The sequence below is a fragment of the Amborella trichopoda genome, chromosome 3 (assembly GCF_054954075.1).
Source record: "Amborella trichopoda isolate Santa Cruz 75 chromosome 3, AtrichopodaSantaCruz75HAP2 v2.0, whole genome shotgun sequence".
NCBI classification, from domain to species: Eukaryota; Viridiplantae; Streptophyta; class Magnoliopsida; order Amborellales; family Amborellaceae; genus Amborella; species Amborella trichopoda.
The window spans coordinates 17,671,090-17,743,178 of NC_142338.1; the positions used below are offsets into that span (position 1 = coordinate 17,671,090).

Genomic DNA, 72,089 nt, shown 5'->3' on the forward strand with positions numbered 1-72,089 from the left:
AGTCTGTGGATTACAGGTCCTCCTCTAGAGACGAGTCAATGTCACCATGACCTGATGCGACCACAACTTTATGATACATAGGGATATCTCTCACACATGCATACGCTTCACCCAAAGGTGGATAGTTGGTTTTTCCGAACGATCTATCGATATGCATGCCATGTGATGGAACATGGATGAGGATTTGGCCTCCGTCTCTGTATGCCTACAATCACACACAACGGTCACACAGTCCCTCGGCTCACTCATCCATGCATAAGCTCCGACCTCATCAAGGGCTAACCTAAAACCCTTATCGGTTTATTCTTTATGCCCAGGTACCTTGGGTTTTCTAACCGATTGGCCTAGATCGTCAAGCACATTCTAGCATGAGCAAACATCATTTGCTTAGTATGGTCATCAAGGGACCACACTCCCACTGAGTTTATGTTCCACTATAATAAATGTTTTTCATTACACACTCATAAGGCTTTTAAAGGCCACATAAACTCAAAATTATGCATAGTACCAAAAGCTATATGGGCTGCTGGACCTCCATGTACCAATTGTCGGACCCCAATAAACTAAAAAAAGTGTCGGACCGCCTTCATAATATGCCGGACCGCATATAGATATGTCGGACCGCATATATAGATCTGTCGGATCACATATATAAAAGTGGTGGACCACCGTATAGATATGTCGGACCGCCATAGGGATCTGTTGGACCGTATTTTGTCCAAGAAAAAAGTGTCGAACCACAATGTACATTTGTCGGACCGCATGTTTATCTAGAATTAATCGTGTCGGACCGCCATGTATATATGTCAAACTGCACTTTTTCCTAGAGGAGAGAGACGTGGGTAAAAGTCAAGGAAAGGTAGTTTAGTATTTTTTTATTTTTTCATTTTGGTTGGGGGTATTTGCCAACAAAGTATATTTTGAGGTAAAAAGTGAAAAAAAAAAGTTTGGTTGGGGGTAAGTTGCATAGGAGGACTATTCTTGGGGGTTATTTATAATTTTCCCTTTTCTCTTTGGGGAGGGATAAGGTGTTTAGATCCATACTGTTTTCCTTTAGCATTTTCTTAAACCTTCTGTGAGCTTTTAAAGGATGATCCTTTTTTACTTATGGATGAATTTTATCATAGAGGTAAAACTTTAAAAGCAATAAATTTTACTTTTATTTCTTTAATTCTTAAAAAATTGTTATAGAGGTGTGAAGAACATAAGGGCTATTAGCCTACGAGGAAGTGTGTATAAAATTATTGCAAAGATTTGGCAAAAAGATTGAATGAAGTATTGCATTTGGTTGTGAAAGGTCATCAATTTGCTTTCCTTAAAGACAAACATATTATGGATAGCATCTTAGTGGCACAAGAATGCATACATACAAGGTTAAAAGAACAAAACTAGGTCTTTCATGCAGATTAGATTTTGAAAAGGTATATGACAAAGTGGATTGGCATGTTTTACATAAAATCTTAGGGAAAATGGGTTTAAATCACAATAGAGAGTATAGATTCGGGGATGTCTGATACCAACTCACTTCTCCATCCCTTTCAATGAAAAATATTGTGGCTACTTTAAAACATCAAGAGGCATCTAATAGGGAGACCCTTTGTCTTGTATACTATCGTGGCTAAAATTTTTAGTACAATGCTGAATTATGTGGTGAGTAGAGGCCATAGTTATGGAATTAATGTTGGTAGATTAAATGTCTCTCATTTATATTATGCATGTGATACTATTATCTTTTGTAACCCAGAGGAGGGAATTTGTGGGTGTTATTAAAATGTATGAAAATTGCCATAGGTCTCAAAGTGAATTTGGAAGAGACCAATCTAATTGGGATTGCTTGCTTTGAGCACTTGGTTGTATCTTTGGCAATAATTCTTGGATGTGGGGTTTGAATGTTTCCTTGCAAATATTTGGTTATGTTTTATTTGAAGGAAATCAATCGGCAACTTTGTGGGATCCCATTATTGAATGATTCAATAAGAAATTGGATCTATGAAACTCTAAAGTATTGTTTTTTGGAGTAGATCTACTCTTATTAAGTCTATTCTGTCAAACATACCCATTTATTTTATATCCATTTTTAGAATGCCAAAATAGGTGGTTAAGACTTAGAAAAACACTATGAGATCTTTTTTGTGGGGCAATGTGGGAACCGAAAAAAATCTAAAACTTTTGAATTGGGAAAAAGTATGCATTTCCAAGAAAGATGGGGGTCTAGAAGTTAAAAAACTCAAATTGATGAACACTAGCCTATTGACTAAGTGGTGGCGGCGTTTTCAAAATCAGCATGATGGTTTATGGGGAGAGGCGTTAAAAGAGAAATATGAAGTACATGCGTTGACATGTCTCATTAAAAGTCCAAGATCTAAGGATGCTTTTTCAATTATTTGGAAAATAATTGATGCTTGCTGATCATTTTACCTTAGCCATTGTTGCAAAGTAGTTGGGAAAGGAGATCAAACTTTGTTCTGGTTTGATAAGTGGTTGGAAGACCTTGGTCTTTGAGATTCTTTCTTTGAGGTCTTATCCAAAGGTCACAATCCTTTGGCCTCAGTAAAAGAACTCAAAGGGGCTGATTTTACTAACTCTTCTTGGAATATTGTTTGCAGCTACATGAGGTCACCTGCTCTTTCATTCATGAGTTTTAATTAATTATAATTTTGCTGCGTAATTTCTTTTATGCTCTCATTAAAGATGATCAATTGGTGTGGGAACTCACAACTTCAGGGGATTCTTCAGTTAAGTCTGTCTATCGATTGTTGTATGAGGAGGCTCGCGAAGCAGCTGATCATAGTTTAGTAAGAATCTAGAATCTGCAAGTGTCATTGAAGGTTAAGTTATTTAAAAAAAAGCTGCTTATTGTGGAGAACTTTCATAAAAGAGGTTTCATAATTGTTAATGTTTGTAGGATATGCTTAAAGGATAACGAAAGTGTGGATTACATTATTTTACTTTACTCTAAAGCTTATGGGATCTTTTCACTCTATGGTTATGGGATTTGTGTAGAAAGTTGTGGAATCTAAATATTCTGATCCCATACAGCTCAAAGTTGTGGCTGAACCCTATTTGCCGACATTTGGCATTGTGCTATGGATATCATTATGGGTGACTACTATTTGGAATATTTAGAAATAAATAAATAGAATAACTTTTGAAGGGATACATTGTGAGATTGAAGTTTTGAAGTCCAACACCTTAGCAGTAGTAGCTAAATGGTTTTCAACTAACAAGGATTGCAAGTTTAATCCAAAATCGCATATTTTTTAGAATCCACATGAAGTTGCTAAGCTTGACCATGACAGACAGGTTCGAAATGGTATTTGGATGCCTTCTCATGAAAATTGCTTAAAACTCAACTTTCATAGAAGCTCGATAGGAAACCTAGGCACCGCAAGTTTTGGCAAACTATTAGAGATCATAGACGTGACTACAAATTTACTTACTTGGGGTCATGTTGACATACAACAGTGAACGAAGCTGAGTCATGAGCTATTTTGGAAGGTTTAAAAATAATAAAGAATCCCGGGGGCCAAAAGATGATTGAAGGTGTTTCAAGCATTGTCATTACTTGGGCAACATGATAAATGAAGCCTCCTTGAAGATTATGCAGCGTTTTTTATTAATTTTTTTCATTTTAAGTAGTGGTTCTTTTGAGTTATCTCATTGTCTTAGGGAAGCTAATATGGAAGTTGATGCTTTAGCAAAATGTGGTGTGCACGAACAATCGTCCGTGGTTACATCATTTTCTTATAGAACATCCTTGTAATCGCTCATGGGTGAATGAAATTCATAGTAACTGATTAAAAAAAAAAAAAAGGGCAAGAGGTAGCTGTTCCTAGAGAGAGGTAGTTCTACGAAATGAGAAAGTGCGCAAGCCTATTGTTGATAAAAAGTAATAAAGGAGTAAGACTGTTTTTATGCTTTATCGGTGGATTAAACATTCTAATCACTAATATAATTCGTTATCCGACTTGAACATTGCACACAGAGCCTCCTCATGTAAATCATGTTTCTTTTTTGGAAATATAAGGTTGACATCTTCATCATCAACAATATCATCAGTCTCTTCTCAATAGGGGTGAGAAAAGGTCGGATCCGACAAATCGGACCTGAATATTTGAATTTGGATCTGAATAGTATACATTAGATCTGAATCCAAATAGTATATATCAGATTCGAATGCAGATTCAGATCTGGATTATATATACTATTTTTTAAAAAAATATATAAAAAATATAAAATTACTATTAAAATAATGGGGTGGATCTGGATCAGATCCACTTGCACCTTAATTCGATCCAAATTTCAATTCGGATTTGACTTTTGGATCCAGATCTAAATTTCAAATCCAAATTTTGGGTCCATACTTGGAACCGAATAGGGTTTGAAATCTGGATTTTGGATCCTGATCATGTCATTTCTCACCCTTATTTCTCAACTATTTGGAGTTTGCTCTGTGAATTATGGTTTGCCATTCGGCTATATCAATGGTTAGACCCTCAGTGAGCCCATAAGTCATCATATCTTTTATTTGCCGACGGAGAATACCCCGGCATAAGCAAATAATGTAGATTCATAATTCATGGAAAGTTTTGGCAAAGTTTAACATTCATTACAATCCACCTCCTTTACTCGGGCTTCTGACGAGCTAAACTCTCTTTACCTAGGCTTGGGATGGGTTAAGGAAAAGTTTAAGGTCCTCACCATTCCTAGACCAATGTTGACCTCTTAAAATTATAAAATTAAGGCGCACCTCAAAACTCCATCAAAAAAATGCTATCGTGATATTGGAAAACCATCTAATTGATCATCTCAACATCAAGATGCGTGAATATTTTTATATTTCAAATCCTAAAAATTGTTCATCTTACAACATGTTATCTGGACTGTCTATTTTCAAGATTTTCATACATTTATAGATCTGCTTGATTTGAACTATTTTTATAATTTAAAATTTTATAATTCGAGATAAAAAGAGATTCTCGTAAGCTTAAACTTTTTTTGACACCAAAACTACAATAATGATAAAATTTGAAGGTCCACTTTACATTCAAGATTTTCATACATTTATAGATCTGTTTGATTTGAACTATTTTTAGAATTTAAAATTTTATAATCAAAGATGAAAATAGATTCTCAACATCTTAATTTTTTTTTAAACCAAAACTACAATAATGACAAATTTTGGAGATCCTCTTTACTTTAATTGTTGAAGGATGAAGGCTTGTGCCAACCGCACCCTTTTTGTTTTATAGTTGAACTTCAACCTCAACACGGTAAATAGCGAAATGAAGTGGCATGCAAACGCGCCCCTTGGATACTCAAATTGCGAGCAACGCATTGGACGCTCATGTCCAGACAAAAACAAATCCATCCCTGTCAACAATGGCCCGTAATCTCCGGTGATGCGAAAAAACATGATCTAATCTCGCAGCAGTGTGGGAGCCTCAGACCTCAAAACCCAATCCGTTTACTTAGAAAAGTACTCACGCCAGTCATATGGCTTCTCTCCACTCATGCAAACACTTCCTCAAAACCCTAAGCTTCCATCGACCAAAGATCAAAAGACTATTCAGAAAAGCTTTACATCTACATTAATGGAGGAAACAGTGAATAAAATAGAACAGAAGGCTTTGCTCAGGATTAGCTCTATAACCAGTCATCTCGTTCCTGTTTCTTCTTCGCCTCTTCATATCACTGCTACCTCCATGAAAGATAGCTATCACAGGATTCATGGTGATGTTCCTTTGAATAAGGCGGAGTGGAGAAGCTGTTGTGACAGATCAGGGCGCGAGTTTACTGACATTATCTATGAGAAGGCGGTTGGAGAAGGCATTGCTAAGGTAATTTGAAGATTGTGGAGCTATATTTGTTTGGTCTCTCGAGCGATGACTGGCTTTGTTGTGGATGATACTAATGGTGAAGATTAGGCATTTGCAGGGATAAGGGGCTGTTTCGAATGTGTTATTACTGGTGTTGTTGCGTGTTTAGTGCTTTTGTCCGCAATAATTATTTTGATCCATTCTCGGCTTGTCCTTTGAGTTGAGCGGTTATATTTGGTAATGATAGAGTTGAAATGTAGGATTTTCGTCTGCATTTCGGTGTCTTCCTCACATTTGATGGGGAATATTGAAATTCACAACAAAAGAAGAAAAAAAGCTGAATTTGGTTATTATATCAGATTAGACTTTGTTTCCTTTCTTGGATTTGTTTGTTTTCTTACCTATGTTTAATTTTTGTATTTGTTTTTTTTTTTGTTAAGTGAAGGAGTTTTTTTGGACAATAGTCCTTTGTAATAAGTGTTCTTTTCTGCACGAGTTGCTGCTGGGATGTCCACATCTCAATTTTTGTTTGGTTTTTGAATTTCGATCACATTTTGTTATTGTCAACTGAATGAAATTAGTTAGGGTGCATATAATAAAACCTCCAAACCTATCAAAAGAAAAAACAAAAAAAAACCTCCCTGGCATTAATAATTTTCTAATATCTTTACCAAGTAACCCTCGTATGAGTTGATAATCAATGTTCAATGTCTTGGATTTATATTCTCTGTTCATGTTGTGATGAAACTATATTTTGGATTTTCAATTGGAATTTTCTCAGTAAAAGGAAAAAAGGATTTGAAGTAATGGAAGATTCTGCATCCATGTGTTGTGAATTTATAATTGGAACACATCAATTTTGTAATATATGTAAAACATAAAATCCATGATCTTATTGAAAGTGGCGAAAGTTGTATGGAATTATACCCAATGGTGTGTAACTTGCTTACATGGTTTCTATAGTTTGACTGTAGCTTAGGTAGGTGTAATTGTGTTCTTAAACAAAGGTGACAAGAAGAGATTCACTTACTTCTGTCACAACCTCATCAGGATAGGATGAGCACAAGGAGTTATGTGGCCCTTAAAGGCATTTGTTGGTGGTTTCTTAATTTTTCATTTTGCTACGTGCTTGGACTTTGAATTAGTCAAAATTAATTGTAATGAAAAATGTTTCCATTTATGTTATCCTTTGTAGGCCTGCTTAGGGGTGGCAACGGGTCGTGTTGGGTCTGGGAGCCAGACCTGGACCGGACCCGGACTCGAAAATGTAATGTGGAACACAGAGCCAGACCCGATTGGACCTGACTCAAAAATTAAAATATCTATATATTTAAATATATTTCATAAATTGGGACCCAAAAATATAAAATGGGACTCGGACCTGGAGACCCGGACTTGGGTCCAAGGTTTGGAAGCGGACCTGACCCTCTAGGTTCAATTTTTGGACCCATATCAGGCTTCGGGTCGGGTTTGGGTCCTGGTCGAGTCCGGGTCCGGATCCATTGCCACCCCTAGGCTTGCTTGCATTCATGAATATTCATTCTTTATTCACATAGTTACAAATAGCTTGCGCTAGACCTAGTGCTTCTATATGGAGTGGGCCCTAGGGATTGACCAGTATATATCTTGTTTAGCGTGTTTTCCCCAGATTGCTGGGGGATACTATGATTGACATCTTTCCATAAACGACCCCACATGCAATCTGGTGCCTTGAGGACACAGTGTTAGGTTTTGTGACCATTTAAACAGCCATTAGCTTTTTGGTTGTTTTATGTAGCTGGGCTATTATGGATGTGCATTCTCCATTCCCGTGGTTTTATGTAGCCGGGCTATTATGGATGTGCCTTGTTATGCTTGCATTTATGGATGTGCATTCTCTATTCCCATGGTTATAAATAGCTGGTGATGGATTGAGTCCTGGTATATGGAGTGGGCCATAGGTCTCGGTCAGTATATATCATGTTTAGCACATTTTCCTCATACTGCAATGAAAAATATAAACTATAGGTTTCGATAGTCGACTCCACATGCGATCTGGTGCCTTGTGATGGCAAGGTGAATCCCTCACCATAAGTTCGGGACTTGATTATGTGCTGTGTGCTACTCAAACATACAAGCGGATGTGGGCTGGGACTAGAGTGGAGGACTGCTCTTCCAAACGGCTTCTTGCTAGTGTACTGTGTAGACAGTCCCAGCCACCAATGATATACGCTATTTTTACAGCCTTAGTACTCTTGATCTGGGTGTCAAGAAGGAAGGGTATATTATTCATTGATTCCATCTGCAAAACATGCAGATTGCATCGTGTGCGGGAGCTGGGTAATAGTGAGTTTGGATTGTTTGGATTTTCCATATTAAGACTAGAGCAGTCATGGTGCTGCCTGCTTGGGTGGATAATGTGCATGATCTAAAATCATGCATATGTCATATCTCTATAGTATAAAACAGCTTGCACATCCATCTAAATCCTCGAGTCTTCAAAATGGTTTGCAGGAAAAGTCAAGTGAGTTATAATCCATAAAATAACGTTTAGTAATATTGTTGTAGTGCCAATGTACTCTAGCTATATTAAGAATGTTTTTCTCCTATTTATGTTATTGTTTTGGGATATTATATTATGGATTTATTTGTACAATTTTATGATACTAGGAGTATTTTTAGTAATCTGATTGTTTGAGGTTTTGTGGGTTTGTTATGGGGAGTGTATTTTTTTAAAATTGGTTTTAAATTAGGAAATCCTGCAAATCATGTTTTGGGGGTGAATCCGATTGCAACAAACCCTTTGCACGTATATGGACATGCATTGAGGGACAACCATTTGTGGATTGTGAACAACTAGGGCAAGGTACAATAGAGCGACCATTGTGGCAGGCTGCTGGGGGCATCATTGATTGAGTCTCACATGATCTTGTTACCTATGGTGGATCTTGATTGAGTGGGATTCGAGAGATTAAACGGAGACACTTATTTCGGGGTAGATCTGGCTTTCTCAAAAGCCGAGGGGCACTTGTGTCTATGTCTTTTATAACTTGATATTAACTAGACAGCGACTTATAACTATGACAACACATGCATACAAGGAACCACATAGAAGAGGGCAACTTGTTGCTGGTGGGATATGTCACTCTCAGACATTGGCTGGAGGCCATTCAAAGTTTGATGTTAGAATATATATGCATATTCTTTTAATGTTTCAAATTTATCTACATATTTGATTGTTAATTAGCAACTGGAAGTTTTGTTTTTCTGTTTACAATGTCAATTGTTTCTTTATAGATCACTATAAATCGACCAGAGAGAAGGAATGCTTTTAGACCTCATACAGTGAAAGAGCTTATGCATGCCTTCGATAATGCTAGGGATGACATCTCTGTGGGGGTTGTCATCTTGACTGGTAAAGTATGCATTGTATCTCTTGTCTTGGCATTTGATCATTTCAGTATATTTAACCCTTAGTGTTTACCAGAGATTCATGTATGTACACATCAATGCATGCACATTCAACATTAACACGAATTTCACATGGTTAGAGACCCAAAAAACATGCCCCTACCATCCTTGAATGATGAGAACTAACATTATTGAATGATGAGAATTAACATTATTGTACCATCCTTGAATGATGAGAATTAACATTATTGTGCAACTAAAGAATGCTTAAAGTCAAGTATGCTATATGATGCCTGCTCAACTTGTAATTAGCTTTTAGTGAGTGACAAATATGGATTGTAGTGAAAGTTGGCTATGGAGAATTGCCCAGTGTATAAATTCAAAAAGTTCTCTTTTGCTTTTATTTAAACCAGCAAATTCTACTTACAAGTAGCAAATACAATGTGAAAATATAAAATAAAACCTACTACAATCTAGGATCACACTCTTACTGCCAATGTTAAAAAAAGCGTAGGCGGCCTGGGGGACCTGGCCGTCTAGCCGCCTACCCAGGAACATGGGATCCCCTCACGCCAAAGACAAACACCCACCCCCCCCTCCCTCCCACAAACAAAAAGGACTAAGGAGTTCTTAGGGCATGGGTTTAGGCCTTAGGGAGATTTTAGGGCAATTTTAGAGCCCCAAACCCCTCATGGTAAAGAGAAAACATAATATTACAGTCACAAAACAGATTTACAGATACAAAGACTCAAAGAGATCTTAAGACATCAAATTGCTTGAAATCCCAAATGTCATTGTAGAAAACTAGAGGTCTAGAAATAATGCTCAAACTCAACAAGACAAAAACAAATAACAAATACATGTGACATGTCACCACCCCAATTCTTTAATGTCAACCAAACAACTCTATGGCATCACCATTTGGGGTATTCAAGTGGATCCAAAGGAGCATCTGATGATGATGACATGCCATCATCATCAGAGTCATCGTCCTCCTCAACATATTGAGTGTCATCCCTAGTCTCCTCTGAATGTGCTTCTTCCTCTTCATCCTCCTCTCTTGATCTCATTATCCTCTCCCTCTTCTTCGCCATTGCCTTCCATTGCTGGGCCTTCTCCTTCCCCTTCCTTTGGCTTTGAGATTGAGCCCTAGTGGTAGGCACAGGGGGCATTACTGTCCCAGTAACCTCACGAAGCTGGCCCTAGATTAAGCCCTCTCCAGGGAATACCTCATCATCAGCATCAACTAGGCACTTGCATGTGTCATCAATATCAACAGTTTCAATAGCCTCCCTTTCATTGTGCTCCAGCTGTCAATGGCGCTCTTGCAACTTCTGATTATAGTGAACAAAGACTAGGCGTTCAGTCGCTTTTGCTCTAGTTTGTTCCTCTTCTTTGTATGCACCTAATAGAGAAAAGCTCACTTACTTACTATGTGACTATGTAAGTAACTACTAACTAACTGCGTACATATTAAGTTAACTGTTAACTATTAAGTAAACAAGTAATATTAGTATATTACCATTTCAATAGTGCTGAAGTTGCACTTACATCCAGATGAGCTGCTAGTTAGATTTAGTATTTTCATGGCCATCTGCCGCAAATGAGGGGTGCTTCCCCTTGGCACGGCCCATCCACCATGCACCTATTTCATGTAAATGTAGTAATTTAGTAAATTAGGTATCTGTGTAATTGAAAATAATACTCAAATCATAAAATCAAATTGAGGAAGTTTTAAACTTACCAGGAGGGATCTTGGACCTTTGCCTGACTGCCACCTCCTTACTAAGAGACCTATTAGCGAGCCTATACAGATCTACCTCCATCATTACCTTGTCCTGCACTTCAGGATCAGGGTTGAGCTTTACAATGCACTGGTTTAATGCATCCATGAATTCAGGCTTGCTATGTACCCCATGATCTGTGTAAAAGTGAGCAGGGTTAAGGTAGTTTCCTACTAAGTGTAGGGGTCTCTCAAGCTGGTAGTTCCATTTATCTTCAATAATCTTCAAACAATTCTCATACTTCTTTTCATCATGGCCAAAAACTCTCTTGATTTCTTCCTTTGCATCCTCCATGGCCTTATAAATATGCCCCATAGCTGGTTTCTTCTCATCATCAACCATCTTGAGAACTTTTACTAAAGGGTGAAAGACGTACAAGGCATATTGGACCTTGTTCCAAAATCTTGAGTCCATGATAATATCCATAACAACTTTTCCAGACGCTTTCTTGGACCACTTCAACTTGGTCCAATCCTCCGATACAAACATGGACCTCAACTTTTCATTTTGCTCATATAAAGATTGCAAGGGCATGTAGGAGGTGGATCTAGCCACCTCAAGCCTCACCAAGTCTTTCTCATCAGTAAACTTCCTCATCATGCTAAGACTTGACCAACATAAAATTCCCTGAGCAAATTACCTGCAATGTCAATGCATTCAAAAAACTCAAAAGAAGTAACAAAGAAGCATAATACATAGTTTAGTGTATTATATAGATTAGGTTCTTACCTGAGTGTGACTGTATAAAGAAACATTGACTTTCCTTGCCTTTTGGATGGTTGTCTCGACTGTTTTCTTCTTACCAATTGTCTCAAGCATGAGGTCTATGCAGTGTGCTGCACAAGGGGAGAAGAAAATACGCGGCCTAAATAAGAGGGAGCATATTGGTTACTACTTGGACTACTTTATACTCCCCTATCTCCTCTATGCACTGGTCTACCAAATTAAAAATGAATTTGACATCATGGGACTTGTCAGAAGCATCAATAGACCTCATGGACATTGTCTCTAATGGACAATTTACCATCAAATTCATGATGCTTCTGTTCCGCTTATCACTCCAACCATCAGCCATGCCTGTGCAACCATAAACACCCCACGCATCCCTATGGGTCTTCAAATAGTTATTGGTTAGCTTAACTTGTTTCGTAAATAATCGTCCTTTGTGCTCACAAGCAGTTGGAGCCTTACACCCTGGCGCCTGCGCCCTAATTGGCCCACTCTTTCCAACATAGTCTAGAAGCTACTAAAGTTAGCAGCATTAAAATAAATACCTGCTTAGAAGTACCACCTGGCCACATATTGGGCCACTTATCTCTATCTTCTTTTTTAAAGTGGGTCTCTAAACTTGTTTGACCCCTTTCTCTTGATAGAATCTCCGAATCAGGGTGGGGGAAGAAAGTATCCACAGGCCCTCTTCTTTTTTGCCTACTAGAAGATCCAATCTTAGTATAAACGTCTTCTTCATCTCATCGAACTTCAAAAATGTCTACACTCCTTACAATTTCTTCATGTCTTTTCCTCACCTCCTCTTTCTTGTTTTTACCCTATCATCTCTCTCTTGACCTCAGCTGGCACTAGAGTGCATGGGGCCACATCCCCTTTAATATCGGCTAAATGTTTCTTAAATATGTTGATGTCGACAATATATAATTTTTTACAAAACTTTCACTCCACCATATTCTTGTCAAGGGGATTTGGAGAAGATTTATATGTACTTGATCCACTAGAAGACATTGTCACAGAGACACAATAATTGACTGAGTATCAAGGTGAATTAGAATCTCCTAATCAACCTGTAAAATACACAAGATTAAAGTATTAACTATTAAAAAAAAAAGTAAAAAACATAAGAAAAATTTAAGTTTTAAATGAAGATATAAAAAATGCAACTACATTAAAGAAGAAACTTTACAATGAGATGTAAAGATATAATCATATAACATAATATGAAAAAGAAAAGAAAAAAATAAGAGGAAACAAAATCACATAATATGTAACAATGATTATATGATATCAATCTAAAAATAATATTCATGTATAACTTCAAATAAGAATTAAGATATAACATAATTATTAATTCATTATTTACTAATCAATATCAATAAGACTATAAGATTTGGTTTTGGATATCAAATATTCACAAAATATCAATTTCATCCAAATTTTAAGAATTAATATTATTCACAAAATATAAGTTACAAATCGGTAAATATTCCTACAATATGTAAAAATGTCAAAAGAGTAAAACAAAACTAAATATGATTCATAACACAATATGTTATAGCAAAAAATAAAAAATCAAAACCCTTATTCAAATATCATAATGCTCTAAAAATATCAAAATGAAAACGATGTCGGCCCAAACCTCATCTATTGGGTCGCCAAAAGTCCTCAATTTCGACCACTAGAAGCGCAAAAAATTACCACGAAGTATTGCCTTTCATTTCGGAAGGAATCGAAAAACTAAAAAATTTATCAATCTTTCGATAAATCACAAATTCGAGGTTTTTAGGGATTTTCATTCTCAAGAAGCCACGGATTAGGTTGTGGGGGTAGGTCCCCCATTGATGTTGGGAAATTTGAGGAAACAGTAAAACAACAAGGAATAAGCCAAACACAAGCACAATTCAAAGAAACGTAGGGTTTCTTCTCCATACCCCAAGCTAGGGTTCCAAAAGTTTAAGCTCTCTCTCTCATTCAATTTTTAAAAATCATGTGGAATGACTCCCTCAAGGCCTCACACACCTCTTATATATTACAATTTAATATCTCAAGTATAAAAAATGCCCAAACAAATAATACATTGATTCATACATTCTAACTCAAAAAATTTGTAATGACAATTTTACCCCTATGAATAATACTCATGAGCAGAACTCGTGAACAGTAATTTCATGAAGAACAAAATAAAAATGAAACCTTAGGATCCTTAAAAACTAAAGAACTCTAGAAATAAACCCTAAAACTAAAACTGTAATATATATATATATATATATATATATATATATATATATATATATATATATATATATATATATATATATATATATATATATAGGGTGCGGTTTCTATAAGGTTGCAACCTTAAACAATCCAATTTAGGCATGCTTTAAAATTTTATCATAACATGTAATTTTGTTGTAAAAAATTCTTAGTATTATCTTAAAATCTATTTTCACACCTACTTAGAAAATTTTAAACTCAAAAAATGGTTAAAATCAAGTAGATCTATTATTATATGAAAATCTTGAAAATGGACGGTCTAGATAATGTGTTGCAAGATGCACTATTTCTGGGGCTTAAAATAAATAAAAGGTGTAAAGATGAAAGAGTGTACCTTCCAAGATTATAGGAGAGAAGACAATAGTAGGTTGCAGAGAATAGAGAAGGTTGAAGAGAGTAGAAGAGATTGAAGAGAGTAAAGTCGAAAGAGGAGAGAAAAGATAGTAGCGAAAGCCTGGACTCTTTTTCTGATACCTTGCTTCTGAGACTTGCTTCCTTTTTATAGACCTCAGATCTCAAATGTTTATTAAACTGGCTTCATAATCGGGTACCACGTCAAGAGTATGAATAGTACTTCTGATTTGATCAAAGCAGTGGCACAATATTCTGAATTGACTAAAAGGTGTACAGTAAACGTCGGCAGCATCTATGAACAGTTAAAAGGGTGAATGGTGTTGTCGGTGGAGAATCCAGGAATAGTATTATGGTCGACAAGTGGCAGGCATGTAGCATATTCGTAGACATGTGGCAGATAGGCAGCATCTTTGTAGACAGGTGGCAGACATGCAGCATCTTTGTAGACAGGTAGCATACAGACAACATCTTTGTAGATAGGTGGCAGACAGACAACATCTTTATTTTGCGATGTGGAATTCTTGACAGTTTATCGATATTATTCAATATTGACAATGTATTGGCGGGCTTGACAGTGTATTGGCGGGCTATAATTTGGGCTTTCTTCGGGCCTTTTTAGGAAAAGTTCATACTTGGTTGTATGAGCCCACAGTCTTCATTTTCAATAGCATAATCTTCGTCATTCTGGGCAGAGGTTGACATTGCCTCTTCTTCTTCATCAAATATCTGCAACAGTTTCTTCTTCAGTTCTTCTTTTGTTGCCGTTGGATTTTGTTGCTTCATCTTGCTGATGTAACTGGCAATGTTGCTTTCTTTGGATTCAGGTGGTGGAATAAAGATTTTTCTTAATTTAATATTTTCAGGGTCAATGGCTTTATTTTCGTACACGTCCCACCATTAAATATATATTTGTTTTCCCAATTTTGGGATGTATTTCCAATCTTTGGTATAATCATCTGAGATTGCGTAGGACCATTTCATGATCCAAGGGATTTGGTAGTAAGCCATAAAGAACACATGGAGATCTATTTGGGTGTTATTATTATTATATTCAGCAAACTTGGTTTGCGGAGTCTGTATCTTTGATGGGAGTATTTCTGTTCCAGATCCCCATACCTGGAACCGATTCCTAAACCAGTTAGGAAATTCAGTAACGACAGGTACTTTTATTTGTAAACACCAAGTATGAGAATTATTATTATTTTGATAAGTAAAGACCTTGTGCCAGGCATCAATATATTTGGCATAATTGTAATATTTATTATTGAATTCTGGTGCAAGCAACTTTCTGCTTCTTATGGGATCCATGCCCCATTCTTTATAAGAAATTATTTTTCTTATTTGAAACTTGGAGTATCCTATTGTATTAGTATTTTTATGGTAAAAATGGACCAAAGATATTGATCATGTTTCCAATAAGATAGCCTCATACCATTCTTTAGTTTTATTATTATTAGGAGGGTTTATATTATGTTTTAGATATAAATGGGCTATATTTACTGGATCCATATCAAGATGGTTATTTTCTATAATATCATCAGATAAAAAGGTGGTTTCTTTCTATGAACCTTGATTTTTCTATTTCTGGAGTTGTTATTGAAGTAGGAGAAGAAACCTGGGATTGGGCTTGTCTTTTAATAAGTTGATTTGGGGTCATAGGAGAGACTATTAGAGGGTTCTCTGAAGGAGATTGGACTATATCCATTTTCTCTTTTCCTTTATTAATATTAGTATTTATATTTAATATCATTCGTCTATCTCTATTTCCTCTGTCTCTGTCCCCCTGCAAAAATTCACGGGTTAAAAAATCAAGAAGGAAGTTAGTATGACCTTTAATATGCTCAATATCAAAATCAAAAGAGCATAAGATCGCTTGCCATCTTGCAAAAATTTGTTTAGAGACAAGATTTTTAACATCTTTAAGCAAATTATCTTTGGCAGCTTTGCAATCAGTCCTTATAAGAAATTTTTGATTTAGAAGATCACTTTGGAACTTTGTAACACAATGTACAATAGCTAAAATCTCTTTTTTAACCGTTGAATAGTTTTGCTGAGTTTTGTTCCAAGCTTTTGATGTAAATCGAATTAATTGCTCTTTATCGGATATTTGTTGTTTCAAAATTCCTCTTAACCCTATTTCTGAGGCATCACATTCAATAATTTTAAAGGCATTGGGGTTGGAAAGTGTAAGACAACGTAATTCTTTAGCTTTTAGTTTTATCTTTCGAACTGCCATAGTATGTTCTTCAGTCCACTTTGGTGGATTATTTTTCGATCTATCAAATAAGGGTTTAGCATCAATAGCCAAATTTTTATAAAAATCAGAAATATAATTTAGACAGCCTAAAAACCTTTGTAATTCAGTTTTATCTAATATGATGTCTAGAAATTTATCAGCAAATTCTATTGCTCTATCTATTAGAATAATGCTGCCTTGGAAGATATTATGACCCAAAAATCTTGTTTTTGTTTGGCAAAGACTAATTTTCTTAGCTGAGACTACTAAGCTTGCAGCTTTTATTGCGTTTATAAAAACATTTATGTGTTTAAAATGTTGCTCAATGTTGTCGGAAAATATTAAAACATCATCTATATAGACAATCATAAATTTCATGTAAGGGTTGAAAATAGCATTCATAATATTTTGGAATTCTGAAGGAGCGTTTTTAAGCCCAAAGGGCATTAGGTTCCATTCATATTGTCCAAACGGGACATTAAAAGCAGTCTTATATCTATCATTTTCAGAAATTTGTATTTGCCAATAACCTGATTTTAAATCAAATATACAAGCATTTACCAGCCTTTCTATTAAATCCTTTTTATTAGGGATTGGATACCTTATCCATTTTAATACCTTATTAAGAGGTTTATAGTTTATTACCAGTCGAGGTGCTCCTCTTTCTTTTTCTGAGGCCTTCTCGACGTAAAATGCTGAACAGCTTCAGGGAGATGTACTTTTTCTAATTAGCTGTTTCTGTAACAAATCATCAATTTCCTTTTTACATATTTAAAGTAATTGAGGGTTCATTTGGATTGGCCTAGCTTTTGTAGGTAGTTTATTTTCATTAAAATTTTCTTCATATGGCAAACTTACTATATGCTTTTTTCTGTTCTAAAAAGCACTTGGTAACTCAGCACAAATTTCTTTTTCTATTGTGTTTTTAATTTCTAAAATTTTATTTAAATTTTGTGGTAGAGAGAGTTTTTCTTCTACTATTTTATATTTCAATTCTTCTTTTAGATGACACAAGAACTTTTCTTTATTAGATATAATTTGTTTTACATTATTGACCTCTCTTCTTTTTGGTTTATCTATAAACTCAAACTTTACATTGTGTCCTTCTATATTTGATTCAATTCCTAAACTATCTATTTTTAATGGATATAATAGATTTAAGAATGGGGCTCCTAGTATTACTGCTTAGCTTAAACCTTTGACCATGATAAAAGGCATTTCAAAGCAGTTACCATTATTACATACTGCTGCGTTTGATAATTTATAATTTATTATTAATCTACTACCATCAGCTTTAATATTTGAGTTGTCTTACTAAAATATTTTGTAGGCACTAGTCCTTCATTTATATAGTTAAGATCTGCTCTGGAGTCTATTAGCGCTAAAGATTGGAAACTATATTCTTTATTAACAATTATTCTTATTAAGGTAAACCATTTTTGTGTAATAACTTTATATATATATATGTATATAGAAATTGAATAAAAATTAAAAATAAAATTAATTTTGCCCTCTATCACCCACCTAGCTGCAGCCTAGGTGTTTTGGTCACTCATTCGATTAGGCGGTCACCTAGGCAGCCGTGAGGCCAAATTTTCGAACATTACGTACTGCCTTAAAAAACAAACTTTATTCATAGACAAAGAATGAATTACAACCTTTTTGAATCAAGAACAAAATGAATAAATAAAGTTGGGAAGCAACTTACTGAACTATGATTAGGATCACCTCCATAGAACTTAATACACCCCAATCCTAATTACCAAACCGATGGCACACTGATCCCATTGGTCTTGCTGAATTCTCTCATCTTGGAAGTTGCTTGCCATACCCTAACTTGAAAACTAGGGTTGAGAGCATATACAAGGGAACTAGGTTTCTTGTCAACCATCACAACTATGGGGCATGCTACAATGTGGCACCAAGGCTTGGGCTTCACCCTTAAATGGGCTTCCTAGGGGTGGGGTGCCCCTTAAGATCGGGCTATGGGGAGAGAGAGAGAGAGATGAAACTGAGAACTGAGCGGTGACCCCCACATACAAGGCCTCTACGTCCTAGGGTATGCTGACTTTTAATATGATTTAGCTTGGACCAAGGAGTCCAAGGTAATATATGTGGTGAAGAGAAAATTCATCTAAGCCATCCATTCACTAGATCAATTATTATTATAAAGGGAGGAATTCTAGAACCATTATCTCTTAGATCCTTGACCCATATCCTCTTCTAATTCTGTTAGGATTAGTTTTTATCCATAAATTCCAAGTTCCTTAGGATTAGGATTTCCATATATTCTAGAAACAATTTCCCTTCTAGAAATAAAAAACCTTCAGGAAACCAAATTATCTCTTATTTTCGTGAAACAAAATTTATTTATTTTAAAACCTTGTCCTTATCCCCCTTAAATCTCTCCTTCTGATAACAACCTTATCTTACAAGAAGAGAAGGGGGGAGGAAAAAAGGGTGACGTGGAACCCTTATGGGGTTCACGTCCCATGCAAATGTGGGGCTAACTCACATGGTGGGCCATGGCTATTGGTCCGCCATGTGGGTCCTACAAATATTAAAATGCCCAAATAAATTTAGATATATGAAATATGCCCTTAAAATTACTTTAAAGAAATAAATTGAATATTTAATTTGCAGAAAAAATAATTTAATTGAATAAAAAATTCTTTGGGCATAAATAAAGTATGGAAAAGTTAGGGCCAGTTTGGATGTCAAAGAAAAAAATATTCACGGAGAAAAAAAATGCAAGTTTTTTCCACCTCAATTGAAAACCATTCTCGTCTTATTTTCTTTTGTTGGTAGACTGTTTGGATGTCTAATTTCATTGATTTGTCAAAAAATCGTCTACCCCATCTTGTCAAGAAATTCTGAATCGCCTTGTCTCCATTGACTTGACCCCACCTTGTGTTCCAAAACCAGCAAGATTGGTCCTCAATAATCTCTCGAGATTCAGAGTAAATCAAGCACAACTTGCTTCACTCTAATGCTCTGCTCTGTACAAACCAACTCTTTGAATGTGTGAAATCCTGCATTTTGATGCTGGTTATTGTAGAGAGCGGAAGAGGTAGAGGGTGAGAAGAGACTAAAGTTTTTAAAGAAGGGACTGCCAGGTTTTTCAAAGAATGCGGATAAGTTTGTCCTACCTTGTTATGGTTGTTGGAGATCTGTTGACCTCTATTTACTGAGTTTTTGGGAGAGCAAAGGGAAATCTCAGCTGCTGTCTTTTTGGGAGAGCGAAAGGGAAAACTCAGCTGCTGTCTTTTCTTAGAGAGACTTTTCTTAGAGAGAGGAAGAGGCGAAAGCTAGGTCTGCCGGGCCCGAAATATATCAAATTTTGGGTAGGCGTTCCCAAAATATATTTTGGGTAGACGTTCTCAAAATATATCAAATTTGGATTCTAGCGTGGATTAAATCTTGATTTCATGTCAATTGGAGTATAAATCATCCTTCCAATTCTTCTAGTGGTTCAGGGCTTCATTAGTTTACTTGTGCCACCATGGATGGCCTTTACTTTAAATTTAAAATATTACTGGTAAATACAACACATACAATTAAAAGTAAACCATGGCGTAGACATGATCCTATTTTGTCTTTATAATGATGAAGTCCAAATCACAATTTAGGAATACTTGTCTTTTGTATATAATGACCATAAGTTCAATAGTCAATGCAATCACTTTAAAATCCGGGAAACCTTCTAATAAGAAACATCCAATATAGGTTTTAAAGTTGATGAGGCTCAAGATGTGCTTGTGCCTTCCTTATCATAAAAATGAAATCTCGATTCCTAGTAGGGATCGTTAAACGTATTCCATAGTCCATATTATTGTAAATCTCGATCTCAAATTGGCATGGGTCTCTGATTCATATAATTCAAAAACCTGATTCCAAATATGTTAGAATCACGATTCGAAACAACAACATATCTCTGTCCCATAGATGTTGAAAACTCGATTGTGTATATTAATGAATCTTGACTCCTGGAGTGTCGATTCCAGGTGGATGGGAATCCCGATTCCAATGAGGACGAAATCTCGATTCCATACGTAGATGAAACTTGGATCTATTTCGATCGAAACACGATTATCAAAACTAGGAATCTCGATCCTAGTGATTCCTATTGTACGGACAACAATTCTTAAGACATAAATCTTTTAGCCGGCTGCGATTCCACAATTCCGGTTCCTAAAACTGTTTCGGTTCCTAGGCGTTTCCAACAACTATGGGAATATGTGACTTTCTATGGCACTCAACCTATGCCAAAAATCTTGACCCACAAACTATGTTCTCAAACCAACCCATCAGGACCTATGATCCATGGTCAGTTGTAAGGGCTCATGATTGACCCATCAAAGTTGGCCAATAAACAGTGCGATCATGAATCTATTGTGTAGATTATAGATTTCCCACTTAAGAGCAAGTCTTATACATAGGGATGAAAGCACGTATTGCAATAGTGCAAGGGGATTCTCTTTAGCACATGTGCATGACCTATCCCAAGCTGCTTCCCATAATGTGGCTATCATGTGTACACGTCATGCGGTGGTTGCTGATCCTCCAATGGTATACAGGAGACCACCAGCCTCCTAGCCCACAGGATCATCCTTGGATATCTCTCCTACTTCAACTAGGGATGACCCTACACTGTAACACTCGAGGATAGTGCCTATGCCTAGTGGTACAGGTTTTGGACTCAGTCTTGGGTCTAGGCTGCTCAACCCAGGAGAGTCAACCAACAAATCATAAAGTGCCCTATTGGTCCCATAAAGACCACACTCCCACTAGAGTAGATGGTGTCCGCTATGATTTTTATTTTTACATGCTCTCAAGGCCTTTAAAGGCCACAAACCCCAACACTTATGTGGTGATATATTGGGCAAAACACTCTGCTTATGGAGTTAACTTAAGAACTAAAACAAATAGGTCACCAATTACTTGTCGAAACCGATTACTTGTTGAATCCCCTTTTCACATCTCGCATTGACAAAGTAGAGATGCATTTTCAGAAGGATTATTCAGCAGTCATCATCACAACTGCCATATTCTTATCTTCATGGCGTTATTCCATGTCTTATCTTCTTTTGTTCATGACATACCTCTCATCCACTTTCTATCAAACATTCCGTGATGAGAACTTCAATATACAATCTAAGTATAATCCAGCTAAATATATAATATTTGTTTCTCATGATAAATAGTCTTAGGTTCTGATCTTAGTTCTCATATTTTTTATAACTTTAAATCAACTAGAGTACTCCGATTCTTTTGTAGCCTGTAGAGGAAGTAGAACTGAGAATTTGATTATCTGAATAGCACCTTGCTACAACTCATAAGTTTGTTTTCGATGCAACTGCTGTCACATGTCTACAGAACCACACATTGAGAATCGTAGTAATAGGTAGTATTACAAAAGGAAGATAATGAGCAGTTAATTTCCTTTGGTTGGTAGATAATATGGATCAAACCCACACCCTCAAGGATATTGAATTATTTTTTTTATTACATTATTATGAAGTTATAATCAGCTTTGAACCCAAAGATGGCAATCTGTAAGATTTGGCTGCAAGTGTTGAAAATTCATAGTTGTATTCCAATTTCACATCGTGCTTCATATGAAAGTAATTTACATTTGCAAATTAAATAAATGAACGTGGTTAATAGCACATTTCACATCTTTGCCTGTATGTAAATTAACATGATTATGAAAATCTTACTTGTTTATACATGCCTATCTGTATTTCAGGGTTGACTTCTGCCTTGTATTGTAATTTTCCCCCTTGTGCCATCATGGGTTGAGTGGCCCAGTCAGGAGCATATTGATGGGGATGATTAACTTCCAAGTATTTAAAGAAATACAAGCAGGATGGAGGGAAAGTGGGACCCACCACCCAATACATGCCCAGTTCTGGCGGGTCCCACTCTCTCCATCACTATCCAACCATTTGATTTGATTTGATTGTGATGATCTTCATGATCACCTATCCATGTGGTCACTGTCATTCATATCATTACAATATATGGATATAGTTTCCCATATATACTCCAAGTTTGGATACGTACGTGCGTTTTGGTGAACATTTGGTTGGTGCACCAACAAAACTAATTAATTTGTAAGGTGGATGGAATCTTTTATGCTCAGTTTTCATCTTTCTTACAAGGTGACGGCATTTCTTGGATGTTATTCAATGTCACCCAAAGGCATCAACTCCAACCATGCCACCCCAACAGTGCAAATTCAGAGTTTCAGGCAGCATTCAGATGCGGCCTAAGTAAATTCGTTTTTAATTGTTAATGAAGTCTAAGTATACTATTGTAAATTAATTGATAGTCTACACAAGAGAAGTCATTTTCTCGGTTGATTCTGTTTATGCTGATGATGTTTCAGCGTATAAAAAATCTCTTTGCATTTGGGTTTGTGCCAGGGTACTGAGGCTTTTTGCAGTGGTGGGGATCAAGCATTAAGAAGTTCAACTGGATATGCTGATTATGATAGTTTTGGCCGCCTTAATGTTTTAGATTTACAGGTAAGGCTATCTAACCAACATTTATGATTGATATGATTTACTGCTACACTTTCTTGTTGGTAATGATGGTTCTATATTCTTGGCATTTTACTGTAAGTATGAGCTAGACGATGCACATGATATGCCTTTATACTGAAGAGCAAACAATTTGAAAATTCACTGGAAGAAGTGAGGAGAAAAACTGGTGCAAACTTGAATGCAACATCTGGAAAAACTAGCAAAATTGTTTTTCTTTTTTTGGAAAAGGAAAAACAAAATGGTTAACAAAGGGATGAATTTACAGCACTGAAATCATTTTATTTCTTGCCTTTTTGTCTGTATTTATGGTTGATCATGTGAGTTAATATATTGAGCAGAGCTGCATGAGCGGGCTTTATCCTAGGCTTGTCTCCAATAGTTGATGGTATCGGTCTCCTATCTATTGATGTGTATCACAACACGTATTTGAAGTGGCATAATCTGTACTAAGACGCTTTGAGGAAACTTTGCATGGAATATTATTGTGGGGAAAACTTGTTTAATGAAAAGGTTCTGGTGTGGGAAATCAAAGCAATGAGTCTGAGTGCCTTGGTGGATGTTGTGAATGATGTTGCTAGATATTTCAGGCACTGATTTCAATTTACAACCCAATCTTTTGCCTTTCGTTTTTGGGGGAGAGTTTGCTGGGATGCAATTAATCTACCGTTTTCTCACACATTCGTTTCATGTGTTGTTATTTGTGATAAAAAGGTTTAATGTGCTGCTACATGACTTTCCATGGAGCAATAGAGCTTGGAGACTAGGATGCCAATATATATCTAGTGAGTAGAGGTTTCATGGAAAATGCAAACCTAAGAATAGGGAGGTTTTGGGTATGAAGAAATTGAGAAACTTAGGCTTTGGATTGATATTTTGATTGCTTTTTTTTTGGGTGTGTGTGTAAATCCATTGGGTTATTCACATCAAACATATTATACTTTTGGGCCCTATAATTTTTTTTAAATTAATGAAATTCTGTTAAGGTGCATAAGATGTATAGGGGTAAACTAATTCTTGAGAGAGGAAAGGTCTGTGAGAAGCATGAGCAGCCATGAGAGAGGATTCTGCTGATCCCTGCATGACGTTGAGTGAAAGATCCAACCATGGTGATGATTCTTCCGATAAGAAACCTCCAGAGCCTTTTGGCTCTACTTCGGCAGGTGTAGATGAGGATCTATGTTCTTTTGTTAATCTTGCTGGTGATCTATTCAAGCAAAAAACTGGTGTTGAACTCAAATCTGGTATTGAAGGACAAAGATTCGACCTCTCTGGTAATGGAGTTTCTAATGAAGCTACTGATCTAAGGCCTAGCTGTTGGAAGAAAGGAACATCGGCAACTGGTCTACTGTTTGGGAGTCCTGGTGTTCAAAAGGGTGTCGCATACTTCAAACATCAAACAACCCCCCAACCAAAACTTGTTGAAGGTCAATTCATCATCAACATTGATTCAAACCTATATAAAGAGTGTGCATCAAGGTGGAAATTTTGTCTTATTGGTTTTTTCTTAGGGACAAGACCGGAGCAGCTGTATATGAAAAGTATGTTGATGCAAATGTGGGAGGTCAAATCTGAACTAGAATTTTTTTCTCTTACAGATGTTTTTTTATTGTTCTGTTTCAAGGAGTTGGATGAAATGATAAGAGCCATAAGCAGTCCATTGTTTATCAACAAGAGTTGCCTGGTGTTGCAAAAATGGGAGCCTGATGTTACACCCTCGAAGTAATTGAAAGAGGTGTTGCCCGTGCGGATTAAGTTGCCTGGTTTGTCAACTCATTTGTTGGGAGTCGAAAATACTGGGTTGCATCTGCCATTGGACGACCTCTCTTTATGGACCGGCCTACGAGCTTGTGGTCTAGACTGCAGGCAAGAGCCTGTGTAGCATTGAACATGGCAGATGATAACCCTGAAGAAATTTGGATTCAATATAATAGGAAAAGAGGTGAAACAACGTGTTATTTATGAGTTCATCCTAGTACAATGCTCTGAATGTAAGGCCATGGGACACAAGTCACAGTTCTGTAAGAAAACAAATTGACTGTTAAGAGCTGTCATATGGAGAAGCCAGTACTCACAAAGGTGGTGTTTGATAACTTTCACTGCAGTTTCCCCGGGAATCACCCCTGCTGCTGACTTTCCTAGATTTGGGGATGCAAGTGAAAATTGGTTGGGTGAATGCTGGAAACTCTATTTGATTAACTGTGGTGCTGGTAATTTCACCTTTTTGGCAATGGGAAAGCTGGAAGCTGCTTGTAATACCATTCATTGGTGTATTTCATTGATATGATGTGCAAAATGCAGTTTTTTAACAACATTTTATAATTAAATAAGGTTCCTTCCATTCATTCAATATAATACCAAACATGTAAATAAATTCAAAGAATTCCAATCTTTAAATATTGACCAAATTAATTTTCTTAATATCAAAATTTCACTCAATGCACAAGCAGCCTTCAAGAATTGGTAACAACAGTAAGCATCAATGGAGGTTTGAGAACTCAACAAATTAATCATAGAACACAAAACAATAAAGTAGTAATGTCATTATTTAGTAAGAGGGTCTTGATTTATGCCATGATCAATCACTTATATTTAATTGCAACACATAAGACCCTTGTAGAGCAACAAAATATCAAGAACTTAACAAATTAAGTTACAAACTTGTAAAGTAATTACATACTTAAATGACTCAACACAAGAAATCTAAGGAGAAAGCAATACACTGCCGTCATCACTTCAATTAACAAAAGACAGCAACTTGCATGTAGTATAACTTACATTAGCTTCATAAAATCATATGTGTCATTCAAGACTCAAATCCAAAACAAATTCAGGCTCAAATGACAAAAGTATCATTTGGGCAAGACATGGAACCGAGAATGTACTGTTAACAATAGTAAGCATCAATGGAGGTTTGAGAACTCAACAAATTAATCATAGAACGCAAAGCATGTTGTGCATGCCCACCACAAAAAGAAGTGTCAACTTATAGTAGTTCAGAAGTAAACAACTGGTTTATATACGTACAATCCATAGACGGAAAAACATTTGAGGTGCTGAAATGCACAAACATAACCCAAACATAGTGGTAATATGATACAAATAACCAATAGAAAATAAAAAAAAAAAAAACAGAGCAAACTCAAAGCACATCCATGAATAATCAAAAGTAGTAGCAAAAAAAATATTAACTCACTGATTTAGGGTTTCCCAGTGAGTCAACTCACTCAGCAAAAACAAATAACTCACTGGTTTGGGGTTTATGAGTGAGTGAGTAAACTCACTGATTTGGGTTTATTAGCCAAACTAACAGCAAAAAAAAAATTGAACTCACTGATTTGGGGTGTATTAGCGAATTAACTTCTCTATTTCGGAATTATCAGTAAAAATAGCAGCAAAGAAAAAAAAAAACTGACTCATTTGTGGTTTACCAGTGAGTTAACTCATTGACTTGGGGTTTATGAGCCAAAATAGTAGCAAAAAAAAAAAAAAATTTAACTCATTGATCTGGGGTTTATCAGTGAGTTAACTCATTCATCTGGAGTTCATTAGCAAAACTCGTGGCAAAAAAAAATTTACTGCAGTCATTTGGGGTTTATCCTCATAATAAAAAGTAAAAAAAACAAAAAAACTCACTGATTTGGGGTTCTTGCTTTGTGATGATGGCGATGGAGCGAGCGGCTGCTGTGAGCGAGTCCCTTTCGCTTCTTCAACCTAGGGTTTGCAAAGGGCAGCAGCTGTGAGCGTGAGTTTTCTTCTTCTCCATGAGTGGTTTTTAGAAAAGGGCTTCACGGGTTTAGAAAGGGCTTCATGGGTTCTTCCTAGAGTGCGAGTGTCTGAATTTCATCGAAAGCTGCCGTGCGCCTCCCCCATGCGCAGCAAGTTGCTTAAGGTGAATAGTGTAAATGGGAAAGAGGGTGGGTGTTCCGATTTTCCCTAAATTGTTCCTTATCAAATGGGTGAAAGCAATAGTTTGGGTGAAAGTATGCCAGTTTCCCCCTTTACAACTTTTATCAAACGCTATAAAAAAATCCAGCAATAAGAAAGATGAAGAGGTTTGGCGAGTTGTCAAGGGGAGAAAAGGAGAGTTTCATCGTAAAAAATGGCAACCAACCTACAGGAAAACAAATTTGAAGCATTAAAGTTGCTCAGTTCCAAGGATACACGTACCATCAATGCTGGTTTCCCTTCACTCTCCTTGGCATAGAAAAGTCCAATTGAGCCGGTTTGTGGGACCCTTCATTCCTAGATGCTAATGTGGTGCGCACTGAGAGCCTTTGGTTTTTGTGGTCTCTTCATTAGACAATGATAAGATTGCACAATTTGGTGGCTCAAAATTTGGCAATAGCCATGAAAAATTAGGACTAGTTGGGAAGGCGATGCTTAAAGTTCCTAAGTCAAATTCAAAAGATAATATGATAAATGGCATCTAAAAGGAAACTCAATTGGGTGCTTGAAGTTCCTAAAACAAATGCAAAAGATGATATGATGAAGGACGTCTTAAAGGAAACTCAATTGGAGGTAAATGAGAAGATTGTTGGGCAAAATTTTGTTGGTCGTAGCGAAATTTCGGAGGATCACATCTGTTTGATTTCAGCTGAGGCCGTGAACTTGGTTGGTACCAAAATTCCATCGCCTCATGCGGGTGAAGGTAAACAAATTTCCTCTGCTCAGAATTTTTTAGCCGGAAACTTGACTGAAATTTTGGCAGGTGTTGTAATTATGGTTAACTTACTGAAAAATACCGGAATTTAGTCATTGCATATTCCGATGATTTTGGTGAAGTTTTGGTGGAAGGTGTGAATGTCTCATTGAACTCGTTAGAAAATGCTAGGTGATGGAAACCTATTGTTGGCACTCTAGATAGTTCACGAGAGGGGTCTTTGTTGGCTCATGGGGGTGCGCTCAAGTTGGGGTGAAAATTCTGAGCTCGCATGGCTGGAATCAGGTTGCCGGAAACTAATGTTGTGCAAAATGAGGGGGTGATAAACATCCAGGTATCTCTTCTTCCTCTTAATTTTTTTTTTCATGTCTATTATCTCTTGGAATATTAGAGGGGTTAGCACAATTGGAAGGACATCAGATATTCAAAATCTTACCATTAATCTTGGTGTTGCTGTATGTCTTTTACTAGAAACAAAGGTGAAATCTGAATCAGCAGGAAAGTGGTCAAAGAAAATTGGTTTCTACAATTCTTTTGTGATTAATAAGATGGAGGGAAAATCTAGAATAATGTTGGTTTAGAATCCGAATATTTATAACGTCAATGCTATTGAGATTCATGACCAAGCCATAACTGTTGAAATTCTTTGTCCTAGTACGGGGCATCCTTGTTATAACAGGTGGCAGAAATTCCGCATTAGATAGGAAGGTTTTATGGGATATTAGTCACCTCAAGCTTAGGTTTTCACGTTCGTGGTTGGTTTTGGAGATTTCAACTCTATTTTGGATAGTTCCGAGAAGTATGGCGGCAGTAGTGAAACCAGTGCTGTTACTGGAAGCTTTGCAAAGATTCTAGTTGACTGTGCTTTGGTTGACTTGGGCTCCCCTAAAGGGTGGTTCTCATGGTCTAATAGCAGCACCGGTATCTGATGTAGTCATGAACTCCTAGATAGAGCTTTGGCAACAACTGAATGGCTGATAAACATGCCAGAAGCGAAAGTGGAGTTACTCCCTAAAGGGACCTTAAATCAAAGTGGAATTACTCCCTAAAGGGACCTTAAATCATTCCTTATTGTTGATTATTCCTCTGTTCTCCCACCCTCTGGTCCTAACCCTTTTAAATATTTTACCATGTGGCGGGGAGCACCAGATTTATTAGATTTAATTAAGCAATCCTGGCAAGGGAAGATTGGAGGTAGCCCATTGTTCCGTTTTGCATCAAAGCTAAAAAGATTAAGAGGGGATATCACCAGATGGAATAAAAATTCTCTCGGGCATGTGGGCATGAAAATAAAACATACTAGGGCCAGCTTATCAATTTTGCGTGATATGGTTCAGAATAACCCTAGTGACACAACTTTTGCCTAAAAAAGAAGCTGAGCTGTCTAATCAGTTGCAATGTCTACTAGCATAGGAGGAGAGCCTATGGAGGCAAAGTCAAGGGAAACTTGGTTGGAGGATGGTGATTCTAACACTAGATCTTTTTTTCATTTGTCTGCTCTCACCAGGAGGCGAAATGACAAAATCCTGCATTTAAAAGATCCAACTGGAAATCAAATTTTGGACCCAAAGGCCTTTCAAGCTCATATGATCTCCTACTTTCAGGCCCTCTTGGTACCAGAGGTTCAGGAATTATCTCCATTGGGACTCATTGCCAATGATTTCCTTCCAGATGGGTGGGTATCACAATAACAATATAATGAACTTATATGCGAAAAAACTTTGGAGGAAATTAAGATTGTGTTTGGGAAATGAATCCGAAAATGCTTTAGGCCCTGATGGTTTTGGGGTGTTCTACAAATTCAGTTGGGATATCATGAAAAATGATCCCACTTCATTGCTCTGAAGGGTTTTTGAGGTAGAGGTAAATTTTTGAAAGAGATAAATTTTACCTTTATATGTTTGATTCCAAAAGTTGCTTGCCCTACTTTCATGAAGGAATTTAGACCAATTGTTCTTTTACAAAATAATCGGTAAGATAGTTGCAAATAGATTGAGGAAAGTTCTCGAGTGTCTCATTCATCGTTGCCAAGTTGCATTTCTTAAGGGAAGATTGATACTAATAATATCCTCATGGCCAATGAGTTAGTATCTTTATGTTACAATAATTTTGCCAAGCCTAAAATGTGCTTGTAGTTGGACTTGAGTAGCGCTTATGATTGTGTATTTTGTAAGTTCATTTTAGAGAGATTTCTTGCATTGGGTTTCCCAGACGTTTTCATTACTTGGGTTCATCACTGTATCTTTATGCCTTCCTTTTCTATCCTCCATAGTGGCTCTCTCTGTCAAACATATCCTAAATGAGTTTTGCTCGATTACGGGTTAGAAACTCAATTACAGGATAAGCAAAGTTATTTTCTTTGGGGCAAACGCAAGATTGAAAAAGGTTGCATGATTCTCTTGAATTTGGGACCGCAAAACTCCTTGTTAAGTATCTTGGCCTTCCATTGTTTCACGGGCTTCTGAGACACATTGCCATAGTTTAATTGGGAAGACTATTAGTAAAAGAAGCTCATGTCAGGCAAGTTTTCTTTCTTGTACAGCTTTTGAAGTCTGTACTTGCGGCTCATCAAGTTATTGGCTTCTTTCTTCCTACTCCCTAGTCACACTTGCAGTATCATTGAGAGACTCCAATGTAACTTTTTTGTGAGCAGGGATCTCAGAAATCAAGAATTGCATCTGATCGGATGGAACACTTTATGACTAAAAATTGAAGAAGGGGGTTTGGGGCTCCAAATGTCCATGGTTTTAGTATGGCGGGTATGACGAAAATAGTGTGGAGAATCATTTTAAGCCCATCTTCCCTCTTAGCCCGGTATTTTAAACACATTTTTTGCAATTCTTCTATCTTGCTCACTCAGGCTAAAAGTTGCTCTCATGCTTGGAGATGTATTACTTTGGGGATTAACAGGTTGCGAAGCAATGTGAAATGGATCGTTGGTGATGGAAAGCTTATTTTGATTTCTGGGCTCACCTGTGGCTATTCGAGAGTTCGATGTGGGAGAAATAAGATACAACCATCCACCAAGACCTGGGTGTCCTAGGCTCCTAGCCATGCCTAAAGTGTCTAACTACCTGGAAGGCTTGCCCCGAAGATGGTCCATACCTCTCCCAACTTCAGGTTCTCTCATTCACGCTTGAGAGGAAGTAGAATCCCACATGCTCCCCATTTGTCCCATGGTGAACGACCTTGTCTTGATAATTCTGATGATAGCTCTTTCACAGTTGGGAGTGCATGGAATCAGGTTCGCCAATCTACCCCTGTGCAACTAGCTTTCAAAGCCCTCTGGTCTGCATCGACTCACCCCAGAGCAAAATGGTTTGCTTGGCTTTCCCTTCGTGCTGATTGCCTACCACATGATTGCTCCAATCACGGGGCTTGGCCTTGGAGTCTATTTTACCCCTCTACCTCCAAGAGGAGGAGTTTCTTATCATATAATTATGCGGTGCTCTTTTTAGCAGGTACTTTGGAGGTCTGTCCTTTGGATATTTGGCAAAAGTGTACTTCTCGAACAGTCCCCAATCATGACGTTCACAAGGTGGATCAAGTTTCGGTTTAGATTGGTTGGCCTTTGCAATGCGAGGACTTCCATGTTCTCTATTAGAGTTTGGCTCCTCTGGACTAAAGGGAACCGGTGCATCTTTGAAGGAAAGAAATCCAAAAGAGAACTATTGTTGCATCGCATCTCTTCCTTCATTGCAAGTCTGACAAATGCTTAAGAATGGACTTTTCACCCTTCAGAGAGGCATATAGTGGATAATCTCACGATCCAATGGTGCCCCATGCAACCCAAATCCTCCTTTCTGATCTCGTTGTCTCCTACACTGGCAAGCCACTACAAACTCAACATTGAGTGTTCATCTCTTAGCAATCTTGGAATGGCTGGTTGCGGTGGAATCATCAGGAACGACATGGGCGGCGGCTTCCTTGCTGCCTTTGCTGCTCTATTGAGCCATACAACCAACAATGTTGCCGAATTTTCAGCTGTTGAAGAGGCATCTATCTGGTTATTGAGATGCAGTACTTCCCGTTGCTTATCAAAAGTGATTCACATATTTTGGTGTACTCTATCGTTGGACGCCATGAGCCCCCTTGAATTCTTCACATTGCTGCATCAAATTGCACTCACCACCTTGCGGGCCGTTCTTGGAACATATTACACATCTATCGTGGGGCCCACATGGTGGCGGATGAGTTGGCTAAAAAAGCTGCAACCCGCTCTAAGGCCACGGTTTGGAGAGCCCGACCACTGGACTTCCTATCTTCTGTCATCTCTTTTGATATGGCTAGGACAAAATACGAAAGAACTGTAACGTACGCTCTATATTCCTTTCTTTCTTTCACTATTAATGAAAATGGGGAGGGGTCCAAATCCCCACTAATTTACCCAAAAAAAAAAAGAAATTCTGTTAATGAGGAAAAAAAGAAAATAAGATTTAATTGCTGGTTTTTTTATTTATTTTTGGGGGAATGGCGGTTGAATGTTATAATGATTGATCCTTGGGGAGGAAGGTCTTTCATAGGACATTAGTATGATTTTCCAGTGAAGAAATGAAGCATGAGATGGGAGGTAGTGGAGAAGTGATAGCTCTTTGGGTATGTTCATTGGATAATTTGGGAGTTGCATTTTTGTTGAGTTTTGAGTGTGAGGCACATTGTGGCTTTTTGAAGGAGAAAATGTGTATTGGTTCTCATTTGGAGGGAAACCTTGATGTTAAGTGATGGGCCAACTTCTGTAGTTGTTGGAAGATATAGAACAGTTGTGAGGAAAGGGGCTATGGATGATAACATAGTATGGGCTCTCAAATCCTTTGGGTTATTCTTGGTTAAGGTCTTTGTCTGAGGCTATAGGCTGAAGGAAAAGGCATTTTATTTATTATAATAATTTCATTGAAGTAAACGCATACAAAGCAAATTAGAAAAAGCACTTCAAACAAACTGAGCAAGGCATCCATAACCCCCTTCTAGTATTAAGAACTAAGTTTGCTAGTCTTTCCACCATGGATTTTTCCTCCCTTGGATATGAACACACTCAGTTGATACTAAGTCTCCAAAATTTGATGTCTCCAAAATCCTCCAAGTCTGCAAGGAACAGGTTAGTCTACTTTAAGCTAAGAATGTGATATTTAGTTTGATTTTTCATAGAGATAAGGCTTTCATACCAGATGGTTCCCAATTAACTTTCCTCTAGAATGTTTTTTGAGGAGTTTTATGGCCACGAAAGGATCAATGCTATTTACTTTACCCTTATTATGGAAGAAGGCTAGAGCTAGGGACATTAATTATGGAAGAAGGCTAGAGCTAAGGATCAATGCTATTTACTTTACCCTTATTATGGAAGAAGGCTAGAGCTAGGGACATGGGGTTAGGGAACCATATGAAGTCATCACCAAAGTGCTATCTGGAAGCCATAAGGATTATGGATTTCATTTCTTACATTGTTTACCTTGATTAGGGTGGTTTTGTGAAGGGTCTTTAAATCATTGTGTGCTTTGGTGGCCAATGGGTTGTTGGATTTCATATTTAAATCTTAAGAACCTGGTGTATCGTTAAGAAGATTAAGGCTCATGAGTGGGTAGATTAATGCATTCGAGCTTATCTTTCTGCAGCAAATTTCTCTTCTAGTGAGTGAAACTCCTAAGATGCCTTGTATGGGTTCTAGTGTCCGTAGGAAAGATGATCTGCTCTCATTCTTCCCTTTGACTAGCATAGCATCGTTGCTTTTTATGATCCACTGTATAGAGGACTATTTAGGATGCATTGAAAGATTTTCTCCTAAACAAAAAATGAGATGGGTCCTTATTTTCAATTTGGGTATGGTTTGATGGTTTTGGGGACCATTAATGGAACATGCCCATACACTTGGGATTATGCTGAAATATTTTTTTATGGCTTTGGGTCAGAAAGAAGATTTAACAGTAATTTCCCAATATTCTGTCATTTATGCTTACTAGTTATTGCATACACTGTTCTCTTTTATTTAGGAAGACCTGCACACATTCCTGACCATAATAACTAGGGAATGGTTTCTTATGGGATCCTAAATGCTGTTTTCCTTTTTAACTTTTATTTTTTGATCACTATGTTACTCATCCTCTTTTAACTTTTTTTTTTTGAAATGTTACTCATCCTCTTTTATGTTATCCAGGTACAGATACGCCGCCTTCCCAAACCAGTGCTTGCTATGGTACACTTACTATTTACCTCAATTCTTGAAGTTTTTTTTAAAATATTTGTTTATGTAAATTCCTAACTTGAACTCCATATGTAAATTAGGTTGCAGGTTATGCTGTTGGTGGTGGGCATATTTTACACATGGTTTGTGATCTAACAATTGCTGCAGATAATGCTGTTTTCGGACAGACTGGCCCTAAGGTTCTTTTCTCTTACATAGAATGGTTTTCTTCCCGTTGGTGAATATGCTTGTTAAGGATACCTGATCAACATTCAATGCTTGGTTCCCGTATTTCTATTGTGGAGTCTCATGTGTAATTATGTTACCCTTTTCAGTTTTTACTAGTATTTGTAGAGTTTGAAGGCCCTCCTAAATCCTAATATTTGATCCTCTGGTTCCTATTTATGCAAATTGTTAATTGATTGCACTTTATTGTAATGCACTTTCTTTTTCTTGGATTTTCCAGTGTTTTTGTTTTTCTTTTTGGCAATTTTCTTTTTTGAGGTTGTGTTTTGATTTTGTATGAGTTAAGATGGAATGGATATATTCCATCCATGTGTTGATTTGTGCATGGGGGAACTACAAGATTTACCTATAACAAGGGTCTGATGACATACCAATAACAATAGCACTCCTTGGAAAAAGAATGAATCCTCAGGGGATAAAACCATAGTTTTAGGACTTGGCGATTTGATTCCGGACTCATTCAAGCCAACTCTCCACACCTCAAACCTCACACTATCCATCGAGTCTCAATAAGGCTGTTAATTCACTTAGATCAGGACCCGACCCCTTCTTTTTTAGCTGTGTAAAAAGATTATACCTTTGGTGAAGATATGCACATCGATATGGTTAATTCTAAATGAAGGCAACAGGTTTCAATTCTCATGGAACACAAAGAAGCATGATCTTTGGATTCTCACGAGGAAGTAAAATACTAGGAATTGGGACATTGCTATATCTTTGGTTATGTTTTCTTCAAAATTTTACTGTTAAATAAGTGCAATAGAATATTGCATGTAGAACTGTACAATTATGGAATGTTATTGTTGTAGTTACTGTTTTTAATCAATAAAAAGACAATTGGATTTTTGTTGTGAGGAGCATCATGGAGCTTGAATCCTGTACTTCAATAAAAGGAATTTATTTCTCTACTCTTTATTACAGGTTGGAAGCTTTGATGCAGGTTATGGCTGTAGCATCATGTCTCGATTGGTAGGCTCCTGATAATATTATAAACTTTTTTTTTCCTTGAGGATCATAATCATTCATGGATCTTTATTTCAGTCTAGCTTTCTTACATAAGACATACATGGTTACTTACATACATATATTGATATGCATCATATATATATATATATATATATACATGCATAGAGGTCATTCAAAAATTTGCATATTATTATTTTTATTTTATTTTCTCGATCATCTTGGTGAGGAGCACATATAAAAAAAAAATTAAAAATCAAACAGTGCCTGTACTCATTGTTGTTGGATCTGTCAAGATTGGATCAGGGTTGGGCTAATACTGTTCTGTTAGCACTCGGGCTAACAAAATGATTTTCCTATATATATATATATATATATAAACACACATATACTGAGAGAGAGAGAGAGATAGATGTTCAAATTATTGTGCGTTGCAATTATTTACATTATTGGACATTAATATATAATTATTAAAATATGATATGATATAATATGATTGTTGTTTTGGTTGGGATGAGGCCTGACATTCATCTTAATGCTTCTAGACTTTGCGGCCTAGTGGTGTGTATCATTAAAACTGCAAGCTCCTTCCCTTGGTTACACCCGCCCCCCCCCCCCCCCCGCCCCCCTGGCTCCATCCCCCCAAAAAAAAAAAAAAAAAAAAAAAAAAAAAAAGCAAAAAAAAACCCACAAAACAAAGAAAACAAAAAACCACCCGCCCACTCAAAGAAAAATGCACAAAAAAGAAAATGAAAACATTTTAAGGAAGGTTCAAGCATTTACATAAAGGTGGACCTGATATACAACATATCTATGGAGTAGTGGGACAGAAATATATCGTGAGGCTAGGTGTTCTCTACCATGGTGACCTTTAATGGGCTTATAACCATGCAGATGGGGAGTTTCCATGTTAATTAATTTTTTAATAATAGATGGATTCATGCTTCTATATCTCCATTGAGCTTCTTAATTTTGCGGAGTAATGGGATCAGGATCCTCTTTTATGTGTTCTTTATTAATTTTATGGCTTAATCCTTTGAGTAGATTTTGGGTTACTTGGTGGCTCTGTACAACTTATATGAGATGCTGCCCAAAAACTTCAAACTTTACTGGGTAAGGCAGTGGATGGTGGCTATGTACAATACCTTTGCATGTCTAGTTAAATGTCAAGTGTTTTCACTCATCCTTTATCAATGACTTGATTTTAGCATTTGTGTGGAAGAAGGTTTGGCGTGGAGGAACTTGAGAGGTGTGCAGGGTAGAGATGAGGCAGGACACATACGCTAGGTCTGAGAGAAGGTCCTTTTAACTGAGATTTATATTGTGTGGTCTAGAGTGGCCTTCAGCGATACAGTTATGGATAGAATAGTTGTAGGCATAAAGGCGAATAACGACTTAAAGATATCTAATCTGCGGTCTTCATATATAAGCTTGTTTTTCTGTTGGTGCCATTAGAAGGGCATGGGATGTGGTATTTTGCTGATGGATGCTGACTGTTTGGAACCAAGAAGAAAAGTAAACTGTTACATTATTTTCCATTTTCATATTGTCATGCCAATTCTGCTATATTTGAATATTCTTGCTGCTGAGTTCTCCATTCCTGGGTATGTAAAAGGACTGTTTTGGAGTAATGTCTTCTGGTTGCACTCATGTTCTTTGAGCCCATGCTGCAACTTTGGACTTATGGATCTTTAAAGTATTTCATAGAATATGCATAGCAGTTACTGTACATCATGTCAACTTTGTGACATTATGCTGATTCTAGTTCTTATTTCTTTTGTGAATTTGATTTTCTTATTTCTGAATTCTAGAATGGTGTTCCTGTTCAATCAGGTTGGGCCTAAAAAAGCTCGTGAAATGTGGTTTCTGTCACGATTCTATAGTGCCCAAGAAGCAGAGAAAATGGGCCTTGTAAACATGGTGGTGCCGGTAAGATGATAAAAGTCCATTTTATGGTATTATTCAGGAATAATGGCAGGTTAAGTACTAAAGGTTGTTACATTCTAAAATCAGATTGCATTGTGGATCAGATAATGCTGTAACATTGTGCATCAATTCTCTTGCTTTTTCTTTTCCTTTTTGCATTTTGTGGTGGCAATTCAACTAATCTAACTTTAAGTTTCGCAGTTACAAACTTTATGATGTATCCTTTACTTACTTTTTATCTTTTTGTAATGTTGGGCTGATAACCATGGTCACCTGTTTGAAATTGAACTTGAAAAGCATCTCGGCATTTTACCATTTTGCCATGCTTTTGCACTGGGATGTTTTAAAGCCATTTGATTATGATTTCTAACTTGCTGAAATAGTGGACTCAATCATAGTTAGTTGATTTGAGTAGGATATGCTTCAAAACTGACATTCATGATACTTTTGCTCTACGAGGCCTAGTCAGTCCTCGTGTTATTGAAGGAACCTTTTACCCAGGCTGGTGTTCCTGCAATAAATCAGTGATTAACTCTTGATCCTCATTGTCTTGCTTCTACTAACCTAATCTTTCTATTTATTGTTCCTGCTCCATGCACAATTACTCCTAGATTAGTTGCAATCTTGTCTGCGGGTATGTCATACAAGCTTGCCCTTTTATGAGATTCTGATATTGAAATCTAGCTTGTGCATTTACAGTTGGAAGTGGGATCTTCCAGGAATGGCGGTTCTCTTTTGATGCATAGACATCCTATTCTGGATTACAACTGCCTATAGAATCCCCGATCCAACTTGTGGAAAGTGGATACTCATGGAAGATGGAAGTATACTTCTTAATAGATGGGACTCTGATCTCATCTTTATGGATACTTGTTTTGGAAGAAAATATTTAAGTAAATTAATGAAAACCCTTAGTTGTGGAACCTTGTATTTGAATACAGATCCTACTTCCAAAAACTATATATTCCATGTTAGAGCTATATCAAAGTACTTGGAGAAAGGAAAAGAGAATAGTAACTAAGTTCCTAGACCAAATTAATTTCTAAACTGTGACGTTGCATTACCTACGAATCACTTCAATTTCATATAAATTCCTATGTTTAAATAATTGGTCTTTATCCTTTTAATTAACAAAATTAATCATAGTTCTTGTGTGTCATATGAAACAACTTTACAAAATTAAGACACAATGCAGTAATCTAGATGTTCTGAAATTAAACTGTAATTCCGTCGAAAACATTATGTTTTCAGTAATTAAAGGTAAACATTTATGAAATAAACAAAGAATATACCCCAACTTTCTCACTAGTAAAAAAACCATAAATGGGGGAGAGAAATGCACCTTCAAACCTTTTCTCTTTTTCATTGTGCTCTATACAATTTGCACATTGATGAGTCCCTGCTTATTATGGTTTACATGAATGCATATCCTGGTAGGACCTATATGTTGCGTGTTTGTTTTTGGTTCTCTCGGGGGGGTTGGGCGTTCAAATTTATATTGTCTAGCAATGAAGGTTCTATCCTATAGCTAGACCTACTCAATTGTAGAGGGAATTTGGAACGCCAACAATCATATTCACGTTGTCAAGCTGAACATCTTTAACACTATCTATTTAAATTGTTGATATATGTCCATTATACTGGTAGTTTTTTTACTAGGAGGAGATTAGAATATAATTATGAACCAATGTATAAGAACTGGGATGCTCATCCCAATGATGGCTGTCTTGGGGATGGCATAGACTTTGGAGGAATTGGATGCTGATGATAATTGCCTCCCTCTTGTATTCTGTGCGGTCCTATTTTTCCCTCTCATGCAAGGGCTCTTGCTGCCTCCTATAAGTGTCTGTCATATCCACCTTAATCAATTGTGGCTGTCATTATATGTAGACTTGAACTTCTATGTAGAAATAGGAAAGCAAGATAGTCTACAACTCAATTCTATATGCTTTACAGATTATCATCATCATCATCATTAGAGCCTTATCCCAACTATTTGGGATCAACTACAAGAATCTTTCCACCATATTTTTCTATCAAGGATCATACCCTCAGTAAGACTATAAATCCCCATATCGTTTCTCGCTATTTCTATCCATGTCCTTTGAGCCTTTCTCTTTCCCTTTCAAAGCCTTCTACTTGAACCAAATTGCACTTCCTATCTGGTATTGTATTGGGTCTATGTTGCAAATGGCTAGCCCACCTACTTTACCTCATCTTGCCTCCTATTGGAGCTACCCCTAAGTTCCTCGAATATATTCGTTCTGAATTTTATCCTTTCTTGTCTTGTCACTCATCCAACTCAACATTCTCATCTCTGCTACACTCATCCTATGGGTATGTTGTTTCTTGACCGCCGAATATTCCATCCCATAAAGCAAAGTAGGTTTCACAACTGTCCTATGGAACTTCCTCTTCAACTTCATTGATATGCGGCAATCACATAAAACTCTGGTTGCACATCTCCACTTCGCCCACCCAGCTCTAATTCTCTGTGTGACATCTTCCTCAATTTCTCCATTTTTCTATATTATTGACTCAAGATATTGAAAATACTTTCTTTTAGGTATTTCTTGGCCATAAATCTTAAATAATTCCTTCTTGTTGTTTTTTTGATGAATTTAATTTTTTTTTTTTTTTTTTGATACATTTGGTAAGAGTTGAGCCTGCGATTTAGCGCTGCAAATTGCCAAACACTAGCCAATTTATACTCGGGCTCGTTTCCTCTTAACTACTTCCTCGTTTCTACTCCTATTATTACTAAACTTGAATTCATTATATTTTATATCTTTACAGATGCTTCACATTAGTGGTTTAAAAAACAGATTGGTGCCCCAGGTCGAGCACCCCAAAAACCCATCCGGATCGGTGAATCGGCAATTCGGATTGGGAATCGGCCGAATCGGTCAAATCCATCCTTAAAAAATTCCAAAAAAATTATTAAAATTCATTATATATGTTGTTTTTTAAGAATCCAATAAGAAATGGGGGTACTCCATTAAGAACTTGAATTTTTTTGCATCAATATGTGAATATTGAGATGTTATTTCCCTGTATGAATTACTGTTAATCATTAAATTTACATCACACAAAAGGAGAAGTATAAAATTATCATGCATGAAGTATATCATCATACATGGACTACAATAAAACATACAATTTGTAAAATACGACCTAATACCAATATGAAAGACGATGTCGTTCTTAATCTTGGTCACGCTGGTGCCATTCATTGAATTCGCGTGACAATTCATTGACTCGATCTAAGAATGAATCATCCAAAATAATGGGCACTTGACTACCCAAATCCCTAAATGTTAGTGTTTTATTGCGCTCTTAATCCAAAATCCCCAAAGTTTGTCTATCCTTCATGCTCACTTACATTGTCATGCTCGCTCCTACTCCCTTGTTGTTGGGACGCGGTATGTGAATAGTTTGGTTGGGATAGAGCGGCATCAGAATCATCTCTCTTACTTTCCTTTGTACTCCCTTCCCACTCTCTCTCATTAGGTGCAACACCACGGACATCTCTAACGAATTGTGGATATGTCGACATGTTGCTTCCTCTTTCATGCTGCTCATCACCTTTTTCATGATATTCTTTATCCATAGCCTCGAGGAACGCTTTCTTATGTAACATTGGCTCCTCTTCCTCTACTACCCATTGTTTTGCTGTGTCTGTGACAAATAGTGTCCAAGTCTATTGGCCCGTAGTCTTCAAGCTTTTTTCTTATTTATCGCTCTCGGAGGTTCAAGTTGTAATAAACGTAAACTAGCTTATGAAGCCTCTCTGAAGCGAGTCGATTCCTCTTAGCAGTGTACAACCATTGGAACGCATTCCAGACTCGCTCACACCTAGTGGAAAAACATGTCTGAGAGAGAGCACCTTGATTGCTATGCTCCTTAGGTGTGGTGCATCACCACCATATATCTCCCATCATTCAGCTAGATTAAAATGCAAAAAGCATCTAGAATTCCTGACAAGTCTAGTTTCGAAGGATTCTACAGCATCCCTATACATAGAAAGCCAAAACAAAATATTTCATTTTAGTGCATTAGTTATTCCTCACAAATATAACAACTCAATGAAGTTCTTACCCAAATATTAACTCTTAAGTCATGTATTGACGCAGTTGGTTTCGATGGCTTCTCTTCAGCTTGGCAATAATGTATTTGACTCCTTCCATAATCTTGTGAGGATGTTCAGGTGTCAAATAGAAAAAATTTGGGCTGAAGTAGAAACCTAGAAAATACATAGATAGAAAAAGGTCATTTAAATGCACATTAAAAATATTTTAGAATTAAACATTCTAAGGATATAAATATATATGTACTTGCATAATGAATTGGGCGACCAAATTTGGTGTCCCACCTTTTTTATGATTGTCAATCACTTTACTAGCAAAACTACACTTCTTCCCCATAGCTGATTTGGCCCTCTCAATACCTTCATAAATGATGCTCATGGTAGCTTTCTTGTCAGCATCAACTATTGTTAACACTGTGACCAAAGGGGCAGTGGCCTTATGACACTGGAACACTGAGACCAGAACCTCCTATCTGTGACTATGCCCTCCATTTTTAGCCCATTTATGGACTTCAAGAGGTGGTCGTTTGACCACTCTTCGTTGGTAAACAATCTCTTCAATGCAACTTGGGATTCCCGAATGGAGTCCACAGCTAAGTAATTTGTCGCAAAGCAGGTTATGGCAGGCCTGATTATCTCTTTTTTCACAGATTGTTATCTAAAAAAAATAAAATTTTAGAGTGGTTATATATAAATCTTGACATGAACCTCACTGCCTCTAGAGTCTCCTTCATAATTTTGATCTTGTCAATCTCCTCTAACATAAGATTGATGCTGTGTGCAGCACACAGGGTCCATACTAGATGCTTCCTCTTATCCATCGACTTGCTGCCAGTAGAAACTCGTATTGTTCGTAATAAACTGGATCACATGCTTATCTCCCACCTCCTCCACTATTTGGTCATATGGTTGTACCAAGATGTTTGCATCCTTCTTTTTCTCTGAGATGTCTTTGTTAGTCAAGAAGGCCGTACCTTTTGGGCAATAGGCCAAGAAGATATTCCTTCTTGCTAACTTTATTCAACCAACTATCACTCATGAGAGTAAGCATGTTCTTGGCTAACTCTGTTTATACTCTTCAATCCACTTCTTAACTTCATCCACCTTTTCATCCGAGATCGGCCCACCGAGCTCATATGCAATCGGGGGCTTTACCCTAGGCTCGGCTCTTTGGATTGCGTTGATCATAGGCTGAAAATATTGGCTATTGGCTGCATCAAATGGGATCACTTTATCATATAACCATTTACTGACATATCTGCCCAATATGTTCCTTGTACCTTTCACCATGCCTTTGAGGGTCATCTGTTGTGACTTGGCTTTGAGAGAAATGGGTCTATGCGATTATGACCTGCAATATTAGTGCTCCTAGATAAGTCAGGAATAATTTCCTCAACGTCTAGTGTATTTGGATACATATTGCCACCAACCCTTCCATGTATATTCGAGCTTGGGTGGCCATACATGCTCGAGCTGGGCCTGCCATGCATGCTCGAGCTGGGCCCTCCATGTATGCTCGCGCTGGGCCCGCCATGCATGCTCGAGCTGGGCCTGCCATGCATGCCCATGCCATAACCACCAGGCATTCCGAACCTATTTTCCCTCTGGTACGTTTTGTGCAAGCTTATTATTGTGGCCATCTCCAAGTCATGATTATATTGCTCTTCTGGATCCATCCTGCTCGATGACGTATATAAGATAGCTATCTCTTCATCCATCCTCTGCTTTGCGACTTTTTTACCCTTGGTAGCCTTAAGAATGGCCACCATATGCTTTCTTACATTGCTAGGGACACTATTGCACACAGAAAGATCTCCCATAACCCCTGTCAAGTATGTTTGAACCTATGTACCCTACTACTTATCACTTTTTGGTAGTAATTAAAGATAATTTTATCTTTTCTGTTGGTATAAACTCTGACCCCATGTTGCCATGTAAGGTATTACCTGGATTTTGCCCTGGTTCAACTATTTTAAGATGTAAATGGTTAAAAATGAACCTGACGATTCAACATGAAAAATAATCACCATGTGTAGTGATAATGTGTAGGGGTAGTTCATGAAGTTTTCTTTGTTGTTCATGAAAAATACTTCTATTGGCAAAAATATTTTAGTTCCTACTGACAAAAATATTTTATTTATGCAACATTATAGATAAAAATTGTTTGTATCAGCCAAACCAAGAGTCAAGAAAAAAAAAATTTACAATGACATAATATCAATAAAAAACATATTTACAATGATATAGTCATTCACAATGCCACTACATATAGACTCGTCACAAATCTTCATCTTGACAAGCATGAATTAGTTCCTACTGGCAAAATTTTTTTATTTATGCAACATTATAGATAAAAAGGATATGTATAAGCCAAACTTAGAATCAAGAAAAAAAATAGTTACAATAATATAGTATCAATAAAACAAAAATTTACAATGATATAGTTATTCTCAGTGCCACTACATGTAGACTTGAAAGAAATCTTCATTTTGACAAGCATGAATTAGTTCCTACTAGCAAAAAAAATTTATTTATGAAACATTATAGATAAAAAGAGTATGTATAAGCCAAACTTAGAATCAAGAAAAAAAAATATTTACAATGATATAGTATCAAAAATTTTTTTTTTACAATGATATACTTATTCACAATGCCACCACGTGTAGACTTGCCACAAATAATATTTATAATGATAGTCTTACACAATGCCACTACCTAAATCAAGATAATATAATTATAAAGGGAAATGCTGGCGTAGGCCCACTAGCGTACAACTACATATAAGCCCAACGACCCAAATTCAATCTGAGCCGATCCAATGATCATGATTGCATTTCATTTTTGAATTTTATTTTTTGTCAATAAATCCAAATCACTTGAAATTTTGTGTGTGTGTTCTTTAAAAATATTAGAATCCAATAAAAATATTTCGTAAAAATAAATTGACTAAAATGCCCCAAAAATATTTCAGGGGTATTTTGATCAATTTATATTTTGCGAGTTATTTTTTTTTAATATTTTTATTAGGTGCGCATTGATGAGAAGAATAGATGCCTAAAATTTCACATGATTTGGATTTGTAGAAAAAAATTAAAATTAAAATACAAAATGAGGTCATGTCCACCAGATTGACCCGGATTCAATCTGGGCCATTGGGCCTATATGTAGTTGTAGGCTAGTGGGCCTACCCCAACATTTCTCAATTATAAAATATGTGTCAAGAACATTCATAAATTTTATCTATCAACATACATTTTATTGCTTTAAAAATTTGACAATAAAATTGAAAAATACAAGTTAATTTCTCATGATAATAAAAAATTCAAAGCTTGGTCACAATTTTTCATAAAATCACGATTTTTCAAAAAAATTGAAAAACACCAACAATCATGATTTTGCAAAAAATTGATCACCAAAATTTGGTTAATCACACAAATAATATCAATAATCGTTTGAATAACATTGTTATCCTCAAAAACCCTCTGAAATCATTCAAAATGATGCCCTAATTCAGCTGAAAATTTCAGTTTGGCGTATTTTTGAACTCTCTTTCTAAAAACGCAGCCACAACTCTATTTCTTAAAAAATAGAGCAATAAAAATTGGTTAATCCCACAAATTATACCCAAAATCATATGAAGAACAACATTACCTTAAAAAACCCTTTGAAATAATTCACAATGGTGCTTTAATTCGTCTAAAATTTATAGTTTGGTGGAAAAAAGAAGAAGAAAACCTAACTATTCTTGAGAAAACCGTGACTCAAAATAAAAAATCCACCACAAATCGACCAAAAAAGAGAAAATGCAGTTTATGGTCAATAACATTATAAAGAACCAAAACCCTATGATATGAAGAAAATATTTGCTAAAAAACGATTGGAATCAAATAAATGGCAGAAAAAAAGAAGCTCTTGTTCTTCTGAAACCGTGACTTCAAAATCCAAACTTGACTTATAATCGATCAAAATATGTTAAAATGGTGTACAATTTTTGCTCAATAACACTATCACGAGTAAGAACCCTCTAATTTGATAAAAAATAGTGCCCTATTTCGTCTGCAATCCATGAAATAGTAGAAAACCTAAAAATAGTCATGTGTTGTTCACAAAACTTTGAATTTCTAATCTAAATTCGACCTTTGAATTCGATTATAATGCTCAATAAGGCTGTAAAGTGAGATCCAAAGCCTACAAGATTCGATTTTGTTTACCAATAATTGATCAAAACAATCCAAAACGTGATGATTTTTCATGCGTTACACTGTTCATCGAGTCTTGAACAGTGACTCGGGCGGTTTACTGTAGAGAATCTCCAGTTCGATACTGCGTGTTAGGAAGGAACCGACATGGGGTGCCCGATTCCCGTGTCGACTTGGGCGAGTCCGTTACGACTCGCCGTTTCTTAAAACACTGCTTCACACTATGAATGAGTTAATGAGTACTGTGTTGTATAAGATGACCGCATTGCATTGTACAATAAATAGATTCGTTTCAATTGTTAGTCCCAAATTCCATTCTTTATGATGGATTATAAATTGAATATGAAATTAAAAAATTAAAAAAATCATAATTTTAAATTATTTATACATATGGTGGAGTTTTAATATACCCGCACTTGCTTGCGACTGTAGCCCTTGCGTTGTCCGATAAAAATGGACAGTGCAGACACAATGTCAATGTCATTACATCTTGTGTAGTCAGTTTTTTTATTGGACGGCTACACGCTTGAGCTTTCATGCAACCATTAATCATAAAAACCTTTTCCTTTTCTCCTCTCTCTCTCTCTCTCTCTCTCTCTCTCTCTCTCTGCTGGCCCCATGCTGTTCATTCCGGTCCCAAGCCTGAGTAAAGGAGGGTAATGTTTGGCAACCAGTGTAAAACTTTGCCACATCTTTTCATGAATCCTGAACCTATATGGGGGAACAAGATTCATGTGGCCGATCCTAAATAGTTGAGATAGGCTCGGATGATAATATTGACGATGATATGTAAAGCTGAAGAATTGGGGACATATTTTTTGGAGTACCTAGATTAGACATGTATGTGTTCGAAATTTGGGGTCTATCATACTCGTACTTTTTTCACTGCCTGCTCATTTAAGGATCCTTCAATCCAGCCCATTGGGTTTATCCCATTACATAGGTTGGTGGGCTTGCAAGATACATTCCTATATATATATATATATATATATATATATATATATATATATATATATATATATATATATTATATAGAAAAAAGTTTATATAAGGTTGCAACCTTAAAATGTAAAATTAAAGATGCACCTCAAAAATCGATCATAAAAGGTTGTCACTAGTTAATGTCTAGTGGGGGTCAGGTGAAGTTCAAGTTTGAGAAATTTATCATAATTTTTACATTTAATTATGGATTTTATTTTTAATTATATTTTTAGCTAACTATGCCAAAGTAGATAAAAGTTGGATGTTTCAACTATTGTTATAAAATTTCCTATTTATAACCTCTAATATTTGATAGTATTTTTAATATTTTAATTTACTATTGTTATAAAATTTCTTGTTTATAACCTCCAATAGTTGATAGTATTTTTAAGATTTTAGTGCTTAATATTATATTATTGCTGGAGAATATATGGGGGTGGGATTTTTAATTTCTTACCATCTCTATTTTTTCCGTCCAATATTCCTAAGAAGACATGAAATATGAGTCTTGCTATATATGGATTTTTTTTCATTTTTTATTATTTAATTGCAATTTTATTTATTTTTATTTTTTACATAATTTATGTCATGATAAAATTATTGGACTTTTTAGCTATTCTCATAAATTCTTTTTTATTCATGGCAAAAAACTTAATATTTGAAGTAATGAATATTCTTTGTTGATAAAATATTGAAAATTTTATGTTAATATCCCCCAAAATTATCATTATTGAATAAATTACCCTTATTTTTTAATTTTGTGTATACCCCTTTTTTTCTTAATTTTTTTTGTATCGCAAATTGACGAAGGCATTTTATGATTTTGGATCTTGAATATTTAAAATCAAACCTCCATACACAAAGTCAAATGTGACTTAGGATATTCGAGATCTGAAATCGCACATGTCACATTTTACTTTGTAGATGGGGACCTGACTTTGGATATTCAAGATATAGAAGATCCTTAGTCATATTTGACTTTGTATATAGAAGCCTGACCTTAGATCTTTAAGATATGGAGTTATAAAATGGCTTTATCACTTTGGATCTTGAAGATCCATTGTGGTGAAACTTTGGGAATAAAAAAAGAAGAGAAAAACATATAAAATAGAAAAATTAAGGGGGAATTCTTTAATAACACTAATTTGGGGGGATATTAGCATAAATTTCTCTAAAATGATTAATGTCAATTTAATATTAGAATTTTAAATGTTGGGAGACACATGAGGCTGGACGCCTCCTTTCCAATTGATTGGAGTTAAAGACACCGATGGATTTATTTAATGTGCTTAGATAGAGAGATTGAGAATGGAATGTGAGAAAATACATGATCTGGGAGTTCTAAGCTTTCTCATTCTCCTAGAGAAAGATTTTAGGAAAATTGAGGGGAAAGTTGAGTAAACGTCACACCATTATTTGTGCTTCTTGTGTTGTGTGTGCACGCGTGTGTGTATGCGTTTGTGCGTGTGTGTGTTTGTGTTATATTTTTTGAATAAAGTATTCAGTATTGGATGAGATATGTTGCCATTATTCAATTGTTCTTAACTCAAGGAATTTGTCACACATTATTTTCTTTGTTCATTTTCCTGCTCCATGTTACAATGACTGAGCTACACATCATCATCAACCTTCTGAAATTTATTCCCACTAAATGTATCTCCAAGTTTCAATCGATGCTGATCGTTATTTAAGTATGGCATGCAAAGTTGGAATTTTTCATGGATCTCATAAAAACCCAAATGAGCCTGCATCCCCACCATGTCAACTTCTGGCATGCCAAGCTGGAATTTTTCATGTATCTCATAAACCCAAATGAGCCTGCATCCCCACCGCCTCAAACTTATGGCATGCGAAGCTGGAATTTTTCATGGATCTCATAAACCCAAATGAGCCTGCATCCCCACCATCTCAAACTTTATCAAATGGCAATCTGTTGAACCCTCTCTAAGGAAATGGCCTTCCAATCCTCCCACCTTGATTTAGTTAATCATTATAGTGTCAACTTTTTTATCCCAAATCTGTTTCATAAAGTGGGTTCTTCCGATCTGGGCATTGAGGCACCTAATGGTACGACTCTCCATGTATTAGAAGGTTCTAAGATAAAGCATTTTCTCCTGGGAAGGCTATATATGTGGGACATGAGATTTCTATTCACACCCATCCGATCCGAAAGGACAGTTGTGTTAGCTTCAGTCCTATAGCATTGCGTTATTTTAAAATGTTTTTCCATATATCATCTTGACATGAAATTTGAGGCATTCCTCTCCTTTCAAGGGCGTGCCTAAGAACCATATTAAAAAGTATTTCTGGTAAAATAAAATGACCAAAATGATATCGATATTTTAGTTACTTTGTTTAATCATAATTTGTTTTTTAATTATTTTTGTTCGGAGCTCCCCTATGAGAAGTGGGTACGCCCCAAATTTCATATCAAAATGATTTGTCAAATAAAAATTTAAAATCAAAAACTCTGAGTTGTCCTAACGAAATAAGATATTTATAGACTAACTTGTGACATTATGGCTAAAGCTATCGAAGTTGTCTATTTAGATCAGATGACGGGGAATAGCAATAATGGCAGCACATGTAGAGGTTTCTCTTCACACTCATTCCTATGAATTGCTTTTCCTTTTACCACAATCGCTAGAATTTCAGTTGCACTTGAATGTGTTTCTTGCAGCATAATATTAGTTCATTGTTTTGAAGACCTTGAGTCTTGAGAATATGCCCAGATTGCAAGTATTGGTTTCTCCAATTATGTTGGCTTTATGCAGCTGGCAAAGCTACAAGAGGAAACACTAAAATGGTGCAGGGAGATCCTGCGCAACAGCCCGACAGCAATTCGTGTTTGTAAAGCTGCTCTTAATGCAGTTGATGATGGCCATGCTGGACTTCAGGTTCACTAGTACAAGCATGTGAATTTCATTCATCATTATTACTATCATCGCCCCCATAAAAAACTAAGATATTGTTAACAGTCACAAATCTTGTTCTTGGGAAGTTTTGGGTGGGACAATTATTTTTTATCATTCTTGGGAAAGTCTTAGTAAAATTCTAAAGAAAGGAGATGACATAAAATCTATATTTCAACTTTTTCAGAAATGAGTTTCTAAAAGTACAATTGTTTATGCATATTGCAATTTATAACGTATATCTTTTATAAATCTGAGTTTTGTTTCTGGCAACTTATATTCATTTACTTTTGGAGTAAGACTTCATGATAATGGAACTTTTATTTTTTCCTTGTTCTGAAAAAAATTGATTTATGTTGAAAACATTTTCAGAGAGAGAGAGGGGGGGGGGATAATCCTTGTTCTCGATTTTATGGCAAATAATGCTTTTTGAGTTTTTCAGGGCATGATGATCATGTTACAAAATTTAAGCTGTTTCTCAGTATAACCATTAAGCAGATTAATCTTCTGCATTCTTATTAATCTGCTTATTACTGTTACTCTTTTGGCGATAAAAACATAACTTATATTCTGAATTCCAAGAAGCTGGTTGGGCATCTCAATCTGTTATTCTTGGTTTTACTATTAATCACTCCAACATTCTGTTATTTTATCATTTATACTAGTTAGTCTATTGGGAATTTATACTTAAGTAAACCAAGAAAAAGGATTAATGTTCTGAATTTCAGGAGCTGGCTGGGAATGCCACTCTGCTATTCTATGGCACTGAGGAGGGGAATGAGGGGAAGATGGCATATTTGCAGCGTCGGCGCCCAGATTTTTCAAAATTCCCAAGGCTTCCATAGCATCGTCACATTTCATCCTAATCAGTTTTTGTTTCTCAATCTGAAGTTTTTTGGTCTCCGGAATAATTTCTGTAGTTTCTAATTCCATTTTCTGACGGTATATGAGATTGCTGTGCAATTATTTCTATAGGATAACTTGTTTGGGATGCTTCTTTGTAGTATTAGATCTCTCCCATCTGTGAATCTTTTGCTTTTTTCCTTTTTTTTTCCCCTAAATACAATCGTTTCCTTTTTTATGTTTTTACTGAGTCAAACTCAATATCTTCTTTTATTTCTTCAAAAGCTAGTTTCATCTGCCTAATTTTTCAATCGATATAGTCTTATACAATGAGGAAGTTTACTCTTGAACCTTTACATTAACCCAGCCACCAGGTGTCCATTACGGACAGCTGAGATGCACTGTTCCTGTAGGAATAGCGTCTGTAAAAAGATTTCATGCTCCCCTAGGAGTATACTGTGCATTTGCTACTCTTGCAAAACTCAAGTTTGGGATTTTTTTGGATCCCAAATTTGGGGGGTGTAATCTATTAAACCCAGCAAGCAACCTCAATAATAATAATAATAATAATAGTAGTAGCAGTAGTAGAATGGGTACTATGGATTTTGTTCACTGTTTATGACATTCGCATAGCATAGCAAAGGATCAAACAACACAATTAAACGTTAACATTGGGAGCTAGGTCCAAAGAAAGGAAATGATAGACAATTTAGTGTTTTTGAATTTAAAGGTATGGGAGATTTTCAATCTAAAATTATTCAATGGGGAATGTATCTAAAAAATAAAAAGAGAAAGTTCTGATAATATTTTCACATGAATAAAATTATATTACAAATCTCAACGTTCTTAAATATTTTGACATGAATAAAATAATAAGATTGTCTACAAATAAACTATTTATTTTTGTATATGGATGTCACAATCATTCCTATTCATTATATGTAAAATTGGATGGCTTAGTGTATGTTTTTAATTAGATGTTAAATTGCATGGCTTGGGGTATGACATGAAGTCTGAGAATTTGTGTCTATTCGATGATACTCTTACAACCACCCATTTTGAAATTTAAGGGACAAGAATGATTGTGATGTCTATGCACAAAAGATAAATGATCTTTTCATAGACACTCTTTTAAATAATATTGCAAATCTCAACATTCAAAATACACTCATTACAAATATCATTTCTTCATTTTTCCTCTTTATTTATGAGCGTGTTTATCCATCTCTAGTGATCAACCCCTGAAGTGAACACCATATTTTGCCCTCGTCTCAAATTCCTATTGCCTACAACAACGCCTCCTCTTAAAATGCACATCCTCATCACTCATCTCATGCCATGGCTTTTCATTGTTATGGCTCATCGACCTCCCCCTCCCCCTCCCTCCTCCCTCCAACATGAAGATGGTTATGGCCATGGCTCTCTTTTGACCTTTGTTGCGTACTTCGCTTTGATGGCTTGGCATCATTGGCTTCTGCTGTGAGTTGCTTGGGTGGGAGAGCATTGGGTGCTTTCCTATTTAAAGTGGGGTTGCAGCAAGGGCATTGCAATAGGGTCTAATAGGGATTGACTCACTATCAGGACCATCCTTGCTTGAGACCTGTGACATTTTTGGCTTTCATTTTTAGGTTTCTTCAGCAGCTCTACTTTTTCGGCCTCTAAGTTCTCTCGTCGTGATAACGGAAGCCGCAAAGCTTGCATCGACATCTGATGCCATGGTGTATCTTTGAGGAGGAACAAGGAAAAATTGCATTGCAAAAAGGATCTTGAGGCAATGTCCCAACACGAAAAGGGTGGGCATAGGGGTTTAGAAGAAAAGTGGGCATATGAATTTAGTATAGAGCAAATAAGGATTGCCTATGTCCATCAATTCCCCAATGATATTGAGGCCAAAAAATGATTATGCACTCCCTGTGCCATGGACATATATAGTTTTCAGCCCCAAAATCACTCCAATGCATCTCAATAGCACTAGAAGGGTGGTGTATCTTCTTCCTCTTAATCACTACCTCCTCACCAGCAGGTAGCTTCTAGTAAAACTTGCTCCATTGCCCTTAGAGCACTCTCTTGTGACACGAGCTCCTTCATACTCATTGTATCAAATGCGAGAACTTCAGATTTATCAACATTTTTTGCAGTCCCAGAAAGAGAAAGGGAAGGTGCTTTGGGATAGCCATTAATACTTAGCAGAACATATGAGCAATCTGAGGCTCCATTGACCTCGGTGTGTCAATTAGTATCACTCTCTTAATATCAAAATCGGGATTTCCATTTGTACGAGTGTGAAATGTTGGGTTTGGTGATAGCTAAATCACCATACCTATATTTTTTTCTAAAGATTGGGGTATTATGGAAAATAAAAAATTGATTTTCTTGAGAAGTAATAAGGTTATATCTTTATAAGAGAGTGAAGAAGGACATAATACCTATCTTTTGAGGGTCACCCCTTTGAGGTTATGGGAATGGATCTCCAATATGGAGATGGGTTTCTGAGAGACATGGCCTTTGAGAGAGAGGCAGTATTCCCATGAGTTTTGAGTTAGTTAACTTCAACTTCTAGAAAGAGAAAATCTCTATATTGCTCTCGAGGTTATCTTTTCAGTAGCGGCATTGCTGTGGGAAAGAGGTTGATCGTCAGTGTTGCTCGGTCGGGAGAGTGCGTTTAGAAGGGAAGATTGATGATGGTCTTTTACCGATGTTTAGAGATAAGTATTATTTCTTGTAACTCAAAACTGTAATCTTCATTGAGATAGTGGATTTCTAATTGCTGAGGCCGTGGATGTAGCCCTACGGGGTGAACCACGTAAATCGTGTGTTGTTGTGGTGTGTTTTTTATGTTTGTTTTATTTATCGCACTCGATTTATAATTGTATTCATCTACTTCTCATTTGGTTAATTAAGTACACGATCTTGGGTGGGATCCTGATGTTTGGGATTTTCGGTTCCGCAAGCTATACGGTTCTCAAGATCCGTACAAGTGGTATCATACCATAAGGTGTGTACAAGGGTAAGGCTTGCATTAAGAAGATGATGAATAGTGGAGTTTGATAGATACATAGTTTGAGGTGGAGAAATATGGAGGCAAAGTATTTGTAAAAATTCTACAATGGAGGCAAGTGAGAAGAAATCAAGAAATATCTATGATTTGAGGTGGAGAAATATGAAGGTAAAGTATTTGTGAAAATTCCACAATTAAGGCAAGTATGACGAAACCAAAAAATCTATTCAATGAAGGTTGTCAAGGCAATTATGGTGATTTTGCTATCAATGTGGAGATTGTTGGGTTTCGTGATAGCTAAATCACCATACCCATATTTTCTTCTAAAGATTAAGGTATTATGGAAAATAAAAAATTGATTTTCTTGGGAAGCAAGAAAGTGATATCTTTATAAGAGAATGAAGGAGGACATAATACCCATCCTTTGAGGGTCACCCCTTTGGGGGTTATAGGAATGGATCTCCAATATGGAGATGAGTCTCCAAGAGAGAGAGAGAGACATGACATTTGAAATAGGGGCGGTATTCCCATGAGTTTTGGGTTGGTTAACGTCCACTTTTAGAGAGAGAAAATCTTTATATTCTCTTGGTATTATCTTTTCAATGGTGGAAAAGAGGATGTTGATCAACGGTGTTGTTCGATTTGAATAGCGGGTTTAAAGGGGAAGATCGATGATGGTCTTTTACCAATGTTAAGATATAGGTATTATCTATTGTAACCCAAAACTGTAATCTTCATTGTGATAATGGATTTCTAATTGTCGAGGCCATGGATGTAGCCCTATGAGGTGAACCACATAAATCGTGTGTTGTTATGGTTTATTTTTTATATTTGCTTTATTTTTCGCACTCAATTTATAGTTGTTTTTATCTACTTTGCATTTAATCAATCATATGCACGATCCTGGGTGGGATCTTGGTATTTGGGATTCTCGTTTCCACAAGCTAAGGGGCTCTTAAGGTCCCTACAATTGGTATCAGAGCATAAGGTGTATACTGAGGCTAAGGCTTGTATTAAGAAAATGGTGAATGATGGAGTTTGATGGATACATAGTTTGAGGTGGAGAATATGGAGGCAAAGTATTTGTGAAAATTCCACAATGGAGGCAAGTGAGAAGAAATAAAAAAATATCCATGTTTTGAGGTGGAGAAATATGAAGATAAAGTATTTGTGAAAGTTCCAAAATGGATGTGAGTATGAAGATATCAAGAAATCTATTCAGTGAATGTTGTCAAGGCAATTGTGGTAATTTTCCTATCAAGGTGGAGATTGTTGAGTTTGGTGATAGCCAAATCACTACACCTATATTTTCTTCTAAACATTAGGCTATTGTGGAAAATAAAAAATTGATTTTCTTGGGAAGCAAGAAAGTGATATCTTTATAAGAGAGTGAAAGAGGATATAATACCCATCCTGAGGGTCACCCCTTTGGAGGTTATGGGAATGGATCTCCAATATGGAGATGGGTATCCAAGAGAGAGAGACATGGTCTTTGAGATAGAGGCAGTATTCCTATGAGTTTTGGGTTGATTAACTTCCACTTCTAGAGAGAGAAAATCTCTATATTGATCTCGAGGTTATCTTTCCGATAGCGACATTACGATGAGAAAGATGTTGATCAACGGCGTTGCTTGGTCGGGAGAGCAGGTTTAAAAGGGATGATCGATGATGGTCTTTTACCGATGTTTAGAGATAAGTATTATCTCTTATAACTCAAAATTGTTATCTTCATTATGATAGTGGGGTTCTAGTTGTCGAGGCCTTGGATGTAACCCTGCGGGGTCAACCATGTAAATCGTGTATTGTTGTGGTGTGCTTTTTATGTTTGCTTTATTTCTCGTACTCGATTTATAATTGTATTCATCTACTTTGCATTTGGCCAATTGAGTACACGATATTGGGTGGGATCCCTGTATTTGGGATTTTTGGTTCCGCAAGCTATGGGTTCTCGAGATCACTACATCAAATACCCCATATTGTTGCATCGACGATAGAGCGTAGCCCTGGAGGTGTCTGATCTTTGAAGTTTCCTCCTCCTTGCCTTCGCCAAACTAAAACAGTTGATTTTACATAGCCTTAGTCTTGATGTCCTCATCAACATTCCTAAAACCTCTCCCTCCGCTACTGAAGCCTGCCTTTCTATCATTCTTTCACTTGCTTTTAGAGTCTCTTTCAAAAGTATTACATTTTGGCCTTCCCCAAACTAAAGACTTCCTAAAACCTCCTGGTCCTCGAAAGAAGCCATGCTCAGCCATCATTTTTTCTCCCATGGTACCGCTTTGAGAGCTATAACTTTCATGTATTTTTCGCTAATGAATTTTTCGAGGCCTATCTCTTCGAGAGCTATAACCTTCATGTATTTTCCGCCAAACTAAAGTAGATGACTTATTCTTGCTATCCTCAACAACCTTGCTAGGGCTTGATTGTTGGGGGCATGAAGCCAAATCATCACCCTTTTTATTTTATTAATATTCTCCCTCTTCTTTTAGGCATCTTTGTCTTTTTGTATGGAGCCCCTCTTTTAAAGGAGTTATATATTGAGAGAGATAGCGACGCACGGATGTAAAAGTGGGAAAAGGTGCGCGATAGCAGCCGCGTGGGCGAGTAAATACAGGAGAAGAAAAAGAGGCATGCATGGGTGAGTAAAAGAGGAAGCCCGTGCTCATGAGACTATAAAAGGAAAAGAAATGCGCGAAAAGTTAGAGTGAGCTAGAGAGGTTTTGGGGTGAAAACAGAGAGAGAAATTTGGGGTTTTTACTGTGAAATCCTAGCGCCAACATTCGGGCTTATCATGAGCCAATTTATCGGCATTTCTTTGTGACTGTAGTGAATCGAAGAAAGGGATCAACTGTAGGTAGTTTTATTGTAAGAAGTTCTTTTTTTGAGCATTCTTTGAGATTATATGAGGTAACTCTGTATAATCCTAATCCTGTAATTTTTCCTCTTGATAGTGAATACACATTTGCCATTTTGCCCGTAGACGCAGGCCATCTTGGGTGAACCACGTATATGTGCATGTCCCTCTCTATTTTCATTTGTGTTATGCTTGGATGATTTTGCATATTGCTTGATTTATTGTTCTTATATTTTTTCTAATTATATTGCATTTGTTATTGTATCTTGGGCATTTTATTTGAGTGGTGAAAGTGGGATTCGAGATATCTCAATTTGCTCAGAGTGGAGATTGGTTTTTTCCGATTTTTTCTACAAATGGTATCAGAGGTCAAGGAATTAGTGTAGTATTTTTTTTAAAAATGGCATGTAATAAGTTCGAGGTGGAGAAGTTTAATAGGAAAGATAATTTTGAAATTTGGAAATTAAAAATGCAAGATTTATTAATACATCAACGCAAACAAAGCATTACTTCGAAAAGATAAGAAACTGGTAAATATGACTGATGAATTGGGATGAACTCGATATGAAGGCACGGGCCACTATTCGTTTGTGTTGAGCGGATGATTTGTTTGTGTTTAGCGGATGAAATTTTGTTTAATATTGTTGGTGAAAAGACGACAATATATATGTGGGAAAAATGGGAAAGTTTGTATCAAACAAAATCTCTCACAAACCGAATTTTCTTGAAAAGAAAATTGTAGACCTTGATAATGAAAGAAGGTGCAAATGTGTCACAACACTTGAATGAGTTTAATAACCTCATTTGTCAACTTGAGAGTATTGGTGTGAGAATGGATGATGAAGACAAAGCGGTCACCTTACTTAGTTCATTTTCGGAATCATATGATAACCTTGTTACTATATTGTGTTGTAGCAAGAAGATTCTCTTGATTTGGGCTCGGTATGTAGTGCCCTACTTGCCGATGTACTTTGAAAGAAAGCATCTTTGAGAAGTTTGGTAGAATTGAAGATGGAAACTCTTGTGGCAAGAGGTCGATCGAATGGACAGAGTAATTCATCGAAAAATCATTCAAGAAGTAATTCAAAATTTCGATCAAAATCTAGAGGGCCCAATAACAAGAATGTGTGTTGGTATTGTGGGAAGCCTGATCATATAAGGAAGAATTATTTTAAAAGAAATAAAGCAAATTCTTCCAAAGCTCCTAATGTGGGAGGTGAAAAGCCAAGTGAATTCAAGAATGATTGAATAGTCTACATACGATTTCATTGAAGATGAAGTATTGATGGTGACATATAATTCAATATTCTATCAAAATTAGATACTTGATAGTGGAGCCACCAATCACATGTGCCATCATAGATCATGGTTTGACTCATATGAGTCATATGAAGGAGGATCGGTATCCAGAGGAAACAATTCCACTAGCAAGGTAATTAGAATGGGTTCGGTTCGCCTAAGGATGTTTGATGGGTATATTCAGCCAATTAAGGATGTTAGGCATGTGTTGGAATTGAAAAAGAGCTTGATTTTCCTCTCTTCTATAGATTCGAAAAGTTATAAGTTCACCGGTCAAGATGGAGTAATCAAAGTATCAAAATGGGCTCTAATTATAATGAAAGGAGTCCTAGTTGAGAACTTGTACAAGTTATTAAGAAGCACAATAACAAATGATGAAGTGAATTTCGTGGTTGAAGGTGATGAAGTTCCATATCGCCTATGGCATAAAAGATTAGGGCATATGAGTGATAAGGGTATGGAGGTCTTGATGAAGATAAATTTTGTTCCTATACTTAAAGTTGATGGATCCGAATTTTGTGAGCATTGTGTCTATGAGAAACAACATAGACAACCTTTTAAGTCCAAGAAACATACAAGCAAGCACACGCTTGATTATATTCACTAGGATGTATGGGGCCCTTTACCAACCACATCTTATGGTGGTGCATTATACTTTGTTTCACTTGTTGATGACTTCTCAAGAAAGGTATGGATCAAAACTCTCAAGTCCAAAAGTGATGTTGTTTGTGTATTTAATAATTTTAAAGCCGAAGTTGAAAAAACTACATGGCATCACATCAAAGTTCTTCGAATTGATAATGGTAGAGAGTTTGTATTAAAGGGGTTAGAAAATTTTTGTAAGCCCGAGGGAATTACTAGGCATTACACAAATGCCTACAATCCTCAACAAAATGGTGTGGTTGAGAGGATGAATCGCACTTTGATGGAGCGGGCGATGTGCATGTTAAGCAATGCCGGCCTAGAGCAAGAATTATGGGCGGAAGCCGTGTCAATGGCTTATTATCTTATCAATCGATCACCTTTGGTAGCATTGAGAAGCAAAACTCTTAATGAGGTATGGTATAGAACTCCAAGTGACTACTCCGATTTTCAAATTTTTGGTTGTCACGCATATGCACTTGCTCCAAGTTACCAAAGGAACAAATTAGAACGTAGGTCAAAGAAGCGCATCTTTGTGAGTCATAACAAATGTGTGAAAGGGTACCGGTTATGGGATCCAAGTACCCAAAAAATAATCACTAGTCATGATGTGCATTTTGATGAATCTAAGGTATTGGCAAAATGGATCATGATAAAGGACAATGGTCAAGAAGTGCAACAAGAGTGTCAAGAATTTCAAAGCAACCCGAAATACTTCCACCAAGTACAATTGCGCCTTATGAGAATATATCCATTGATTATGGTGGAGAACATGAAGAACAAGGAAGTCAAGATGAAGAACCACATGACCATCATGATGAAGTTGTGCCTTTGGCACAAAGGCGTTCTACTAGAGAAACTCGTGCACCCAGGTGGCACAAAGATTATGTGGATCCAAATACTTTGCATGCTTTGATAGCCGAAAATGAAGAGTCAATACCATTCCGTGAAGCCAATAATAGCAATGGTACCGAGCATTAGAAAAGAGCTATGGAAGAAGAGATATTGGCCCTTCAAAGAAACAAGACTTGGGATTTAGTGGAGCTACCAAAAAGTAGAAATGTCATTGGTTGTAAATGGGTGTTCACGATAAAGAATGGGCTTGATGGCAAGCTTGAAAGATATAGGGCAAGATTGGTGGCAAAAGACGTTTCACGATTGACTTTGATGAAATTTTTGCATCGGTAGTCAAGTTGGTCTCAATTCGCTTGGTGTTTAGGTTAGTTGTTATGCAAGACTTAGAGCTTGAGCAAATGGATGTGAAGACAGCCTTTTGCATGGAGAACTTGAAGATGAAATGTACATGCAACAATCGGAAGGCTTCATAGAGAAGGGTAAAGGACTTGTGTGCAAATTGAAGAAGTCTTTGTATGGGCTCAAGCAAGCATCAAGACGATGGTATAGAACATTTGATATATTCATGTTAAGCCTTGGGTACATAACAAGTAAGTATGACCATTACATCTATTTAAAGTTTTTTTTATGATGGTACATATTTGATTTTAGTCTTATATGTGGATGACATGCTTTTGATGTACAAAGACAAGGTAAAAATAGATGAGCCCAAGACTTCTTTGAGCAAAAGATTTGAGATGAAAGATCTCGGGCTGACAATGCAAATCCTTGGGATTTAAATTGAAAGGGATAGACAAAATGGAATTTTGTTACTATCTCAAAAGGGTTACATAGAAATGGTGCTCGAAAAATTTGGCATTAAAGATGCGAAGCCGGTGAAGACACCCTTAACGCTCATTTTAAATTGTCTTCAACACAAAGTCCGAAGACGGAAGAAGAAAGAAGAAGCATGGCTAAGGTTTCCTATGCAAATGTGATTGGAAATTTAATGTTTGGCATGGTATGTACAAGACCGGATATCGTGCATGCGGTTGATGGTCTAAGTTAGTTTATGACAAACCCTTGAAATGTTCATTGGGAAGCAACAAAATGAGTGCTTCGATACTTAAGAGGTATAACCAATTATGCAATCACATTGGGCAAGGGCTCAATTCCAATACAAGGTTTTGTGGATGCAAATTTTGCCGGTGATCTTGATAGAAGCCGGTCGACTACCACATTTGTTTTTCGGTTTGCAAATGGACTAATTAGTTAGCTGTCAAGGCTCCAAGGCACGGTAACATTGTCAACTAACAATGCGGAGTACATGGCGGCAATGGAGGCATCAAAAGAAGTTGTGTCGCTTCAAGGGTTGATAGGTGAGATGACCATTATGTGCAAGCCCATGGAACTATTTTGTAACAATATGAGTATTATCCATTTAGCCAAGTACCCGGTTCACTACAGGAGGTTAAGGCACATATTGGTCCAATATCATTTTATCCGTCAAGTTGTTGAAGATTGAAGATTTTGATTGCAACCTTGCAAATATGCTTATGAAGCTCATCTAAGTAGAGAAGTTAGAATGGAGTCTAACCTCTCTAGGTTTTAAGAAATAAAGGAAGTGATGGATTGACAAGGCAATGGTGTGATTTTACGTCAAGGTAGAGATTGTTGGGGGCATGATGCCAAATCATCACCCATTTTATTTTATTAGTATTCTCCCTCTTCTTTTGAGCATCTTTGTCTTTTTGGAAGGAGCCCCTTTTTTAAATGAGTTATATAGTGAGAGAGATAGAGACACGTGGATGTGAGAGTGGGAAAAGGTGCGCGATAGAAGTTGCGTGGGCGGGAATAAAAAAAGGGGAAGAAAAAAAGGCACGCGTGGGTGAGTGAGTAAAAGAGGAAGTTGGCGCGTGTGAGATTATAAAAGGAAAAGAAAGGGGCGAAAAGTCAAAGTGAGCTAGAGAGGTTTTGGGGTGAAAACAGAGAGAGAAAATTGAGGGTTTTTACTGTAAAACCCTAGCGCCAACATTCGGGCTCATCTTGAGCAATTTTGTCGGCAATTCTTCGCGGCTTCAGTGAATCAAAGAAAGGGATCGACTGTAGGTGGTTTTATTGTAGGAAGTTCTTTGTTTGAGTATTCATTGAGATTGTATGAGGTAACCCTATGTAACTCCAATCCTGTAATTTTTCCTCTTGATAGTGAATACACATTTGCTGTCTTGCCCGTAGACGTAGCCTATCTTGGGTGAACCACGTATATGTTCATGTCCCTCTCTATTTTCATTTGTGTTGTGCTTGGATGATTTCTCATATTACTTGATTATTATTCTTATATTTTTTCCAATTATATTGCACGTATTATTGTATATTGGGCATTTTATTTGAGTGGTGAAAGTGAGATTTGAGATATCCCAATTTGCTCAGAGTGGAGATTGGGTTTTCCTGATTTTTTCTACATTGACTTGGCTAAACTTCTTGAGAGATGGTATACAAATTGTCTCCAAAATTTATCGCATTCCGACTCTATCACCAAATTTTACTTGGGTGGCTGAGAGGCATTCTCATTCATAGTTTATAGAGTTTGATCTACTTGAGTTTCTAAAATTTTTTGCTTTTCTTTTTTTAAGTAACACTGGTCGAGAGACATTTTCTTGTAACCAAACGAGCTAAAACCGAAGTGTTTCTTTTGCAACAGCGTTCCTCAACATACTTTTCATTTATTTGTGCTTAACAACATTCGTCATTTATTTGTGCTTGGCAACAACATTCGTCAACATACTTTTCAATTCGTGAACATACTTTTCATTATACTCTTCATTTCGTCAACATACTCTTCATTTATTTGTGCATTGAAGACCATGAGATCGTTACCCTGCTCACATTATTGCACTTATTGACTGCCCACATTATTGCACTTATTGACTAAGGGGCCGTTTGGGAACCTGAAAATCTATTACGTGAAAATAGATTACATGTAAATATGATATTTCCATTGTTTGGGTACACTTTAGTGGTAAGGAAATGAAAAAAGATTACTTGAGATTTCCCCAAAATCAGGAAATCTATTACGGCGATAAAGGGTGACAGTAATCGGGGAAAATCTTTCGGACGCGATTTTCTACCAAAAAATCCTGTGATTTACCTCCTAATAAACCACAAGAAAAAGAAAAAAGAAGTTTTTCAACTAGCAGCTAAAACGTAGTAACCCCATCTTCTGTAACCAATAGCTCCCTTTGCAAACTAAATCGCACATATATTTAAACCTCAAAAATCACAGCAACCCCATCTTCTTCAAGTAGCAGTTAAAACACGACAGCCCCATCTTCTTCTACTAGCAGCTAAAACCCAGCAGCCCAATCTTCTGCAACCACAGTTGTAGCTATTGTTTAGATTTATTTTTTGGGTTATGCAACCACAATTGTAGCTATTGTTCCAAAAAAATAAATGGATTTGGGTTCTCTGCTAAGATCAGACTGTTTATTTTTTATTTTTTAATGCAATTGTTTCCTAATAAATTCGAAATACCCGAGTTCACTCACAGAGAATCATCAAATCAGTGTGCTTGAATTATTTTATTTTTTTTTAGAACTTTTTAAAATTAATTTACATCTTAAATCTCCTCAAATGCCCTAACATAATTTCTCTTCCAATACATCTCATTTAGTTATAAAGCCTTCTAATAGGGATTGTATGCTACATAAGGTGCGGCTAATTCTTATGCCTAATGCAATTATAAAGTTCAAGCTACATACTAATAGGGATAAAGTTTAAGCTACATACTAATAGGGATTGTACGCTCAACCATGTTTTGGGTAAAAAAAAAATGTTGGTAATGCATTTTCCATATTTCTTCTAGACATAGCCAAACAGTAACAATGTATTTCCCAAGTTGCATCTAAATACTACCCAAACAGTGACAATCCATTTGCAGGTAATGTATTAAGCAGTAATACATTTCACAGACAATATATTTTCAGGTATCCAAACGATCTATAAGGGATCAGATATTGAGGCAAAGTCCTTTGCGCTTTTAAACTTATAATACACATTCATTCCACACTCTTCATTTATTTGTGCTTGGCAGCAGCAACATTCGTCAACATACTCTTCATTTCATCAACATACTCTTCATTTATTTGTGCATTGAAACATATTCTTCATTTATTTTCTCATTGAAGACCATGAGAACGGTACCCCTACCCACAATATTGTACTTATTGACTAAGGGATCAGGTATAGCAAAGTCCTTCGTGCTTTTAAACTTATAATACACTCATTCTTTTTATATTTTCTCTGCAAAAAAAAATATATATAAAGAACCAAAAGAGCAAGAAAAATAAAAAAGAAACAATGTGATTTATTAGTCCATGCATTGTCTTTTATCAGTCCATGCATTGCCTTTTTTCCAATAAATGGCAATTATTCTTGTTTTCTTCCATCAATAAACAATTGCTACCAACAATTTTTTTTTTTAATAAATAACAATTATTCGTTTTCTTTAATAAATAAAGAACTACCAATGGTTTTACATGATAGCTCTTTCAAGTATAATTCAAAGATTAGATCGTTCTTTTAGTTCATAGCAATGCAAAACATCCTATTTCAAAGATGGACCTTTCATTTGTTTGGAGTGCATCCTATAATTAACGGTCCCCTTGATTCATCGATGAAATTAAAAAATCAATTAAAAGAAAGGTGCGATGAGATAAATTCTTTTCGAGTTACACAACAGAAGACACAAGACAAACCATACACATAATTGAAATCAACCTAAGAACTATAGAGAGAAACTAAGCATTAAAGAAAGGATCTGAATACAAGAACACTACCTGTCTCAAACTACTTTAAAATCTGGATGGATTAGATAGAGAAGCAATTTGATGCAACAAAGGAAGAAACTGAATGCAAGAACCTACCTGTAACAATGAGCTGATCAATAAAAGAACAAAACAAGCCATATACACAACAGAAAACGAACTTATTGGCATCCTATACATATAAAACCCACCCCCCACCCCCAAACAAGAAAACAAAAAATTATTACTTTTATATAATTTCTACATCACCTATTCAGATTGACAATCCAACAAGGATCTGCAAGGTAAACGATCCACGATATAGGTTTTGAAACACTAGTTCCATGTTACATCAAATGACATCCATCAAATGCAGTTTTGGCCATGTCAGGCAAATACATTTTTGAAATGAGTTTAGCATTATTGAAGTTAATAGAACTCAAAAAACATTTTTGTCCTTTGGATAATTCAGTGGAGGTTAGATGGGTAATATCACTCCTAGGTAATGGCACCTGCCTTCGCAATTAAACAATGCTAAGTTTGCATTTGATAATTTGGATGAAACATTTATCAAATCATAGGTGAATATATATTTTTTTGTATTTATTTACATTTTACATACTGTCGAATATAACATGAATCTTTATTATTGCTGTTTGATAAATAAACAATAATTCTTCTTTTTTTCTTCAATTAACATGATAGCTCTTTCAAGCTTAATGCAAAGGTTAGATCATTTACAGATGCAATTGTTTAAGCAGTGGAATGGCACAAACTTCTTGTCCCTTGCTGATGCAAATTATTGTAGGAATTTCAATGCTCTCATTGTATGTTCACCATTTTAGTAAAGATATAAAAGTTAAAACACATTTACAATTGCTAAACGGAAACGAGTGTTAATATTAGAGAGTTGGAAAACTAGGCAGGTGCAAAAATTTAACATTGTCATTGGATGGTAATTAGTCTTATTACGAGTGGACTTTCTTATCTGAAATTGGGATACTTGGATATATTTCGTTAGATGTTTTTGAAACAGTTATTTCTCGCTAAAAAAATATGATTTTCAGCAAATTATTTTGAACAAAGTAAAAATAGCTTTTCAAAATTCAAACAGAAAAATTTTATACATAAAATTACATATAAGTCTATCTTGGGTAATTTTATGAGGAACACTGCCAAACAACAAAGGTTATCAAGATTAATTTTATTGAAACATGCTAAGGAATGCATACCAACATGTCCTTATATTTTAAAGGGAAAAATTTATATTGAGCCGAGGCTCTAAACAATCAAATTCGAGCCTACCTCAAAAATTTTACTAGAAGAGATTGTTTTGATGCCCAAATATCCTCAAATTCATCATCTCGACATCAAGATGTATGGATATGAGAAAAAACTGGATTTCAAGTTTTGGAAATAGTATATTTTGTAACGCACTTTTGGACCATCAATTTTCAAGATTTTCAAGTTTTCATGGATCTCTCGATCTACACTGTTTTTGAAGCTTTAAACTTTATAAATAAAGATGAAAATATATTTTAAGGCTATCAAAAAAATTTTCAGTATTAAAACGATATTTCTCAACATTATTTGAAGGTAGGCTCTAATTTGATTGTTTAGAGCCTAAACTCTATACAAACCGTACCCATATTTACCGCAATTTATTTAGTGAATTTTAAAAGTAAGCTAGTAGTTTTACGTGTGTTGCATGTAACAATAACACGAAGAATTAAAATGGGTCAAAGAGAAATATGGTGGGTTTAGCTTTTTGAGTTTTTTACGAGTAGCATATGCTTAAGGAAAGTTGATGCTCCTTATTTTTGGTATGAAAATTGTTATAAGAAATATCTGCTGGGTTATAGTAAAAGGGACAAGATTAGTTTTATGCATAGTAAACATAGGGAAAGCTTTTTATGTTCCCTTTTATCCAACTGCCCATTTTTGAATGGAAGGCTAAGATTGTTCCAATCACAATGTCACGTCTTTGCACTGTTTTATTTTTAAATTTTTTCTATAAACTGTTTTGACACCAAATTTTGGGCTTCCATTCCTATATTAAACTCGCACAAAGGAAAATATAAAAAACTATTTTCAATAAAAACAAAATGACCAAAATACCCCTAAAAATTCCAAAGAGTATTTTGGTCATTATTTTTTATCAAAAAATTATTGTTAATATTTTTCATAGGTGCGCCCCAATGAGAAGATGGCACTTATCAAATTTCATATTAAAAAAAATTGTATTAAAAAAACTAAAAATAAAATACTTTGAGACGTCAAATCTATGATCAAACGGTGAGTGGCTCTCTTGATAAAAAAATGGACGGCTAGATAGTAGGGGGAACATAGGACTTCTATGTTTTAGGGGGAACATAGAAAGATTTCCCATAAATATATATGGACACGATTCATTTGTCAAAAAAAACAAAAAAATGGACACAGTTTCTATGCGGGTTGCCTGCATATTGTAGAAACGAAGGCTTGGCAATAAATATATTTTTTAAATATAATCTTTAACATGGAGATCATGAATATGAAGTTTTTTTTCTTTTGAAAACTAAAAATAATAATTATATTAAAAAAACATTTGGACTGTTAGTTACAAATGTTTTTACATAGATTACCTACTTGGATCCATCTTTTTATAACTCCGAACTGCATATTGTAGAAGTGCGGTAAGCCCACATGAAACAATTTTCAATTTTCATATGTATATATATATATATATATATGAAAAGTCTTTCCAACGCCTATAGGCGAAAATGAATAGTGATTTCGTTTACCCTCATCACCGTCTAAATTTCATCGCACGGTCACGATTGTCTGGTAGTGTTTTATTTTTCATTTTTTTTGTCTACAAATTGGAATGACTTGAAATTTGGAGGGTATGTACATTTTACTGAGGCGTATCTAATAAAAAAATAAAAAAAATTATCTTTAAAAAATAAATTGACCAAAATACCCCCAAAACTTTTAAGTGGTATTTTGGTCAATTGTTTTCATGTAAAATATTTTTTTTTTATAATTTTCGAAGATTCTTTTATTTTTGATGAATACACGCTCCAAATATCAGGTCATTCCGATTTGTAGAAAAAAAAATGAAAAATAAAATACTACCGGACAATCTTGACCGCGCAATGAAGTTTGAATGGTGATGGGGGTAGGCGAAATCACTGTTCATTTTTACCTATAGACGTTGCGTAGTGTTTTCCTATACTGTTCATTTTCACCTATAGGAAAAAATGAACAGTGATTTCACCTACCCCATCACCGTCCAAACTTCATCGTGAGGTCACGATTGTCCGGTATTTCATTTTTCATTTTTTTTCTATAAATCGGAATGACCTGAAATTTGGATTGTGTATTCATCAAAAATAGGGGAATCTTTGAAAATTATAAAAAATATTTTACATGAAAAAATTGATCAAAATACCCTCAAAAAGTTTCAAGGGTATTTTGAGCAATTTATTTTTCACGGATAATTTTTTTTTATATTTTTATTAGATGCGCTTCAGAAAAATGAAAAATAAAACACTACAGAACAAACGTGATCGCGTAATGAAATTTCGACGGTGATGAGGATAGGCAAAATCAATATTCATTTTCGTTTATAGGCGTTGGAAGACACTTTTATATATATATATATATATATATATATATATATATATATATATATATATATATATATATATATATAACACAAGGCATATATGAGCAACACAGTATAATGTATAGTAATTGCGGATAAGATTTTAAAATTAACTATCATCCAATACTCCCTTTCATTATTAATTTATTAAATGTTTAGGAAACAAGGGATGAATCTTGGAAACCGAGGTTAGAATAGTCGTATCGCAGAGGGAAAAGTAAAGATGTATAAGATCACCAGTACATCACACCCTCATCCGCCGTCCATCATATGACTGGGATACACGTATCCATATATTAGCAGACCTCTGATGAAGATGTGGATCATCTCTCCCGTCCAGAATCAAAGGCTGACGGTGATGCGATGCACAATGAAATCTGCGTACTTTCCCGGTGAGGATAACCGGGTGGGCATTTTCGATATCTACAAATGTTTGGATCATTTTGTCATTTTATAAATAAATGAGGCCATCTTCGTCATATTCTTCTCATTCACCCATATTTATTTCCATTTCCATTTTGCTTTCATATCCCCGGTGAAAGCAGCTCCTCTTTCTCTCTCTCTATTCGACTTCCTCTGCTGTTTATTTGTTCTCTTTCACTGGTAAGATGTTCATTTGACTTCTGAAACCCTAATTCTGTTTCCTGACTGCAATGGATTTTTTACTTGATTAAAAAGATGAATTCGCTTAGGACTTCCTCTCTCATTTTTGCGATTGTTTTGAGGCTGAGAGTTTGATTTACAGATCTATAAGTACTTCTGAAATTTGAGCTTCCCTGCATGGATTGAATGCTTTTTTTTTTCTTCTGATATTTTCAAATGGTGTTCCGTTTTCTTTGATGGGATAATGATTGTTTTAAGAGAGGATTTTGATTCAGATTGGAGAATTTCAAGAATCTAGGTCAATTTTTTAGTTTTAGGGTTTATTTAGGATGAAATCAGTGTGTCTACATTGGATTTATGTGGATTTGCTTCCTTTGTCAGTTTATTTGTTTGTTTTAAATTTGGTTTGTTCCACAAAGAAATTAATTATTCGTTAGGGTTATAGATCATATGGATCCTGGCGTCCGAAACTTTGTTATGATTCTGATCGCATGGGTCATACATTTTTTCTTCAATGATATATATAGTTTAATTGAATTGTTTTTGGCCAGATTGGAATTTATGTGGTCAGTTTGTGTTTGGGGATTCATTATCTTTATTATTAGTATTGAATTAACTTTTTGACATTTTTGTATATGTTTGTCTTCTCTTTGTTTTCATCTATATATATATATATATATATATATATATATATGGGATATGGGAAAGGTTTCTATGCTGCTGGGAAAGGTTTCTATGCTTCCCCAGCAGCATAGAAGTTCTATCCTCCCCCGTATCCAACCCTCCATTCGAAATGGAGGGCTAAGATTGTCCCAATCACAATGTTCTACACTGTTTTATTTTTAATTTTTTTTTCTATAAACTGTTTTCACACGAAATTTTGGACGTCCATTCTTCTATTAAACTCGCACTAGTGAAAAATATAAAAAAATATTTTCAATAAAATAAAATGACCAAAATACCCCTGAAAGTTTCAAGGGGTATTTTGGTCATTATATTTTATTGAAAATTATTTTTAATATTTTTTATAGGTGCACCCCAATGAGAATATGGTACATACCAAATTTTATATTCATACAATTTGTATAAAAAAAACTAAAAATAAAATACTTTGAGACGGCGGATCTAAGATCAAAAGGTGAGTGGCTCTCTTGATCAAAATTGGATGGCTGGATGGTAGGAGGAGGATAGAACTTTTATGCTGTAGTGGGAGCATAGAAAGCTTGCCCTATATATATATATATATATATATATATATGAGCAATGATCCAATGCAATGGTTGTATCATAGTATAATGCAATGACACTTCTAGAAAATCATGTTTGTGGTATTTTTATGACCCAAAATTTTGTACGCACACTCGGACAGTAGATATGGTTAAAATGAGTCCCCTCCAAAAACGAATCTTGACCATTCATTTCTTGAATTTAAAGATCTTAGCCTTTATAAACTCAAATTCATTTTTTTCTTTTTAACATTGTTCAACTAATGATAATAAAGCCATCCAAAAAAATTGGAAATGAAAAAATCATTCTAAGGCCTAGATTTAAGCATCTCACCAAAATGAACGTTCTATGTTAATTGGGCTAAAAAAATACTTTCTAGATTGTGTTTTCAATTTTTTCTTTTTGTTGTGATTGTTCATTAGAATGAAAAGAGTGTATATTTCAAAATTTGGATCAAACAAATGGCCATAAGATGGTTTTTTAAGGTTGTTGTACCATATTATTATAGAATGGCTTCATGAAATCATTGCCCTATATATATATATATATATATAAAAGGAAAAGTTTATATAGAGCCTAGGCTCTAAACAATCAAATTAGAGCCCACCTTAAAAAATTTACTTGAAGAGTTTGTTTTTTGTTTTAAGGGAAAGCTTTCTATGTTCCCCTTACAATATAGAAGTTCTATCTTCCCCCTTATCCAACCCTCCATTTTTGAATGGAGGACTAAGATTGCCCGAATCACAATGTCACGTCTCTACACTGTTTTATTTTTAATTTTTTTTTCTATAAACTTTTTGGACACCAAATTTTGGACGTCCATTCCTCTATTAAACTCGCACAAACGAAAAATATAAAAAAAATATTTTCAATAAAATAAAATGACCAAAATACACCTGAAAGCTTCAAGGGGTATTTGGGTCATTATTTTTTATCGAAAAATTATTGTTAATATTTTTTATAGGTGCGCCCCAATGAGAAGATGGCACGTACTAAATTTCATATTCAGAAAAATTGTATTAAAAAAGCTAAAAATAAAATACTTTGAGACGTCGGATATAAGATCAAACGGTGAGTGGTTCTCTTGATAAAAAATGGATGGTTGGATGGTAGGGGGAGGATAGAAATTCTATGTTGTAAGGGGAACATAGAAAGCTTTCCCTTGTTTTAATGTCCAAATATCCTCAAATTGATCATCTTGGCATCAAGATGCCTGGACTTGAAAAAAAAATGGATTTCAAGTTTTGAAAATAGTGCATCTTGTAACGTATTTTTGGACCGTCAATTTTCAATATTTTTGAGTTTTCATAGATCTGTTTGATATACACTACTTTTTAAGTTTTAAATTTTATAATTAGAGATGAAAATATATTTTAAGGCTATCACAAAGATTTCCAGTTTTGAAACCACATTTCTCGCCACTATTTGAAGGTGGGCTTTACTTTGATTGTTTAGAGCCTCGGCTCTATACAAACCGCACCCATATATATATATACGCACCCATATATATATATATATATATATATATATATATAGATATGTGAATTGGTTTATGCCTTGTGTTTGGACCATTTAATCTTATTGATTGTTCTTCCTCATAATTTCTAGTTCCTCATTATTTCTAGTTGTCAAAATGGGAATTTTGAAATAATTTTGAACAACATAAATATTAGAAATGCATAATTTTTTGGATTTAAAATGAATATTGGGATGATGTTCATACATCTTATATTGATACGCAATTTTTGTTTGTACGTGGCATGGAAATCAGCTAGAGATATGGGGCTGACTTTCACAAAGCTATTCAGCCGGCTTTTTGCCAAGAAAGAGATGCGAATTCTGATGGTTGGTCTTGATGCAGCTGGTAAGACCACCATATTGTACAAGCTCAAGTTAGGTGAGATTGTGACCACAATCCCCACCATTGGTGAGTCTCTATCCATTAATCTAGAAAGGCTCTTTCGTGAAAATGCTTTTCTGCTTCCTTGCATTTCTTTGTTGAATTGCTCTGGGATTTCTGTTCTATAGTTCCCTATGTTATTCTTTGGTTTGATATGTTTTTAGGTTATTTATAATTTATTTGTGGGCTTCAATGCCAGATTTATATGTGATGTAGAAATATGGATGGATCACTCCTGAAAAGAATGAATAACTCTGGATGTTTTTATTTTTAAGGATCTGAGTAATTGTTAATGTGAATTCATTCATTTCTGTATTAAATGCTAACTGTTTTTTTGAACCTTTTCGATTGGAAACTTTCTTTGCATTCTTTTAATTATTTCAATAATACTTTTCTTATTTTCTGTGCATTATATAAATGGGTGTACTTGTGTGGGGTTGATTAGGATATCAATGCTTATGCTATCCATGTAAATTTGTCGGTGAAACTAACATGAGATGATTTGATCAACAAATATTCATTTTTCACAGTTAATGGCTTAAAAAAAAAAAAAGAAAATCAATTTTTCCTTCAACTTGGCATCTTGGCATCGATTTTTCTTCTTCGTATTTTTAAATATTTAGAGTAATTCGGTTTTGCATGAACGGCCAGCATCCAAGTATATATTTTTACCCTTACTAACAGAACAGTTTAACAGTTTCCAAAAAAAAAAAAAAGGGACAACATCCAATTATATATCATGCACTGGGAGGTCTGGATCCTCAGCTGTCAGAAGGTTTGTTGAGGAAAGGCATGCCTGAGGAACTCTGATGTTCCTTGCATCTTGCATGTTGCCTATTTGTTATTATTACATGCTATCAAGTTTTTTGCTGTATTATTAGGTGCATGTATTTGTTTCTCTTTTTTTTGTTGGTGAGTCGCCATTTGGTTGTTGCAAGCTTCATTACCATCTGTTATTGTTCTTTGCTTTTGGTTATTTCAACGATTTAACCAAAAATATGGTTGGCATTGAAACAGCAGCTGTGATTAGTGAATAACAACTTTATGAATGATGTAAGAATCATCTTGTTTTACTCTCCTTTTTTATGCCTTGGTTACTTTGTAGTTCCATGGCTTGTGTGAAACATAAGCTAGCATATATTTTCTGTATTT

At 35.8% G+C, this 72,089-nt stretch overlaps 2 protein-coding genes and 1 long non-coding RNA gene across 6 annotated transcripts in view; all 3 read left to right on the forward strand.

Moving 5' to 3' along the window:
* The first annotated feature begins 5,485 nt into the window (after positions 1-5,485).
* On the forward strand, positions 5,486-50,371 carry ECHID (enoyl-CoA hydratase/isomerase D). Of its 3 annotated transcripts, none has more exons than XM_020665030.2 (9): positions 5,486-5,840; positions 9,096-9,218; positions 23,018-23,119; positions 33,946-33,984; positions 34,074-34,172; positions 35,140-35,187; positions 37,015-37,110; positions 49,149-49,289; positions 50,015-50,371. In XM_020665030.2, exons 1-8 carry the CDS (start codon positions 5,514-5,516, stop codon positions 49,278-49,280), a joined length of 966 nt encoding a protein of 321 aa, XP_020520689.1. In that variant the 5' UTR covers positions 5,486-5,513; the 3' UTR covers positions 49,281-49,289; positions 50,015-50,371. The 3 variants fall into 3 exon arrangements, with proteins under 3 accessions (XP_020520689.1, XP_088716408.1, XP_006840723.1); XM_088860282.1 differs by having other exon boundaries at positions 49,149-49,285; XM_006840660.4 differs by having other exon boundaries at positions 49,149-49,271.
* LOC148782787 (uncharacterized) lies at positions 24,121-24,805 on the forward strand. The gene is made up of 2 exons (XR_016050850.1): positions 24,121-24,297; positions 24,388-24,805. It is a non-coding gene; the product is annotated as an uncharacterized LOC148782787 (long non-coding RNA).
* A 17,370-nt stretch (positions 50,372-67,741) lies between the features above and the next one.
* The window catches only part of ARFA1B (ADP-ribosylation factor A1B), a 16,337-nt gene continuing 11,989 nt past the window's right edge, over positions 67,742-72,089 (forward strand). For both annotated transcript variants that reach the window (XM_088860283.1, XM_088860284.1), the window contains exons 1-2: positions 67,742-67,810; positions 70,809-70,964. In XM_088860283.1, the coding sequence (XP_088716409.1) occupies positions 70,817-70,964 (148 nt within the window). In that variant the 5' untranslated portion in view covers positions 67,742-67,810; positions 70,809-70,816. The remainder of the gene's footprint in view (positions 67,811-70,808; positions 70,965-72,089) is intronic.

Coding starts and splice junctions, on each gene's coding strand:
- ECHID (XM_006840660.4), top strand. CDS start 5,514: ATGCAAACACTTCCTCAAAACCCTAAGCTTCCATCGACCAAAGATCAA. Junction 23,120..33,945: donor TTAATGTTTTAGATTTACAG/GTAAGGCTATCT, acceptor TATGTTATCCAG/GTACAGATACGCCGCCTTCC. Junction 34,173..35,139: donor TCGGACAGACTGGCCCTAAG/GTTCTTTTCTCT, acceptor TCTTTATTACAG/GTTGGAAGCTTTGATGCAGG.